At 39.7% G+C, this 72089-nt stretch overlaps 1 non-coding gene across 1 annotated transcript; it reads left to right on the top strand.

Annotated features, from left to right (window-relative positions):
* The first annotated feature begins 43922 nt into the window (after positions 1-43922).
* On the top strand, positions 43923-43994 carry TRNAW-CCA (transfer RNA tryptophan (anticodon CCA)). Its single transcript has one exon. It is a non-coding gene; the product is annotated as a tRNA-Trp (tRNA).
* Positions 43995-72089: the final 28095 nt, after the last annotated feature.

Genomic DNA, 72089 nt, shown 5'->3' with positions numbered 1-72089 from the left:
GCAGAGACTGAAGGCCAGCTGTTGAGGCCCCACCAGACATGAGCCAGAGTTCCCGGGGCACGTTCCCCAAGGGTAGGCACAGTAACAGGCAGCTTTGTAGGAACAGTATCAAAACTCACAAAGCCAGGCAAGTACCACCAGGCACACTCCTGAAGAGGCTGGGCCAGTCCTTCTCTACCTCCAGTGCGAACTAGACAAGGAGAAACCTGAGCCTCAGGTGGGAACCACACAATGTGAACTGTGTCTTTGGGGGCAACCACAAAGCACAGAAACACTTCGTTCAACATTTCCATTCACTGTCCAGCCATGAGACAGCTGTACTCTCAACCCAAGCTCCCCACGGCAGAGGGCAGGTCTTAACTAGCTTGGCCTGGTCTGCACCTGTGTAGTCAATTCTCTGTTTTGCAGGAGAGGATTTTCCTGTTTATGGTTTACATGTGGCTGACTTTTAATTCCAGCCTGGGTTTTTTCACTGTTCCACACCCTCCTGGGTCTTCTTCCCTATGGCCTGGGTGGCACACAGACTCCTACAATTATCTGCGCAGACTAGGATGTCAAACTGGTTCTCAGTGTTTGACTTGGCTCTCAATACACCACAGACACTAAGTAGGTGCCTGTTAATTGATTGGTTGTGGCCACCAGGTCATGCCATGTAGAGCAAAGCCCAAGAGAATTATTTTGTATTGTCTTCTTCCCTTCATTGTGCTAATGAGCAAGAGTTGAATGTGATACTTTCTTGGTTGAGTAATTGCCCTTTTTGCAAATATATTTCAAGTCCAGAAATAAAGAACAGAGATTTTCTCTTTATTGCTAAAGTGTTAGGCTGTTCTTGTTATTGCTAAAGTGCAGTCTTTCTCTGGGCTTCCCTGGTGGTTCAGATAGTTAAGAATCTGCAAGACAGGAGTTTGATCCTTGGATAAGAAAGATCCCCTGGAGAAGGGAATGGCTATCCGTTCCAGTATTCTTGCCTGGAGAGTTCCATGGACAGAGGAGCCTGGCGGGCTACAGTCCATGGGGTCCCAAAGAGTTTGACATGACTGAGTGACTAACACTCTCACTTTTTTTCATTGTCTTTCTACAGTCTCTTGATGGTCCAGTTGTATTTTGGACTGAAAATGTAATCTAGCAGAGTTTGCACAGACATCCAACCTGAACTTTATTTTTACCATTTAACCACAGAGGTGCTACATTTAATAATTATTGTATTCCTATTTAAATGTGTTTTTAAAGTTTAGAGAGGCAAGTCTTTTTAAGAGAGCAGATGTGTGAACTCAATGCCAAAATAACTTCAGAAACCATCCTAGTTAGTGAGGGGTTTACATAATGTTTAGTTTAAAAAATGAAGGTGAATTAATCTGGTGAATACAGGAGCCAACTCCTAATCTTCAAAAGGTTATCAGCAGGGTTTGTTGCATACTCTGGGAGTCAGTCTTTAAGCTGTTATTTATTCTAAGAGGGGATGTTCTGATTTGAAAAGGGGAGAGCCACATGGAATAAAGTTCTCTCCTAGAAAAGATGGTGCAAAAAATTTATGTCCTTTGAGATGGACAAAATGTCACCTAGCATTAGCAACAAAACAAGATGTAAAGGCTTTTATGATTTTGTCTTTGCACTCTTTTTCTTTTAAATGGGCTTCCCTGTTTGCTCAGTGGTAAAGAATTCACCTGCAATGCAGAAGACGCATGCGGGAGACATGGGTTTGGTCCCTGGGTCAGGAAGATCCTCTGGAGAAGGAAATGGCAACCCACTTCAGTATTCCTGCCTGGAAAATTCCATGAATAGAAGAACCTTGCAGGCTACAGTCCATGGGGTCACAAAAGAGTCTGACATGACTTAGCAACTAAAAAACAACAATAACAAAGAATACTTTAATTAGTATTCATAGCGCATAGCAGCTGCGGAAACCTGCTAGTGTTTTCTCAGTTGTATGTTCTTTCAGTTGTATATTCTCTCAGACTGGGCCCTTCACCTCTTTCTTTGCAAGTTATAGTCCATAGTTTTCATTTTATTATCAATTAGTAGTTGTGGTAGTAGTAGTGTTTCTGGTATAGTGTATTTAAATAATTTTCATGACATTATCTTTCTCATAGTTAACCTGGATATGTCTGTCCAGACCTCCTGCTGCTTTGATGTAGTTTGGGCTCATTTTTTTTTTTTTTTGAATCTTTCTTATCTTTTCTGTCTTTTGTTACAACTGCATTTTGAGAGCTGAGAGTTGTTTATCCATTACCTCTCTGGGGCTCAGTGATGTAGAGATAGAGAAGACAGAGCTCAGTGTCAGTGGGATACAGCTCTGGCTGAAAGGTCTGCATTCAACTTTCTGTTTTGAGATATTTTTGTTTGTTGTTTTTAAATTTTCTTCTGTTTTTTCTTGCTTTCTTTTTTTTCTTTTTTTAAATTTTATTTTGTTGTTCTTTGAGATCATTTTGTATGTCCTGTACCAGAGGCTACTCCACTCAGCCAAGGGTATACGCTGTTTGGGGACTTAGCTAATCTTTCCCCCACCTATCAGAGTGTCTTGGATTATGGGATGCTTGGATGGCATTCCCTACCCTGGTGTGTTTCTCTTTCTTCTGCTGAGGACACAGCATATGTTAAGATCCCTTCTTTCAGTGACATTTTTTACATTCCTCAGGGCAACTCCGTTAACTCGTTGGTCCTCTTCTCTTCAGTTTAAAAAATAATCCTCAGATTTTTCTTGACTTTTGCACTGTTCTGATGCCCTTGGTCTGTTTGTGGTGTGGAGACAGGGTCAGAAGCTCTGACAGGATGGACACTCAGACTTGATTTAAGAATTTCTTGCCTTGACTACCACAGGAACTGTATCTGTTTATGTGACAAGTCTCTTCCCCTCTCCCTGGTTGTTATTGGTGAGTTTTGGGAAGGTCCTAACAAATTAGTTTTCGCTTGTTTCGTTAGGGACAGAATGCTGGTTTGTCTGTGATACTGCTTTCCCCTCATCTCAACCCTAAACTCTAAAGCAGTTTTAAGATGAAGAGCCAGAGTCATTCTTGGGAGTTGAAATGATGTTCAGGTGAGCAAAGATGGTCTTCTCTGGAAACCAGAGAAAACGTAAGTGGTGAATAATTATAATTATAAATTTGGTGAGTATTCAAGTTGAATTTAGGTGTTTGCAGTTATTTAGAATCCTCTAACGGAGAAGGCAATGGCACCCCACTCCAGCACTCTTCCCTGGAAAATCCCGTGGACGGAAGAGGCTGGTGGGCTACAGTCCACGGGGTCTCTAAGAGCCGGACACGACTGAGCGACTTCACTTTCACTTTTCACTTTCGTGCATTGAAGGAAATGGCAACCCACTCCAGTGTTCTTGTCTGGAGAATCCCAGGGATGGGGGAGCCTGATGGGCTGCCGTCTATGGGGTCGCACAGAGTTGGACACGACTGAAGCGACTTAGCAGCAGCAGCAGCAGCAACAGAATCCTCTAAATTTTAAGTTTGTTATTGCAAAGTAGAAATTATAGTTTAATTAATAAGCAGGTTTTCATCTTCAGGAAAAATATATTTTAGTGGGAAGCATGTGTTTGTAACATTTTAAATCTTGCTTTCTCTCAGTTGTCAGAAGTGGGTCTAATCATTTGCTTAGGAAACTGGTCAGCCACCGCCTTGTAGAAACGACCTGAATTGCAAGCAAATTGTAAATAAACCTTAAAGGATCGTTCTCACCCTTGGCTGACTGTAGAATCACATGATGAGATTTTTTAAAGTACTGTTTCACTTGCATCCTAACACCTTAAATTCTTATTTAATTGATCTAAGGTTCTTATCCACTGCTTCTAACTGTATTATTTTTGGAAGTCTCCAAGATGATTCTGAAGTGGTGCCTACCTGCCTCCTTTTACTTTTTCTTCTCTCCTTCTTTCTCCCTACCACATTATCTTCAACCCCTCTGCATATCTCAGTTCCTCAGGTTCTCTTTCTAACCAGGTCCACCTAAAATAGTTGAAGTTCAAGAGCCCTCATCAATAGAAGCTCCTATTCTCTTCCAACTTATTGGTCTACTCAGAAGCATTTGCATGTAAATGAAAACACCAGGGAAAATGCCTTATCCTATTCCTCAGTTGATAATTTCTAATGGCGATTTTAGCTGGTACAGAGTATTCCATGCCATATAAGATAAGGGCTTTTTCACCTACTGGTTTGTCTGATCTTTTTTCTAAATTGTTTCCTAAACAGTGCTCTGTTGTTTTTTTAAATGTCTCCTTAGATTTGTTCTTGATGCAAGAATTTCCAACAGAGAGTCATAACCAATGAGGCCATCTGAACAGTCCTATGGTTAAAAGAAAATATAAAACCTTACTGTTTTACTCAGCATTTTTCTAGATTGTTAGCAGAATCTCTTCCCAGAGTATAATTAAGACTATAGTTTTAAAAAGCCTATTTAGTTTAGGGGGCTTTCCAGGTGGCGCAGAAATAAAGAATCCACACTCATGCACGCATTTAGGATTGATGTGTATACACTACTATATTTAAACAGATAACCAATAAGGACCTACTGATAGTACAGGGAACTCTGCTCAATATTCTGTAATAACCTAAATGGGACAAAAATTTGAAAAACAATCGATACATTTGTATGTTTAACTGAATCATTTGGCTGAACACCTGAAACTAATACAACATTGTTAGTCAACTATGCAGCATAAAACTATAAAATACAAACAAAATATTTCATATTTTAACTGTAAAACAAATTTTAAAAATAAATAATGAAAAACCTATTTAACAGATAAGAAATGCACTTCTAGAGCTTTTCCTTAGTTTCATACCTTGAGATCATGCCTATGTGCTGAAAGCAATGCCTGCCCAGTGAAATCACGAGGCAAGCATGCTGAAGTCCTTTTCCCCTTGCCCCTATAACAGCACTGAGCATTTATAGGATTTTCCCGGTCAGATATTTTACATCTTGATTAGTATTTTCAGGATGAGTGAAGAAGTCATAACATTACCTGGGCCAGAAAAGTCTTATAAAAGTTGCTTGATACCCAAGAATATAGCAACACAGGCACCTCTATTTTTTTAGAACGATGCTTCATTCAGTAGCATCATCACTGGTCATTCTTAATTGAGACCTTAGTATTCTACCTTGTATGACTCTCATTCACCATGTTTTACCTAGCATGTTTCCTCAAACAGTAGCTGTGGGTTTGTGACTGCAGAGCTGTTAGAGAGGAGAGTTCAGCAGTGCTTTCTCTTCCCTCCTCGACTTTCTTGCTATTCCCTGGGAGAGGGGTTTACGCTTCATTTTACTTATTCATCCTCCGCTATGCTGATTTCACAGAACTAAAAGGCAAAGGGTCTGTGCACAGCAGACATCTGCTCCCATCATCTGAACCCATCCTTCTCTCTTTTTCTTCTTTCTTACCTTCCTCCCCCTTTGCCTGAACATCAGCACCAGTGCTGAATTGCCCAGCAGAAAACATAAGCACACTCAGAGATCAGCAAAGCCAGGACACCAAAGAAATGAGGAAAATACCATTAAAAGTAGAATTTTATTTTTTTAAAGTTTGGAAAGGGAAATCATGTGGGGTTTTTTTTTCCTCTTATTTTGAGAGCTACTACAATTTTTTTCTTTATTACTTCTGTGGCGCACCATACCCTTTTTAAGTTTTGCTCCCTGAATGATTTGCATTGGCAGGAATGGTTCAGGAAAAGGAGAGAGAAAAGGGACAAGCATCACCTGGAAAAGAATCCTGAGAGGACACACATTTGAGCATGGCCTTGAGCCATAGGATGGGGTTAGAGCCAGAGGAAGCAAATTTTGGTTGGTCTATTTTCCAACCACTTTGCTTTCCTCTGCTCTAAATACAGTGGGAGCAAAATGGGAGGAGTCCCAACCCGTGGCCTTGATCTTCTGACAGCATTACTGCTATTGCCCATGTCATTGCTTTAGAACACAAAGAAACATATGGTCCCTCTGAATTCGCATTCAGAAGAATTCCCCAGCTGATGACAAAACCATCATGAGGAGCAGATACTCTGAGGCTAGTGCACTGGTTGCTTTCAAATCATTAATAATAATGACAGTGCTAATAATGTCAGTGGCGGAAAAAAAGGGAGGCAATGAATGACCGTGTGTATGCAGTGCAGCCTGTAAAGTGATTACAAAGATGCCCAAAGGCATTAACCTACAGGATATGTCCTAAGTTGTCTCAACTCCCATAATATTACATTTACTCCCTTTTATACACCACATATAAGGCAGAAGTCCTTTAGATCTAATATATGTCTTCCTTCACCTGAAAACCCTTGAGAGCAGACCCTGTAGAGAGTAAGGAAACAGCGGCAAAAAAAAAAAAAAAGACAAATAAGTTGCCCAAGTGGCTTACTTAGCTATCTATTGCATAGCAGCTTAAAACGACTAATGCTTTAAAACGAGTTGGTGCCTTAAAACTTTAACTTATTGTCTCTACAGTCTCTATGAGCCAGGAATTATACTGGGAACAGTAGAAATTTTTTTTCCTGCTCTATAATGTCTGGGGCCTCACTGGAAGACTTGAAAGCTGGGGACTAGATTCATCTATGGGCCAGCTCACTCAAATCTCTGGAAGTTGATTTTGGTCATTTATTGCAGCTGTTGTTTGGGACACTTTATGTGGCCTGGGCTTCCTTACAACACGGAACCTAGATTCCAAGAGCAAATGTCCAGAGAAAAGTGAAACTGTTAGTCCTTCAGTCATGTCCGAGTCTTTGCAACCCCATGGTCTTTCCATGGGATTCTCCAGGCAAGAATATTGGAGTGGTTTGCCATTCCCTTCTCCAGGGGACCTTCCCGATCCAGGGCTTGAACCCGGGTCTCCTGCACTGCAAGCAGATTCTTTACCATCTGAACCACCTAGAAGCTATGCCCTTTATGTCCTTACCTCAGAGGTCACGTAAAACTACATCTACTATATTCTGTTCATTAAAACAACTCTAAATGTTCATCCAGATTCACGGGAAGAAAACATAGACTGAAGTGAAGTGAAGTGAAGTTGCTCAGTCGTGTCCAACTCTTTGCATCCCCATGAACTGTAGCCTACCAGGCAACTCAGTCCATGGAATTTTCCAGGCAAGAATACTGGAGTGGGTTGCCATTTCCTTCTCCAGGGGATCTTCCCAACCCAGGGATCGAACCCTGGTCTTCCACATTGTAGGCAGATGCTTTACCCTCTGAGCCACCGGAGAAGCCCAAAACATAGACTACTACTTCTCAAAGATCAACGTCAGTGTCACATTAAAGCAGAGCACTTGGAACGGAGTATATATTGAACATCTTACAAAAACAATCTCCCACAGTGACCAACTGTCAAAAGGCTGATTGGACACCTCTCCTAGATTGGCTGCACAAAAACCCCTGCCTTTTTACAACAATACCAGCTTCCCCACTGGAGGGAGACACATTTGTTCTATGGATGTCTGTGTACCCAGAGGCATAATCTCTCTGGAGTTGATGGAGAAGGTGGTATTGCCTGAGCCTTGTCTTCCTTTGACTTGCTGGTTATCTGAGCTCCCAGCCATTGCTTTCAGAGAAATATGCATGACAGAGCCTTGAGTGATGAGGCTCAGAAGAATGAGCACCAGCATAATCACCTAAATAAGTTTGCCTTCCTTACCTTAGTGTTTTGCAGAGGGGACATCCTTAATCTTGTTTCCAGCTGTTTCTGCATTTCTATGCTGCCTATCACCTTTTAGACCCAGATGCGATATGAATTATTCATTTGATTTGGGGCAGGTGCACCCATTTCCTCCCAGGACCCCAGGGGCAAGCATAGGAAATTAATTCACAACGTCTGTAGCTGAAGTCACTTGCAATTTCCACACCAAGGCAAAAATAAACTGAAGATATGGGACTTGAGAAAGCTCAAAGGTGTTGAGAATAGTCATTAGCAATTCTTCATTGCTCTAGAGAGACAAAAAAAATGGATATTGATTTCTGCATGATAGGTTCATGTTAGCTGTCAAGAAAGGACTTCTCCATCCCAGAGGTGACAAGAGAGAGTGACTGAGATGTGTCACAGAAGCTCATCCCTGGAAATCATGAGACAATGGTACAGAACTGTCTGGACACAGGGGGATGGACTGGTTGACTTCTAAGGTTCTCCCTACCCTGACTCTTCTGTTATTCACTGAGTACCACTCCAGGTAATGAATTGGAGCTCAGATCCTGAAGAACAGAGTAGGGGTCTCTTTCCCCTGGGCATTTTATGAGACTGATGGGCACACATTACAGATGAACATTGACTGCACCCTGACTGTAGCCAGCCCTCACTGCTCTGGGTTTCCCAAGAGCTATTTGGTTATGATGTGCTATCATCAGAAATGTCATTCATGCTGCCGTATTTATCATTTTAGAGCTCGCTTCCTCTTATTATAAACTTTAAAATATTCTCTAGCAGTCCTGACCCTTTAAACATGTCCTTATCCATGGGAAATTTGTGGATAGGGAAGATTATTCTTGAGTATTAGAGATAAATAATTGTAGACAGTTAGATCTTGGTGAGGAGAGAAAGTAACTTTCAGGTGGTCTCCACTGAGTTCTGAAAGTCCCTCTGAGTTTCCATAGGTCCCTCAGGTGCAAGAAAGGGCAGAAAGTGGATGGGCCTCAGCATGAATTAAAGTGATTTCTGTTTCTCAGTTTTACACTCTGAATGAGGAGATCCTCATTAAAAAGAACTCAACAAGCACAAACCTAACTCCCTTGACAGAAGGCAAAGTGAAGGCTGAAAGAGAACCATTTCTTATCCATAAAATATTAAACAGGTTTTACATTATGGGAATTATCTAGGAACTTCAAAACCCTAACTCCATCACATTTCCTTCTAGAAAAGTCACCTTCACACTGAATGTTTTGACTGTAACTCATGCAGTTTTTCCATGAGTCAAAAGCCATTGTTTGTTGGGGAGCTATGGAGACAGAGGTTTACAAGGTGCTAAATCGCCTTTCCAGAATTACCTTGGTAAGAAGACTCTTTTTACATTTTTTCTCTTTGCATCCGTTTTTGTTATTTCCATAATTGCTTTACTTAGACTCTTGGGACAGTTAGGGACCTGGCTGAATTGATTCTTTTCACACTTCAATTTGAAAGGAGTCATGCCATAAAATACATCTACCTGGATTCTCTTCTTCACTTCCATTTTATTTGGTAACTATTTGGCCTTAGCAACCCCTACTGATTGATAAGTGTGAGAGCTACAAGAAAGCCATGTAACGATAATTCTAAATGGATATGGTTATTTATGGCATGAAATTTAACAAATGCATCTGCTACTAGGAATATTTGACTTGTAAAATTTCTAGGGAAAAAATGTCCTCTTAATACTTAGGGTTGGTTTTTTTTGTTGTTGTTAAAATTCTTTTGTGGTCATCTTTTGGATGATAACTGATATGATGATTAATTATTGCTGTCATTCTGATTAACAGACTGTTGTGGTGATGATGAGACAGGAACACTCAACTTTTCAGGTAAAAATAATAAAGAGCCATCACTAGTAAATTTCTATTATATGCGAAGCATCATATTTACATATTTTATGATTTAATCCTCATGATCAAACCCTTTATTTAATAGGTGGAGAAACTGAGACCACGTGTCCAGTGGCTCACAGCTGGTAATGAAGGGCTTGGATTCGGACCTGTCTTTGGTCCATGTTCTTTGTGACCCTGTGGGACTAGGTGCCCTTCTAGATGCCATTGGAGGTACCTGTGGTTAGAAATTTGCATCCTTTTCTTTTAAAAGTAGATTCAGAGGATTCTTTAAGCTTTTCTTGGTAATTTTGAACTATTGTTGAGGATTCCAAGTTGTTTAAAGATTCAAAAGTGAATACTTAAGGACTATTAGAATTTGTGAGAAAGTTATCTCTGCATCAGTTGACACTGTGTTGTGCTTAGTCACTCAGTTGTGTCTGACTCTTTGCAACCCCGTGGACTGTAGCCCATCAGGCTCCTCTGTCCATGGGGATTCTTCAGGCAAGAATACTGAAGTGGGTTGCCATGCCCTCCTCCAGGGAATCTTCCCAACCCAGGTATCAAACCCAGGTCTCCCGCATTGCAGGTGGATTTTTTACCATCTGAGCCACCCTAAGTTAGATATTTTCTGTGTGAATGACTCTTTATTTTTTTAAGTGACTTTTCTGCCCTCTCCCTCACCAGGAACTCTCACTTCTAGTTTGGGGAGATAAATCACCACGTGTGTTATGATTAGGTGCAAAGTAAGAGCCAATAGATTCCAAGTGAGAACAGCTGAGCACTAACATGAGCACTAGGACAGCTATATTGGCCACTCAATAGTTTTCTTTTGGATCTGCAACTGCATTTCAGATCACTGATCGCAAGGAAAGTGACTTTGAGTTAAGAATATTTCACCATAATTGCTGTGTTGCTGCTATTACAACCACAAGAACCCTTCTTATATGTTGTTAAATATTGAGATGCTGCCTAACACCCTTTAAAGTAATGTTGGTTTGCAAAAGGCCTCTGTTACTTGGTACATTCATTTATACAGTGCTCCATTGCAAGAATACCTAAAATAGCAATAGGATTCCATGGTTTGTGATGAATTATATTAATTTTTATTGGTATTGCACAATGATTAAGTCATTAACCTATCAAATATTAATTGAAGACCTACTCAGTACCAGGTACTGTTTGCCCGATGGCTCAGATGGTAAAAAAAATCTGCCTGCAATGCAGGAGACCCATGTTAGATCCCTGGGTTGGGAAGATCCCCTGGAGAAGGGAACAGCTATACACTCCAATATTCTTGCCTGGAGAATCCCATGGACAGAGGAGCCTGGAGGGCTACATGCATCCAAGGAGTCAGAAAGAGTCAGACAGGACTGGACGACCAACACTTGCACTTTCATTTCAGTGCCGGGTACTGTTTTAGAGACTAAAAATATTGTCGTGAATAAAAAAAGTACCAGTCTTCACAGAACTTATATTCTCTATGAGTTTGCTGTTTGAATGGCCATCTTAAAATGTGATCATATCCAACATCACATGTGACCTCCGGAAAAACTCTCAGGACTCAGCAGGGCAGGTATAAATCATCCCATTTCACAGATGAAGAGAATTCCCTGAATGCTTCCCTTTCTGGACCCAGGAAGGACTGGACTTGGTGAACTGTGTAAGGAGAGAGGAAGTAAATGGGGCTGAGTGTGCGAGAGAGCGAGCACAGCATGCGGACACCTGGGGGACTTTATGGTTGTGAAGCCCGTGCTCCCAGAGCTGGGTTGGGTATGGTTTTTAACCATGCTTTGGAGTGTCTCTGTTCTTGTTCCCCTGTTGTGTTCTCTCTGGCTTCTCATCACTGCAGGAACATGTAGTGAATACCAAAAGGTTCTGCTGGGCCTGGCGGGGCCCTTCCTCCCCTGGCTATAACCTGTGGCATGTGGGGTGGACCCATGGGCACATCCTAGTGGGAGCATCTGTCCCTGTGCACGAGGGTGTCCCATGAGAGCAGAGCAGTGACACACCTGCCTACAAGAAAGGACGTGTTCAGCACAAACAGGACATTACAGCTCTGCAGAGACTCATCAGAAAAGCATTTACTGCAGGACGCAAATTACACAGGTTCCTCACCCAGCAGCAGTTCTTAGGTGCTCAGATGCCCATTAATTCCCCAGCAGGGGAGGTATGCAGTCAGGAGCGTGAAGGAGCATCAGGCTGCTGCAGTTCCTTACCCTTCAGCTCTCACAACCTCTATCCTTGAGGACTCCAGGAGGGACTCTCCCTAGCAGAGATAGACTGCAGAGTAATCGCCTTCAGGTAATTTCTAGGGGCAGAAACGTGCAAAGAAGCTAAAGAAATCCCAGGGAAATTCCCCCATGCGCCCTCCACCCCCACAGAAGCCAGCGATGTTTCACCTGCTTAGGCCCACAAACCTTTGCTTCCCACCGCCCACCCTCACCCAGGGACTATCATTTTCTCCAGGGAATGTTCCAAAATATGCATCCACTGAAATAAATCATACTTTATTTTTATGGCTCCTTATTATCTCAAATAGGAATGACTCTGCTATAAAACTTTCCTGTTAGAAAAATTAAAACTGAAATTGGGGATATTACAGATGAAGTCAGATCTTTGATTTTATCCACAGATCACATGGAGTGAAGATGAGATAAATTTATTGAGCACATTAAACATCTGAAAGGACAGTCATCCCCATTATTTAATTAAATTGTTGTTTTTCAGTTGTGAAGTCGTGTCTAACTCTTTGTGACCCCATGGACTGCAGCATACAAGGCTTTTCTGTCCTTCACTATCTCCCGGAGTTTGCTCAAACTCACATCCATTGCGTCAGTGAGGATATCCAACCATCTCATCCTCTGTAGCCCCCTTCTCCTCTTGCCCTCAATCTTTCCCAGCATCAGGGTCTTTTCCAATGAGTCAGCTACTCTTTAATGATAAAGGATATTCCTTTATAATCATTTCTTTATAATGATTATAAATGACTGGGCACCTCACCATTCAAACGTTTATCTGAAACACTCAATCATGTGTTAATACAAAAGCACTACACTCAGTCTTTCCTTCAGCAATCCCGAGTAGGGAGTCAATGACAATATGGCCACCTGTAGATTAAGAGCCTGAGGGCCAAAGATGGTCAGTGATACCCACAGGGACACAGGCTGGCTGGTCTCAAGATGTACTGTGTCCTGGCCTGCAGTCTAGTGGGTACACCACTTACCTGCTCCCCTTCACTACCAGCTGCTGCCTAGATCTCTGCTGCCTAGAAATTCCCTTAAGTGCAAAGCCAACAAAAACAAAGCATAAATTAATTTAACCCAAAGTCCTTTCTTTTACCCATAAGAAATGTCATAAAGGTGGCCAGCTCAGGAATTCTGGGTGTAATGAGAGCAGCAACCTGTAGAAGGCTTGGTCCTTGATGACTGGAAATATGGTGACAAACTTCTACCAAATGGAAGGGCCCTTAGACACCATTTACATCAATCCTGTGATGCAGACTCTGAGAAGGAATGTGCAGGAAAGAAGTCTAACCAGCTCAAGGGTGAACAGAGAAAAGGGAAGGATGAATCGAGGAATTTTATGTTTGAAACACTTTTGGATTTGCTCTTTAGATCGAGAAATCAAGGCTAGCTAATGATATTCTTATTTTAATAAAAGCCAACTCTTCAAGAGTGGGGTCTCTGGGGACAGCACCAGGAAGAGGCAGGACTAGAGACAGAGGGACTGAAAGTCTGTATTACTGCAAACCACCTCAAAAGCATATTTTTCCGCTATCATGTAGACCTCATTGGTTCTAATTCCTTGAAAAATGGGAGGGGAAGAAACACCCCCAAACCATCTGCCTCATTCTTTTGTGGGAAAATATATGCACTTAAAGGGGAAACATTATTTGCCCAGTCTGACGCTTTCGGTGCTCCCCCACAACTATTTGACCTGAATATATTAAATATTGTAATGTTTTGTTACATGTCCCAGGGCAAAAAAGAAATCAGGCTATCACTTATTAGCTTTCTGTTCCTGGATCCTTCCACAGTTGATTCGACCGTGTAGAAGATAGTGGGGAAATCCAAAGGTAAAGGTTAAACTCTGTTTTATTATGTTTACAGGATTTAAAGGGTAAGTCAGGAAGTGCTTACATAACAGCAAGTGAAAGTGGTGGATTAGTAACCAGAGCGGGACTTGAAAGCGGCCTTAATCCTCCGAATCTCCCGGGGTGAAAGGTCAACCTCTAACACCAGGTTGTGTAAAGAAAGGAGAAGGCACAAGCTTCTGTTTCATCGTGGCCCTGCTAATCCACTGAGGAAATGAGCAGCTGGGGGTCTGGCGGAGAGCTGCCGCCTCCTCCCAGGGAAGCCACCTGTGAATTCCGCGGAGAGGGTGTAATTAAAGTCAGCAGGGCCTGTGCAGGGGGCAGGCCGGACAGACAGACGTGTAGCCTGGCTGCAGCAGCGGAAGGCGGGGCTTCCTCAAGCTTGGAGGAGTCAACTGTGCTTGGCCCCCCGCCAAAAGCTGCGAAGGGATACAGCTCTTCCCTGACAGGCTCTCATCAACCCGAAAAGTGGGCTGATAGACCAATGACAACCGCACACACACACAGACACACACACACATATGAACATGCACGCACGCCCTCTGCCTATTGGTAACTCTGTGAGGGTTTACTGGACGTACTAAAAGAGCCAGCTGCTGAACATGGGCCTCAAAGAAATATTAGTAAATCAGTTCTTCCTTACCTTCCCTCTTGCTCACTTGCTCTCCTTTGTTGCTCATCCAAAATGGGAAGAAAAAACTTTTCTTACTCATGAATATAAGATTTAAATAGATACTCTAAAATTATAGTCAGCCTTCTCCCCTAGGATTTTAAATGCTTTGGGAAATAATTGCCTGTAATAGACTGAAGTATGTTTATCTAGCTCTCCATCCTTCTGACTGTCTACCTATATATCCATCTAACTGCCTCCTGCTTATCAATTGAGTGTGTGCTTAACATATCTTAAGCCACAAAAATAACCCAGAAGGCAAGTATGACATCACATGGACATAAGCACTTTTTACAAGAAGCTTAAGATGTGGGACAGCAAAATCCCCAGATGCAGACTCCTTGTCTCCTCTGTTTTGGTAGCCATTTCAGCTCAAGAAAAGTCAAGTCAACTTTCTGATCCCCGGCACCTCACTTTGCCCCCCAAAAACATCTTTCCCTAAATTTCCCCTTAAGCCACAGCACGTTACATGGAATGTTTAAAGTCCACAACTTAGTCTACGTCTTTCTCGCATGCATGGACAAATCGGAACTTTGGATACAATCAATTTACGGAAGGAAGTTCCAATGCATTTCAGCACAAAGCTAAAAAAGCTTTCAGAGTAGCCGTTCCATATTTATTCTGAGCTGGCCTTTATTAAATCACTGGTGAAAAATACGGAGATTCGTCTCAGCCGTAGTTTCATCATCTTAAAACAGCAGAGGCATTTATCTTATGAAATTGCAGGAGTCGGGCGCTCTGCAGACTGATGGCTCAGAGGTGTTCTTGGCATTAGTATCTGATTGTCTCGCCTAAGGTGTTTATGACGCGTACAGCTGCTAATAGGTTAGGCTGTTCATTTTTTATAGAATTTGTGGTTTAAGCATTATGCTTAGAATATCTAAAATATTTCTTCCCTTCTTTTAAAAAATGGTATCAAACTGTTTAATGTGAAATGTGAAAAGTGCTTAGTTGCATATATTTCATTCTCTGCCACCTTGTTTTTTTCTTCAGAACCCTCAACAATTTGCTTGGTGTTTCAGAGCCTGGCTCATTCCCACCAACTATTCTTTTTATTAAGCCAAAATTAATAACCTAAGCGCATTTGGAAAATGAAGGGGAAGTTTGAGTATTTGCTGCCCGTGGGATATGGGTTTAGAAAATAGACGAAACATGGGATTTAGGTGCAGGTCACGAGGATGGAGGGGCTTCCCTGGTGGCTCAGTGGTAAAGAATCTGCCTGCCAATGCAGGAGATGTGGGTTCAATCTCTGGGTTGGAAAGATCTCATGGAGTAGGAAATGGCAACCCACTCCAGTATTCTTGCTTGGAAAATCTCGTGGACAGAGGAGCTTGGTGGGCTACAGTCCATAGGGTTGCAAAGAGTCAGACATGACTTAGTAACTGAGCATGTGAAGATAGACCCCCAGACTGGGGGAAAAAATAATCATGATTTATTACACTGATTTGGTTTTTCAAAGGGCCAAATCGTGCCTCTTGACACAACCCTTTGGATAGTCAAATTTAAGGCTAAAATGAATCCCCAGCAAAACTCTCAATGCCTGTCGCTGCTATACAGCACTACTTTTGTGGGGGAAAGTAGGAAGAGTGGAGGCCTTTAAAAACTTGAAGTAAAATCAACTGGAAATTGCAGTCACAAGGGAACTTGTTTGGGAGGAAACTCAGTTGAGGAAAAGAACTGGTTATGATAAATAGCTACAAAGTCAAAAGACACAAAGATTTATTTAAGAAAAAAAAAAAAGTCAGAGTTATGGCTCCAAACTAACTCTTAGAGAGAGTAAGTTGCTCCACAAAGAAGCAGCGTCCAGTGCATTCATGGACAGAAGTCATGGAAGGTTTCAGGACACTGGCTGGTAAACCCAACTAGAATGTCACTGATCGTGGCCTGTTGAAAAGGACCAGCCAGGACTTACACGCACATGGAGGATCAGAGGAGGGGTTACTTCTTCCTAACCAGCTGCCTTTCAAATGTCCTTCCTCATCTCCAGATTTGGAGTCTAGTATTAAAAACAGTGAAGCCTGAAGGAAAAGAATTTGCCCATTTTCATTTTGCCAAAAGAGAATCAAGTAGATTTGAAGTAAAAATGGTTTTGTCCTATTTAGTTCCCAATTTAAAGCAAACTTTGGGAAAGCACAAGCAGGAAAACAATGTCTTAGACCTAAAAACTTTCTGCTTACATTTTAAGGCTTTCACAAATGCAAGGAACATGTCAGACAGATTGATATCTAGAGCCAAGGAAAAAAGACCAACTGTAGTCCCTCACCTCACAGATGAGCTAGACGTTGCCATACAGGAAGATGCTTATATGCACAGATTCCAGGCACTAGGGCAGCCCATTTTCTAGGGCCAAAGGCCACATGTAATTTTTCTCTCTCTTACATAGGAGGAAAAAGGAGAAATTAGGGGTCAACCCTGTTGTCCTGAGTGATGCCAGAATGGGGGGCTTAGGCTGAGGGCCAGCTCTGCCCCTCACTGGCTGTGTGAACTTGGCTGAGCACTGCACCCTGCTGAGCTCTGTCTGGGAGATGAGGGTGATGGTGGCCTCTCTTGAAGGATTGCTGGGGGAATTGAAAGGGATACTGTGTAGAAGCACTTAACACCGTCTCAGACACAAAGTAAACCCTCCAGAAGGACAGCATTTATTAGCAACTAGTCTGGCAGGCCAGCCATGGTGGTCCGATTACTTTCTCTGTAAGGATCAGCTCTAATGACCCAGCAGAAGTCTTTAAGCAGCAGAATCCTGCATTTAAGGAAGGATCGTGCCACCTGCCCGCAGAGGTCAACCGCAAACACAGGCCTAAGCTCCCCGCAGATGTCAAGTTCATGTTCCTGAAGCTGCCTGTCCCTTTCTGAACAGTTGTGCTTGCCTGGAGTTGGGTATGGGTATCTTTGTGGCATAACCTGTACAGACTGGAGGAGGGTGGAGCTAATTACAGGACTTTGGGGATCAGAGTGGGAGGACAGGAGATTGACAACTCCTTAGAAATTTAGCAAGCCCAGGTGCTAGCATAATGTGTATCTTTCAGAAAAGGTGTCTTGAAAAAGACAACACAGACACAATTCCCATTTTCACAAAGCAGTTTTCTTCTTTTAGAACAATAAATTGTATAAAACCATACAATATGCGTGGGGCTTCCCTGGTGGCTCAAATGGGAAAGAATCTGCCTACAATGCAAGAGACCCGGGTTCAATCCCTAGGTCAGAAAGATCACCTGGAGGAGGAAATGGCAACTCACTCCAGTATTCTTGCTTGGAGAATTTCATGGACAGAGGAGCCTGGTAAGCTACATACAGTCCATGGTGTTGCAGAATCATACATGACTGATCAGCTAACACTTTCAGTTCATTTTTCAAACAACATACATAGGAAATAAAGGTGCATCCTTGTAATCTTTTTAATAAAGACACAATGCACAGAGGCTCTACTTCACTCAGGATACTGAGGGTTGTTGGGTAAGTATAAACAATATCCAGTTTCTCCAGAAAAAAATAAATAAGGAAAGATTTTCTCTTAATTAAACTAAGTCCTAACACAGGGAATAAGTGCTTTCTTATAATATGTGTGACCACGACACCAATCCTCCCTGTATTAACCCAGTTTCTTTTTCTTTACCAACAGATTCAGAATAAAACTAAAATATCTTTGAACCAAACAGCTCTAACTCCAAAGCCTCACTTTCAAACTGCCAACAGTGACCATCTGAAGAAAGCTGGAATGACTTGAATTCCTCTTACAGGAATTATTATACATGATGAGAGATGATTCTGTTATCTGCATCTTTGCATTGCTGGTCAGTGCTAAACACCTTTCACTGCATCATACATTCTTCTGGTTAAGCACGTAACAACAAGAAAAGTAAACAAGAAGGCACTGTTTGAAACACTTTGCATGGATGGGCTCACTTCACTGTTGCACAACCTTTGGGGCAGACACCACCACTCAGTTCATATGGAAAAGGGCTCTGGCATCCTTTGGCGTCACTGGAGGAGCAACTGGCTGGGGCTCCTATCCAGAGCCCTGGGTCACTAATAATGGGTGACCCTAGCAAGTTATTTGAGCCCCTTAACTTTAATTTACTCATCAGATATAAAAAAGACAGAGAACATATGACTTCTACTGTCCTTTTGAATTATGAATAGTTACTGCTTTCATAGAACCCCAAAGCCAAGAGCCTATAAAGAGCCAGCATTTATTTCTCCAATGCAGTCATGTCTTGAATGTCAAGCCTGGGTATCTTATCTCTTGAAGATGTGTTGCTCCAATGAGTTGGGGGTCCTTGAAAACTAGTTGCATCAGAGAGAAAGCAAAAAAAAAAAAGCCTGGGTGGACAGGGTTGCTTGCCAAATCCAATTTCACCACATGTGGTTCCAGTTACCTCAAGGAGTGTCAAGAAAATTTTAAAGTCAAATTAATTCATTCTCATTTTAAAGTATGAGGGGGAAATGTCACTTCTTTTTCTCAAATGGGATGAAAAAAATAAATATCTGATCCTCGTTTATCAAGGTGGTATCTGCATGGTTGTTAAAGTCTTTTATTTTTACTCTTTCAACATGCTGTTCACTTAAGCTGTTAAAAAAAAAAAATAAGGCTGTTATGTTTATAATGGTCTAGAAAGAAAATTATATCCAAGAAGCTTTATAGCTCCTAAAGTGTGTCATCCTCTCCTATACCACACCCTAACAGTGAGGACAATAATTTACTCATAAAAATTGATAGCTGGCATTTGTATGCAAGTTATTCAGCTATTGCATGAGAATTAAAATAAAATTATCTTCTCACCAAAGGAGTTAGTAATCACCCGAGGCTAAGGCTGAGGTTGAGTTCAGAGGAATCTGGGTTCTGAGGATCTTTATTTTCTATGAAATTAGTAACTTCCTTGCACATTAAATAAATTACCCACAACCTTAAATACCTATTTTGAAAACACAGACCCACCCCAGAGGTCTAAAAATAGATCTTTCTTCTGAAAAATCAGTCCATTTTGACCACTTTGGCTTTTGTCATTGTCAGAAATGTTTTTCCAAAGACCCGACTGCCTCTTTTCCAGCCGGCACACTGCCCAGAGATGGTGTTCTTGTAGCTGCAGCCCCTGGGGCTGGACAACTCATACATCAGTCAGAGAGGAAGAGATGAGAGGGAGGGGGAGGAGAGGGTGGCATGGGGGAGCAGTGGGCGGAGAGAGGGAGGGAGAGAGAGAAAGAGAGAAAAGAAGGAACCTACAAATAGTCTCTGTTGTCTCGTTTGTCTCTCAGACTCTAAGCCTGTTTCAGAAGAAAATGGGTTTTGATAGAATGTCTTGCCTCTCTGAGTCTGTAACACATCTTTGACTTTGCCAGGACACACTAGGGATCTATCCTATTCTATTACCCACCAGTCTAGTCATCTGTCCTCCTTTCCCCAACCCAACTACCTTTTGATTCTGTGTGTGTGTGTGTGTGTGTGTGTGTGTGTGTGTGTGTGTATCAATCTATACTACATGGATGTGCACATGTGTGATGAATAATACTGCAGTTAAAGGTTATAGAGATTCATGCATACACCAAAGTACTCTGTAAGCACAACTTGTTCAAATATCTTCTGAATTCTCAAAATCAGGACGAGGAAGTTGCATATTGCACTAGAGGTCATAAATATAAACTCCAGAAGTTATTGCTTATTTCTGGAAAATACTTTAATCAGTGCAGATCTATTGTACAACTTAAACTTACACTTGCATGATTTTCCTATGATAAAAATTGTTTACAATCATAGACATTTTTTTTTTAATTCAGGAAAAAACAATAAAGAGAGGAGAAAAAAAATTCCTCAACAGAGAATTTGAAGAAAGTCACTACTAACAGTTTGGTGTGTTTGCTCCTAGTCTTCTCACATAGCTGTAATAGTTACAATCTTGGGTTAGACATAATTTTCTGTCATTGTATTTTTCACTAAAAATAAAATGAAACAACTGTTACACGGTCTTTGAAAACCTTGTCTTGAATGCCTGTAAATAATTACATTGAATGGAATATCATAATTTACATATCCCATTTCTCATTCTTGTGTGTATCACAGAGCAGTGAGTCTCTTTCATCTGCTTAGTGACTGTGAGACCCTGAGGCCAGTTGTTTAACTTCCTTGCACTTCAGTCTTCTCATCTATGAAATGGCCATGATAGAGGCACCTTCCATGTGCTGATGTTGAAAAGAGAATGAGTGAAGGTGTTAAACTGACTGTGATGATCCTTTCTGTTCATGCAGACTCTCAGCTGTCTCTCCATCCACCACATCTTCTGTTCCATGAAGCGGTTCCTTTCCTGACTATAGTATAGTATGGCCATCTCTTTCTTTCCCTGTGCAGACAACTGCCCTTCCTGTAACGGTCCAATGCTTAGAGTTTTCAAACTATTGTTTGTTCTCTTGACTTATTCTTCAGTTCAGTTCACTCGCTCAGTTGTGTCCGACTCTTTGCGACCCCATGAATCGCAGCACGCCAAGCCTCCCTGTCCATCACCAGCTCCTGGAGTTCACTCAGACTCACGTCCATCGAGTCAGTGATGCCATCCAGCCATCTCATTCTCTGTCATCCCCTTCTCCTCCTGCCCCCAACCCTTCCCAGCATCAGAGTCTTTTCCAATGAGTCAACTCTTCCCATGAGGTGCCCAAAGTACTGTAGTTTCAGCTTTAGCATCATTCCTTCCAAAGAAATCCCAGGGCTGATCTCCTTCAGAATGGACTGGTTGGATCTCCTTGTAGTCCAAGGGACTCTCAAGAGTCTTCTCCAACACCACAGTTCAAAAGCATCAATTCTTCGGTGCTCAGCCTTCTTCACAGTCCAACTCTCACATCCATACATGACCACAGGAAAAACCATAGCCTTGACTAGACGGACCTTAGTCGGCAAAGTAATGTCTCTGCTTTTGAATATACTATCTAGGTTGGTCATAACTTTTCTTCCAAGCAGTATGTGTCTTCTAATTTCATGGCTGCAGTCACCATCTACAGTTATTTTGGAGCCCAAAGAAATAAAGTCTGACATTGTTTCTACTGTTTCCCCATCTATTTCCCATGAGGTGATGGGACCAGATGCCATGATCTTCGTTTTCTGAATGTTGAGCTTTAGGTCAACTTTTTCACTCTCCACTTTCACTTTCATCAAGTGGCCTTTTAGTTCCTCTTCACTTTCTGCCATAAGGGTGGTGTCATCTGCTTATCTGAGGTTATTGATATTTCTCCTGGCAATCTTGATTCCAGCTTGTGTTTCTTCCAGTCCAGCGTTTCTCATGATGTACTCTGCATATAAGTTAAATTAGCAGGGTGACAATATACAGCCTTGACGTACTCCTTTTCCTATTTGGAACTAGTCTGTTGTTCCATGTCTAGTTCTAACTGTTGCTTCCTGACCTGCATATAGATTTCTCAAGAGGCAGGTCAGGTGGTCTGGTATTCCCATCTCTTTCAGAATTTTCCACAGTTTATTGTGATCCACACAGTCAAAGGCTTGGTGGCTCAGAGGTTAAAGCGTCTGCCTGCAATGCGGGAGACCCAGGTTTGATCCCTGGGTCGGGAAGGTCCCCTGGAGAAGGAAATGGCAACCCACTCCAGTATTCTTGCCTGGAGAATCCCATGGACTGAGGAGCCTGGTGGGCTACAGTCCACGGGGTCATAAAGAGTCGGACATGACTGAGTGACTTATTCTTGGTTGCACCCAATATTTTGACCTTTTCTCCCTTCAACTATTTTGAGCTCTTGGAAAGCAGTGAAAGTGAAAGTGAAGTTGCTCAGTCGTGTCCGACTTTTTGCCACCCATGGACTGTAGTCTACCAGGCTCCTCTGTCCATGGGGTTTTCCAGGCAAGAGTGCTGGAGTGGATTGCCATTTCCTTCTCCAGGGGATCATCCCGACCCAGGAATTGAACCTGGGTCTCCTGCATTGCAGGCAGACGCTTTATTGTCTGAGCCACCAGGGAAGTAGAAAGTCAATAATTTTCCTTATACATCAAAACATACTACTACTCCAGCTCAATAATGCACAGGTTGAAAAAAAATAATACACAGGTACCAGGTACAAATTCATACTTATTGATGAATATCAATTTCCCAGGGTTTTGGCATAGATTGATGTCAGAGGATTGACTGCAAGAAGAGGTGGAACATTCCTTTCATCAGTTTTTAGGTCTCAAGGGTTCAGATGGTCCATGGATGGGTTAGTCAATGGGAAGCACGCTGAGACAATGACTATTCCAAGACCAGTTAGGGAAGATAAGAGGAGGTCTGAGTCAGAGCTCCAGGCTAAGATGGTGCCAACATCAGGGCTCTTCTCAGAGGCCCACAGAGAGACAGGTGATGACAAAGCCAGCTCCCACTTCAGGCTGCACAGCTGGCACCAGGTGGCTGATTCCCAGGCTGGGAGAGGTGGAAACGGCCCCAGGCAGACTGCACGTCTCTAAAGTGGGCCTTCTGCCAAAAAAGAACTCCATCAACTCCTGACTGTGCAGGACCCTCCTCCAGCTGCAGGCATTTCCAGCCTCATTTTGGAGGAAATTGATGTTCATTGTTGATTATTTTATTTATATGTCTTTTATACCTCTATGTTCATCAAAGGCTTGAATTTTAAGTATTTGTGTGGATGTTTATTTCTTTTCAATATTTATCAGTTCTATTTTTCTGATTTAAAAATTTGAAGTCTGACTTCATCTCATTGCCTTCTACCTGCTTCACTGAGGGTAGTTGTGTGCAGGTTTGTTCAGGTTTTATTTGCTTTTTTAAAATTTTGCTACTTTGGACTCCTTCAGTTGGTTCTTTGTCATTGCTGAGTTGCTAAGTCATCTCTGACTCTTCACAACCCCATGAACTGTAGCTTGCCAGTCTTCTCTGTCCATGGGGTTCTCCTGGCAAGAATATTGGAGTGGGTTGCCATTTCTTTCTCCATTTTTGTTATTAATAATACTTTAAAAATACATTATTTTTATAGTACCTTTGAACTGTGGTGTTGGAGAAGACTCTTGAGAGTCCCTTGGACTGCAAGGAGATCCAACCAGTCCATTCTGAAGGAGATCAGCCCTGGGATTTCTTTGGAAGAAATGATGCTAAAGCTGAAACTCCAGTACTTTGGGCACCTCATGCGAAGAGTTGACTCACTGGAAAAGACTCTGATGCTGGGAAGGGTTGGGGGCAGGAGGAGAAGGGGATGACAGAGAATGAGATGGCTGGATGGCATCACTGACTCGATGGACGTGAGTCTGAGTGAACTCCAGGAGCTGGTGATGGACAGGTAGGCTTGGCGTGCTGCGATTCATGGGGTCGCAAAGAGTCGGACACCACTGAGCGACTGAACTGATATGCTGCATTTTAAATAGCACCTTGCTCCTTGCACCTATTAGCTGATTGAATTCTCATAGCAACTATATGATGTAGAAATGTTTGCTATTCCTATTTCCCAGGTGAGTAGATTGGGTTAAGTAATTTGATAATGTCATGCAACCAGCAAATGGCAGAATACTGATCTGAACTCCAGATCTTTCTTTGGAATTCACCCTTAAATCACTCCCTATGGTGCTAGCCTGTAAGAGTAATGGCCAACACCACTTTCAGGCTTACTGTGTGCCTGGCCTTTGTGGGGTGCTTTGCATGTGTTGCCTAATTTAAGCCTGGAGTAGAGAATGTTGTCTCAGTTTCCTGATGAGAACACTAATGCTGGAAGTATTCAAATCCTGCCTCTGCTTCGCAGCAGCAGACCTGGGATCTGAATCCAGATGTGCGGACTCCAGAGGGTGCCTCCATAATCATCCTGCAGATCATCATTTTTTTCATGACTTTTAAAAATAACACAGGCATTAAAACTATGGGTTTATTTGACTCATCTTGAAGGAGAATTGTGAAATTCTAAAGGGAAAACAATAAAAGCTAAATTCTCTATAATGTCAATAGTACAGTAGGATATTGGCACACAATCCTGGTAAAAGGATCAAAGCAAGGACCAGAGCCTGTCTGCACCTCCACAAGGTTGGGGCTGGCAGTGTACCCCAATAGAAAGCTTAGGTTTCCAGACTCTTGGCTCATGCAGACTTGGAACTTTACCCACAAGCTTTGAGCTTTGATTGAACTTTAATGATTCTTTTCTGTTTGGATGCCAGCACCCAGAGACCTCCAGGTCATAGGCAGAAAGTCTTGTAAGTCAAATGATGAAGAAATAAGAATTAACAAACACCAGGTGTTCCCCAGGAGAGCTTCCAGGAGCCCATCAGCTCCCTAGTTCACGTACTTTGTCATGGCGGGAAGGGTTAATGAATAAACTGACTGGACCTGGAGGATGTATAGCTTTAAGGCTCTTATGGCTAAGTCATGTCGTAACTCTTAAGCATCTTTGGGAAATGATACAGCAGTAGGCTCCTTTCCCTGTTCCCCCAATCATTAGGAAGGAGAAATATATTTGTAAAGGGAAATAAAAAGCAAAACGAAAGTGAAGCAAGTCAAAGACAAACATCATATGATATCACTTATGTTTAGAATCTTAAAAAAAAGATACCAATGAACTTATTAATAAGATACAAACAGATTCACTGACTTAGAAAATGAATTTATGGTTAGCAGGGGGGAAAGGTCGGGGAGAGGGATAGATTGGAAGTTTGAGATTGACACGTACACACTGCTATATTTAAAATAAAATGCTTTTCAATGGAAGTGGAAAAAAAAACCAACAACAAAGGAAGCTAGCTTTTCTTGATCACTGAGTGAGGATGTACATTATTTCATTGAATACCTGCTGCAGAGTTAAAAGGAAATGTTATTATTCCAATTTCACAGTTGAAGGTATTGAGACGTGGAGAAGTAAAGCAGGATCATCAGCCAACAAGCGGTAGCATCTACATAAAATCTTACTTCCATGCAAGTCAGGCTAAATCACTATGCAGACTTCCTGGGAAGAGAGGTGGCATGTGGCCCCATTCCTCAGACCAGGAGCAGGCCAGTACAACACAAGCAAGCATAAGCGGTTTTAGCCTTGCACAGGTGGCCAAAGAAAGGGCACCCAGGAGCATGGCAGATGCAACAGATTGAAGCTGTGAGTGGGTCCAGTTCAAACAATGCAGTGATTTTCCATGTGTGCTGGGACCTGAGTTAGAGGCTAGGAAGATGGAGGGTGGAGCAGAAGTGAGGAAGGAAGCCTAAGAAATTGAGACCCTGGGCTGTACCGCCAGGAGCTGGAGAAGAGGCAAGGGAACGACTGTCAGGAACTCAGGTGCTCGTGGTGTTACAGAACCTGGACAACCACTCTGAGACTGCATGTACTGCTCGTGTCACATTTTATCTTAAGTAAAGTGAGCCTGACTTTCAAAAGCAGAGATACTTAAAAAGAAGGAAAGAAACAAAAATAATCTTTAACCTTGTAGCCCCAAATAGCACGAGTTGACATAGGGGAAAAAAGAGATTGCTACCCGTGCATGCTTAGGATATTCAAAGTGTGAGAGAGGCAGGAAATTAAAGGTCATCTGCCTCCTCTTCTGACTCTCAGCTCTCAACCGTCACACAATTAACAGTGTTTGATGTTGTCCATTGGAGAAGGGAACAGCAAACCACTTCAGTATTCTTGCCTTGAGAACCCCAGGAACAGTATGAAAAGGCAAAATGATAGGATACTGAAAGAGGAACTCCCCAGGTTGGTAGGTGCCCAATATGCTACTGGAGATCAGTAGAGAAATAACTCCAGAAAGAATGAAGGGATGGAGCCAAAACAAAAATAATACCCAGTTGTGGATGTGACTGGTGATAGAAGCAAGGTCCGATGCTGTAAAAGGCGATATTGCATAGGAACCTGGAATGTCAGGTCCATGAATCAAGGCAAATTGGAAGTGGTCAAACAAGAGAGGGCAAGAGAGAACGTCGACATTCTAGGAATCGGCAAACTAAAATGGACTGGAATGGGTGAATTTAACTCAGATGACCATTATATCTACTACTGTGGGCAGGAATCCCTTAGAAGAAATGGAGTAGCCATCATGGTCAACAAAAGAGTCTGAAATGCAGTACTTGGATGCAGTCTCAAAAATGACAGAATGATCTCTGTTTGTTTTCAGGGCAAACCATTCAGTATCACAGTAATCCAAGTCTATGCCCCAACCAGTAACACTGAAGAAGCTGAAGTTGAAAGATTCTATGAAGACCTACAATATCTTTTAGATCTGACACCCAAAAAACATATCCTTTTCATTATAGGGGATTGGAATGCAAAAGTAGGAAGTCAAGAAACACCTGGAGTAACAGGCAAATTTGGCCTTGGAATACAGAATGAAGCAGGGCAAAGACTAATAGAGTTCTGCCAAGAAAATGCACTGGTCATAGCAAACACCCTCTTCCAACAACACAAGAGAAGACTCTACACATGGACATCACCAGATGGTCAACACTGAAATCAGATTGATTATATTCTTTGCAGCCAAAGATGGAGAAGCTCTATACAGTCAACAAAAACAAGACCAGAAGCTGACTGTGCTCAGATCATGAACTCCTTATTGCCAAATTCAGACTTAAATTGAAGAAAGTAGGGAAAACCACTAGATCATTTGGGTATGACCTAAATCAAATCCCTTATGATTATACAGTGGAAGAAAGAAATAGATTTAAGGTACTAGATCTGATAAATAGAGTGCCTGATGAACTATGGGCTGAGGTTTGTGACATTGTACAGGAGACAGGGATCAAGACCATCCCCATGGAAAACAAATGCAAAAAGGCAAAATGGCTGTCTGGGGAGGCCTTACAAATAGCTGTGAAAAGAAGAGAAGTGAAAAGCAAAGGAGAAAAGGAAAAATATAAGCATCTGAATGCAGAGTTCCAAAGAATAGCAAGAAGAGATTAAAAAAATCCTTTCTCAGCGATCAATGCAAAGAAATAGAGGAAAACAACAGAATGGGAAAGACTAGAGATCTCTTCAAGAAAATTAGAGATACCAAGTGGAACATTTCATGCAAAGATGGGCTCGATAAAGGACAGAAATGGTATGGACCTAACAGAAGCAGAAGATATTAAGAAGAGGTGGCAAGAATACACATAAGGACTGTACAAAAAAAGATCTTCAAGACCAAGATAATCACGATGGTGTGATCACTCACCTAGAGCCAGACATCTTGGAATGTGAAGTCAAATGGACCTTAGAAAGCATCACTATGAACAAAGCTAGAGGAGGTGATGGAATTCCAGTTGAGCTATTTCAAATCCTGAAAGATGATGCTGTGAAAGTGCTGTATTCAATATGCCAGCAAATTTGGAAAACTCAGCAGTGCCCACAGGACTGGAAGAGATCAGTTTTCATTCCAATTCCAAAGAAAGGCAATGCCAAAGAATCCTCAAAGTACCGCACAATTGCACTCATCTCACATGCTAGCAAAGTAATGCTCAAAATTCTCCAAGCCAGGCTTCAGCAATACGTGAACCATGAACTTCCAGATGTTCAAGCTGGATTTAGAAAAGGCAGAGGAACCAGAGATCAAATTGCCAACATCCACTGGATCATGGAAAACTCAAGAGAGTTCCAGAAAAACATCTATTTCTGCTTTATTGACTATGCCAAAGCCTTTCACTGTGTGGATCACAACAACTGTGGAAAATTGTGAAACAGATGGGAATACCAGGCCACCTGACCTGCCTCTTGAGAAACCTATATGCAGGTCAGGAAGCAACAGTTAGAACTGGACATGGAACAACAGACTGGTTCCAAATAGGAAAAGGAGTATGTCAAGGCTGTATATTGTCACCATGCTTATTTAACTTATATGCAGAGTACATCATGAGAAACGCTGGACTGGAAGAAGCACAAGCTGGAATCAAGATTGCCAGGAGAAATATCAATAACCTCAGATATGCAGATGACACCACCCTATGGCAGAAAGTGAAGAGGAACTAAAAAGCCTCTTGATGAAAGTGAAAGTGGAGAGTGAAAAAGTTGACCTAAAGCTCAACATTCAGAAAATGAAGATCATGGCATCTGGTCCCATCACCTCTTGGGAAATAGATGGGGAAACAGTAGAAACAGTGTCAGACTTTATTTTCTGGGGGGCTCCAAAATCACTGCAGATGGTGATTGCAGCCATGAAATTAGAAGACACATACTCCTTGGAAGAAAAGTTATGACCAAACTAGATAGCATATTCAAAAGCAGAGACATTACTTTGCCAACAAAGGTCCGTCTAGTCAAGGCTGTGGTTTTTCCTGTGGTCATGTATGGATGTGAGAGTTGGACTGTGAAGAAGGCTGAGCGCTGAAGAATTGATGCTTTTGAACTGTGGTGTTGGAGAAGACTGTTGAGAGTCCCTTGGACTGCAAGGAGATCCAACCAGTCCATTCTGAAGGAGATCAGCCCTGGGCTTTCTTTGGAAGCAATGATGCTAAAGCTGAAACTCCAGTACTTTGGGCACCTCATGGGAAGAGTTGACTCATTGGAAAAGACTCGGATGCTGGGAGGGATTGGGGACAGGAGGAGAAGGGGATGACAGAGAATGAGATGGCTGAATGGCATCACTGACTCAATGGATGTGAGTCTGAGTAAACTCGGGGAGATGGTGATGGACCAGTACGCCTGGCGTGCTGCGATTCATGGGGTCACAAAGAATCGGACATGGCTGAGTGACTGAACCTACTGACTGACTGTTCTTACCTAAATATATGCATTTATCAGTATGCAAACATCAGAGATCTCTCTATAGATATTTTTACATATTTTGCATAATATATTTATATAGTACATGTATGTAATTCTTTTTCACAAAAGACTATAATACAGCATTCATCTCTACTTGATGTTTACACTCTAATCACACTTTTTTGTAGACCTTTCCACATGAGCATGCACCTCGAATCTTAGATACTTTCATTGGTTGCTTATGTGTTCATCATTTGAATGTGATAGTTTTAACCAGTTCCTTATTGATAGTCACTTTGCTTCCACTATTCCCCCCCAGATTACAAACAATCCCATAGTGAATAACCTTGTATCTCTTCTTTGGTGAATGTTTACATATAGTCAAAAGATAAATTCCTGTAAGTGATCTCCATCAAAGGGAGCAAGTTCTGGCAGATGCCACCAAACTGTCTTCTAGAAAGGTTATCCCAACATAAATGCCCATCAATGGTGTATATAAAGCCAACTTCCTCATGCATAATCAAATCCTTTAATAATTGACCATCTAAGTTACCAAAATTATTGTTGCTTTTATTAAATTATAACAAATTATTCCTTTTTTATCAGTAGCTTATTCACAAGCCTCACACATTTTTTTGATTGGATTGTTACTCATTCATTTTTATGAGTTCTTTGTTAATTAAAAAAATGAGACTTGTGATATGTGTAACAAATATTTTTCCTTAGGTTTTTTTCTGTCTTTTTGCTTTCTGTATATAATTTTGCTTACAGATATTTAAAATTTTTAAATCATCAGCATTTCCAGTCTATGTTTTATGGTTTCTAAATAATGTATCTGCTCTGTAAATGCTTATTGCACTTCTTATCTTCCAAAACTTAATGCAACTTTGTGTTTTCATATAATTAAGTCTTTTGTCCAATTGTAACATCTTTTCTAAAATGGGTAATCCAGCTTATCTTTTTCCATGCAATTGTCCTAAAACTATTAAAAATATAATCTCTCTTTTTCCTTTATCTTCTATACAGAGCCCACATATATTTGTGTCTATTTCTGTTCTCTCCATTCTACTCCATTAACTTTTCTTCCTGAAATTATTTTCTTCAGGTCTGCAAGGTACATTATGTACTGTGCCTGTATATTTTAATATTTAGTAAACCTAGTCTTCTCTTATTTTTCTGATTTTTCTAGAAGTTTTGATATTTATTTTTCCAGCTAAATGTCACATAATATATTTTAATTAAGATTGCAGTTTAAAGACTAATTTTAAAAAATGATAGCTTTTTATCAAAGAATTCACTGTATCTTTTTTCAGAATATAACTGTTTTTGAGACTCAAACTCTTCTGTTTAGGAACTGCACATATGTTAAATTAACTTTACTTATAGATATTATATCTTTAGTTGCCATTATTAGTGGGATTTTTATTCTGCTATATTTTCTGATTTTTGCTTCTCCACAGAAAAATGTGTTGATTTTTGTGATTCATTTGTTAACTAATACCATATAGGATTGTTTCTTCCATGTTGAATTTTTTTTCTAAGCTTTAAAGTATATGTATTTTCCCTTTTTTTCACTCATGCATTTTTAATTTATTTTTTATTGAAGTATAATTGCTTTACAGAATTTTGTTGTTTTCTGTCAAACCTTGACATGAATCAGCCATAGGTATACATATATCCCTCCCTTTTGAACCTCCCTCCCATCTCGCACCCTATCCCCTTCCTCTAAGTTGATATAGAGCCCCTGTTTGAGTTTCCTGAATCATACAGCAAATTCCTGTTGCATATCTATTTTACATATGGCAATGTAAGTTTCCATGTTACTCTTTCCATACATTTCATCCTCTCCTCCCCTCTCCCCATGTCCATAAGTCTATTCTCTATGTCTGTTTCTATTGCTGCCCTGCAAATGAATTCTTCAGTACCATTTTTCTACATTCAATATATGTGCATTAGAATAAGATATTTACATTTCTCTTTCTGACTCACTTCACTCTGTATAATAGGTTCTGGGGTTCATCCACCTCATCAGAATTGATTCAAATATGCTCCTTTTTATGGCTGAGTAATATTCCATTGTGTATATATACCACAACTTCTTTATCCATTCATGTTGATGGACATCTAGGTTGCTTCCATATTCTACCTATTGTAAATAGTGCTGCAATGAACAATGAGATACGTGTGTCTTTTTCAATTTTGGCTTCCTTGGTGTATATGTCTAGGAGTGGGATTGCTGGGTCATATGGTGGTTTTATTCCTAGTTTTTTAAGGACTCTCCATACCATCTTCCATAATGGCTGTATCAATTTACATTCCCACCAACAGCATAAAGGCATTCCCTTTTCTGCACACCCTCTCCAGAATTTATTGTTTGTAGACTTTTTTATGATGGCCATTCTGATCAGTATGAAATGATATCTCATTGTGGTTTTGATTGGCATTCCTCTAATAATGAGTGATGTTGAGCATCTTTTCATGTGTTTGTTAGCCATCTGTATGTCTTCTTTGGAGAATGTCTGTTTAGGTCTTTCTCCCACTTTTTGATTGGGTTGCTTGTTTTCCTGGTATTGAGCTGCTTGTATATTTTGGAAATTAATCCTTTGTCAGTTGCTTCACTTATTATTTTCTCCCATTCTGAGGGTTGTCTTTTCACCTTGCTTATAGTTTCCTTTGCTGTGCAAAAGCTTTTAAGTTTAATCAGGTCCCACTTGTTTACTTCTGTTTTTATTTCCATTACTCTAGGAAGTGGGTCATAGAGGATCTTGCTTTGATTTATGTCATGGAGTGTTCTGCCTATGTTTTCCTCTAAGAGTTTTATAGTTTCTGGTCTTACATTTAGATCTTTAATCCATTTTGAGTTTATCTTTCTGTATGGTGTTAGAATGTGTTCTAATTTCATTCTTTTATATGTAGCTGTCCAGTTTTCCCAGTACCATTTATTGAAGAAGCTGTCTTTGCCCCATTATATGTTCTTGCCTCCTTTATCAAAAATAAGGCACCCATAGGTGCATGGGTTTATTCCTGGGCTTTCAATCTTATTCCACTGGTCTATATTTCTGTTTGTGTGCCAGTACCATACTGTCTTGATGACTGTAACTCTGTAGTATAATCTGAAGTCAGGAAGGTTGATTCCTCCAGCTCCATTCTTGTCTCTCAAGACTGCTTTGGCTATTCAAGGTCCTTTGTGTTTCCATATGAAGTGTGAAATATTGTGTTCTAGTTCTGTGAAAAATGCCATTGGCAATTTGATAGGGATCGCATTGCATCTGTAGATTACATTTGGTAGTATAGTCACTTTCACAGTTAATTCTTCCTACCCAGTAACGTGGAATATTTTTATCTGTTTATGTCATCTTTGATTTCTTTCATTAGTGTCTTATAACTTTCTGTGTATAGTTCTTTTGTATCCTAAGTTTATTCCTACGTATTTAATTCTTTTCGTTGCAATGCTGAATGGGATTGATTCCTGAATTCTCTTTCTGATTTTTCATTGCTAGTATATAGAAATGCAAGTGATTTCTGTGTATTGATTTTGTATCCTGCAACTTTGCTAAATTCACTGATTAGCTGTAGTAATTTTTTGATACTATCTTTAGTGTTTTCTATATACAGTATCATGCCATCTGCAAACAGTGAGAGTTTTACTTCTTTTCTTTTTTTTTTTTTTACTTCTTTTCTAATCTGGATTCCTTTTATTTCTTTTTCTTCTCTGATTGCTAAAGCTAGGACTTCCACAACTATGTTGAATAATAGTAGTGAAAGTGGATATATTTGTCTTGTTCCTAATCTTAGGGGAAATGCTTTCAGTTTTTCACCATTGAGAATAACGTTTGCTGTAGGCTTATCACATAGGGTCTTTACTATGTTGAGGTAGGTTCCTTCTATGCCCATTTTTTGAAGAGTTTTCATCATAAATGGGTGCTGGATTTTGTCAAAGGCTTTTTCTGCATCTACTGAGATAATTATATGGTTTTCATCTTTCAGTTTGTTAATATGGTGTATCACATGGATTGATTTGCATATATTGAAGAATCCCTGCATTCCTAGAATAAAACTATCTTGATCATGATGTATGAGCTTTTAGATGTGTTGCTGAATTCTGTTTGCTAAAATTTTTTTGAGGATTTTTGCATCTATGTTCGTCAGTGATATTAGCCTACAGTTTTCTTTTTTTGTGTTGTCTTTGTCTGGTTTTGGTATCAGGATGATGGTGGCCTTGTAGAATGACTTTGGAAGTGTTCCTTCCTCTGCAATTTTTAAAAAGAGTTTTAGAAGGATAGGCATTAACTCTTGTCTGAATGTTTGATAGAACTCTCCTGTGATGCCATCTGGCCCTGGGCTTTTGTTTTTTGGGATACTTTTGATCACAGCTTCAATTTCAGTGCTTGTGACTGGGTTATTCATAATTTCTATTCTTCCTGGTTCAGTCTTCCTGGTTCAGTCTTTTCTAAGAATCTGTCCGTTTCTTCCAGGTTATCCATTTTATTGCCATAGAGTTGTTCATAATAATCTCTTATAATCCTTTGTATTTTTGCATTGTCTGTTGTAACCGCTCCTTTTTTCATTTTTAATTTTGTTGATTTGATTCTTCTCTCTTCTTTTCCTGATGAGTCTGGCTAAAGGTCTGACAATTCTATCTTCTCAAAGAGCCAGCTTTTAATTTTATTAATCTTAATTATTTTTTTCTTTCACTTCTTTTCATTTATTTGCTTGGATCTTTATGATTTCTTTCCTTTTACTAATTTGGGGGTGGGGGGTTGTTCTTCTTTTTCCAGTTGTTTTAGGTGTAAAGTTAGGTTGTCTGTTTAACGTTTTTCTTATTCCCTGAGGTTGGATTGTATTGCTATAAACTTCCCTCTTAGAACTGCTTTTGCTGCATCCCATAGGTTTTGAGTTGTTGTGTTTTCATTGTCATTTGTTTCTAGAAATTTTTTGGCTTCCTTTTTGATTTCTTTAGTAACCTGTTGGTTATTTAGAAACATGTTGTTTAATTTCCATGTGTTTGTCTTTCTTACAGTTTTTTTTTTCTTATAATTGATATCTAGTCTCATAGTGTTGTGGTTGAAGAAGATGCTTGACACAATTTCAATTTTCTTAAATGTATTGAGGTTTGATTTGTGACCCAAGATGTGGTCTATCCTGGAGAATGTTCCATGTGCACTTGGGAAGACAGTATATCTTTTTGCATTTGAATGGAATGTCCTGAAGATATCAATGAGAGCCATCTCATCTAGTGTATCATTTAAGACTTGTGTTTCCTTATTAATTTTCTGTTTTGAAGATCTGTCCATTGGTGTGAGTAAGGTGTTAAAGTCTCCTACTAATTACTGTGTTACTGTCAGTTTCTCCTTTTATGTCTGTTAGTGTTTGTCTTATGTATTGAGGGGCTCCTGTGTTGGTTGCAGATATTTACAACTGTTATGTCTTCCTCTTGGATTGATCCCTTGATCATTACGTATTGTCCTTCCTTATCGCTTGTGATCTTTATTTTAAGGTCTATTTTGTCTGATATGAGGATTGCTACTCCAGCTTTCTTTTGCTTCCCATTTGCACGAAATATACTTTTCCACCCTCTCACTTTCAGTCTAAATGTGTCTTTAGGTCTGAAGTGGGTTTTAAACTATTATATATTTTCTGAGTCTATAACTATATTTTCTAAAAATAACAAAGTCACCATTTTCTTTTAAGCATTTATATCTCTTATTTTTTCTCTTGCCCTGTTATAACAGCTAATACTTCTACCAAAATATTAAATAGTAATTATGATGATATTGTCTTTGTTTTATTCCTAGTTTTAAAGGAAACATTTCTACTAGTCTTCTCTAAATATGATACTGACTTTTGGTTTGAACACACAGACAGAGATATTTAATTATTTCTGTTTTACTATGACTTTTTGGGTTGCTATTCTCATAGTTAGGAATAAGTATTATTTCTTTATCATATTAAGAACTTGGTCTATCTATTCCTGTTTTTACTGTTTTTTGTTTTTTTTTTAATTTCAGGAATAAATATTTAGTGAAGTTCCTTTTTAATACATGTTGATATTATCAACTTTTGACATAATAATGTGGTGTATTCCATTTTTAGATATTTGCATTTTGAACTCCCAGGTTGAATCCTTATTGTTGAAGCATATTATTCTTAATTTTTGTAGTTCTGAATACTCTCTTATGCTGACATTTTATGAATTCCCACTTTATGTGCATTCAAATTGATAAGTGAGATTCAGCTACAGTTTGTGTTTGTGCATGAGTATTTGTATGGGTGTGTCTGTGTAAGTTGTCTTGTCAGTATTTGGTTTAATTTTATTAGTTGTTTACTTAGTGCCACCTTCACAAGCCTTTGACTCCCTTCAGGGGAAAACTGTGGCTGAATCATCCCTGAACCCTTAGCACCTAGCAGTGCTTAGCATTGAAACGCCACTCAGCACTTGCTCAGAGGGTTTACTTAGTGGTAGCGCTGCCAAATCAAATATCATATTAGTGTAAGTCTGTTCCAAATATGGTACGGAGCATACTGATACTATACAATTATTTGTTGTTTATCTGAAATTCAAGTTTAGCTGGGTGTCTTATAATTTTATTTGCTAAACCTGGCAACTCTAGTTTTTGGAACAAAGAAAGAAATCAGAAGTGCTCCAAAGAGTCAAATGATGAAGGTTTCCTAGATGACCCCTTGGACTGTAGCCTGCCAGGTTCCTCTGTCCATGGGATTCTCCAGGCAAGAATACTGGAGTAGGCAGCTATTTCCTTCTCCATGGTATCTTCCCTATCCAAGGATCCAACCCAGGTATCCTGCATTGCAGGCAGATTCTTTATAGTCTGAGTCACCAGAAAAGCCCTTTTTTCTTATACTTTTATTTGCTAAATCTGCAAACTCTAGTTTTTGGAACAAAGAAGGAAATACTATGGTGAACACCTGCACCAAAATGATATTGTCTGAGACCACAATCCCACTGATCTCTCAGAGGCATCCAAAGAGCCAGTGATGAAAGTTTCCTAGTCCTAGGAGCCTCTGAGGCTGAACTTCGAGGGACTGTTTGTGGGAACTGAAACCAACACCTCTGGATATGCACTATTGGTCTGTCTTGTGGTTGGAGTGCTTGCCTGGCTCTGGAATGTTACTATCATAAAAAGAGGGGGAAAAAAGAGTAGACCACGCTGGCTTTATGGCAATGACTAATGCAATAAAAGAGAAAAACAAGTAAATGGGCATGTTTAGTGAATGAAAGTAGTGATTTCTTCTTTTTATTTCTTTCCCTTTGGCACTTGGCTGAGACACTCAGAATAAAGCTCCTAAGCCTTGTCACGCTCAATGGAAACAATAAGCAGACCAACAAAGACTTAAGTGTGGCCATGTAGACATCAAGTCATCCTTAATTAGGCCCAGAGAAAACCATCTGCTGGGCGAGCCCAGCGGAGGCCAAAGCTGGTGGCTGCCCTGCCCTCACTAGCTCCACCCTGGGGAGATGTTGGGTTGCAGCCCCATTTGGCTCCTTTCCCACAAGCTGATGCACCAGTCATCAGAAAGGAGAGGGTTCGTTTGGCTGGTATGTGGGTGGAGGCCTGTCACTGAAGGGGATTTCCCAAGCAAGAAACAATTGGAGGACCTCGGGGATGGGAGAGAAGTAGCAATGCTAAAATTTCCTGTTGGCTGGCCATTTCAGTGTGACAAGTCCTCGATCTCATTTGGTTTGTCTTTTAATCAAAATAATCCACACTTAGCTTTGCATTATGTGTCCCTTCCTATTTCTCAGGTTCATCCCTCAGTATTATCCCCCTACCCTTGCCAAGTATAATCTGCTCTTTCTCACTTCCTAGGAGGTTCCTCTGTCCATGGCATTCTCCAGGCAAGAATACTGGAGTAGGCAGCCATTCCCTTCTCCATGGTATCTTCCCTACCCAAGGATCCAACCCAAGTATGCTGCATTGCAGGCAGGCAGATTTCTCACTTCCCAGGAGGCACCATGTTCTCACCTGGACCCCTGAGCATACTTCTGGCCCTGCTTGTAGATCTCTTCAAGTCATTATTGCCTCAAAGAGACATTCCCAACCCTCCAGATGCAGTGACATGGATGTGCTTCAGTGCTCCAGCAGGGATTGGTCGTGCCTGCAAGCCAGGCCTCAGCACACACTTTGCACTGAAATTGCTATGTGTCTGTTTCTTCAACTTCCCTGTGACCTTGTTGAAGGTGAGAACCATGCAATAGATTGCTGCATACCCCTGGACCAAATCCCTCATGCAGCAGGACATCAACAATTAATAAGTTTTAAAAGTTCAATAAATAATGGTGCAGGCTTCCCCCAAAAGAAGAAGAAAGGATGTTCCAGGCCTGGGGCACAATCCCAAACTTAGTGAGCCAGTGTGATATATGTTTAGTCACTCAGTCATGTCCGATTCTTTGTGGCCCCATGAATAGTAGACCACCAGGCTCCTCTGTCCATGTCCTTTGTCCATATTCAAAAATACTGGAGTAGGTTGCCATTTCCTTCTCCAGCAGTCTGACATGGTTGGTACTTTATTCCATACCATTTAATCCATTGTGACTACGTAGAGGGAGCTCAGCCCTGTGCTGGCTTCCATGTGCACCCCCTGACTTTGAAAACATTGCAGTCTATAGTCCAGTAAGGTGTACATCAACATGAGAACGGCTATGATTAATATTAAGGTAATCTATTTTAAAAAACTTATAGTATAATGAATCAACAGAGTTATGAATTGACAAGACCACATTCAGTGAAATAGCCAGAAGTTTTAAAAGGAAAAATAGTTTATTGAAAAGAAAGCCAATTGGGGTTTGAAATCAGGCTCTACTAATTATAAATTGTGTAACTTCAGGCAAGTGAAAAAAACTCACTGAACCTCAACTTCCTAATGTATAAAATAGTGCATGCATGCTCAGTCACTTCTGTAGTGTCTGACTCTTTGCGATGCTATGGACTGTTGACTGCCAGGCTCCTCTGTCCAACGCATTCTCTAGACAAGAATACTTGAATGGGTTGCCATTTCCTCCTCCAGGGGATCTTTCTGACCCAGGGATTGAACCCATGTCTCTTATGTCTCCTTCACTGGCAAGTAGGTTCTTTACCATTAGCACCATATAAAATAGGGATAAAAGGAAAAGACAAGGGAACATTTCATGCAAAGATGGGCTCGATAAAGGACAGAAATGGTATGGACCTACCAGAAGCAGAAGATATTAAGAAGAGGTGGCAAGAATACACGGAAGAACTGTACAAAAAAGATCTTCACGACCCAGATAATCATGATGATGTGATCACTAATCTAGAACCAGACATCTTGGAATGTGAAGTCAAGTGGGCCTTAGAAAGCATCACTACGAACAAAGCTAGTGAAGATGATGGAATTCCAGTTGAGCTGTTTCAACTCCTGGAAGATGATGCTGTGAAAGTGCTGCACTCAATATGCCAGCAAGTTTGGAAAACTCAGCAGTGGCCACAGGACTGGAAAAGGTCAGTTTTCATTCCAATTCCAAAGAAAGGCAATGCCAAAGAATGCTCAAACTACTGCACAATTGCACTCATCTCACACACTAGTAAAGTAATGTTCAAAATTCTCCAAGCCAGACTTCAGCAATATGTGAACCGTGAACTCCCTGACGTTCAAGCTGGATTAGAAAAGGCAGAGGAACCAGAGATCAAAGTGCCAACATCCGGTGGATCATGGAAAAAGCAAGAGTTCCAGAAAAACATCTATTTCTGCTTTATTGACTATGCCAAAGCCTTTGACTGTGTGGATCACAATACACTGTGGACAATTCTGAAAGAGATGGGAATACCAGACCACCTAAACCTGCCTCTTGAGAAATCTGTATGCAGGTCAGGAAGCAACAGTTAGAACTAGACATGGAACAACAGACTGGTCCCAAATAGGAAAAGGAGTACATCAAGGTTGTATATTGTCACCATGCTTATTTAACTTATATGCAGAGTACATCATGAGAAACGCTGGACTGGAAGAAACACAAGCTGGAATCAAGATTGCCAGGAGAAATATCAATAACCTCAGATAAGCAGATGACACCACCCTTATGGCAGAAAGGGAAGAGGAACTAAAAAGCCTCTTGATGAAAGTGAAAGTGGAGAGTGAAAAAGTTGGCTTAAAGCTCAACATTCAGAAAACGAAGATCATGGCATCTGGTCCTATCATTTCATGGGAAATAAATGGGGAAACAGTAGAAACAGTGTCAGACTTTATTTTTGGGGGCTCCAAAATCACTGCAGATGGTGACTGCAGCCATGAAATTAAAAGACGCTTACTCCTTGGAAGAAAAGTTATGACCATCCTAGATAGTATATTCAAAAGCAGAGACATTACTTTGCCGACTAATGTCCATCTAGTCAAGGCTATGGTTTTTCCAGTAGTCATGTATGGATGTGAGAGTTGGACTGTGAAGAAGGCTGAGGGCGGAAGAATTGATGCGTTTAAACTGTGGTGTTGGAGAAGACTCTTGAGGGTGCCTTGGACTGCAAGGAGATCCAACCAGTCCATTCTGAAGGAGATCAGCCCTGGGATTTCTTTGGAAGGAATGATGCTAAAGCTGAAGCTCCAGTACTTTGGGCACCTCATGCGAAGAGTTGACTCATTGGAAAAGACTCTGATGCTGGGAGAGATTGGGGGCAGGAAGAGAAGGGGACGACCGAGGATGAGATGGCTGGATGGCATCACGGACTCGATGGACGTCTGAGTGAACTCCGGGAGATGGTGATGGACAGGGAGGCCTGGCGTGCTGCGATTCATGGGGTTGCAAAGAGTCAGACATGACTGAGCGACTGAACTGAACTGAACTGAACTGAAGGATTAAGTGAGATTATGCCTATAAAGCACTTGATACAGTACCTACTGCATAGTAATATCTCCAAAAATGGCAGCAAATATTATTCTACACTGTGCTTAACTTTAGGATATTTGTGACCAGGCAGATATTTCAATGTTACATAAATGAAGATGTTAGAATATTTAAGTTTTATTTTTCCTAGTAGTTTTTTTTTTTTTTTAATGGAGAAACACAATATGTGCTCAATGAACCACACTCCTCATGATAGTAGTGGATTGTTTTCAGTACTAACTCCTTTCCTCCTGTGAATTGGTAAGACCAGCTTAGTCTGAGTTTTTGAGAGGGCAAAACCAAGGCATTGTGTCTGGATATGTTACTGACAGCCAAGTTCAAGTTACCACAGGTCCTGTTTATGCCTCATACTTGCTCATCCACTGTCTTTTTCCTGCTGAGGATGAGGGCAGGGAGGACTAGTTTTCAAAAGAAGATATAAACCTCTGAGCTTTGTAGCACTACTTGCACCCAAGATGTAGGTTTTCCTCACTACTGTACATTTCCTTGTCATATTGTGCAAGGAAGGGTGCTATTCTGTATCTCTCTTCAGGGTAAACATGAAAGAAGCAGCATCCTCTGGGGTCCTAGAAGAGAATTCAGCCCCTCAGCACTCCGGGATGTGGCCATTAACTCCCCACTCTTGAGAGCGGACATCCAGAGTGCTTGCCACTCTTCTTGATACTTCCTTCTTCACTTGTCTGTCTTCTCCAATGAGCTGTGAGCCCAATGAGAACAGGGACTATATCCTGTTCATCTTTATTTCCACCACCTAACATAGTGCCTAGCACATAGGAAATACTCTATAAGTATTTGATCTCTCTCTCTCTCTCTCTTTAGTCGCTAAGTCATGTCCAACTCTTGAGACCCCATGGACTGTAGCCTGCCAGGCTCTTCTGTCCATGGGATTCTCCAATCAAGAATACTGGAGTGGGTAACCATTTCCTTCTCCAGAGGATCTTCCCGACCCAGGAACTGAACCCTGGTCTCCTTCATTGCAGGCAGATTCTTTACCAACTGAGCTATGAGGGAAGCCCAAATAGCCTAATGAAAAAATGAACAGATGAATCAATCAATGGGTAAATATCACAACATTGCGAGTGTGGGGTTTTTTTTTAATTTTTATTTTTACTTTATTTTACTTTACAATACTGTATTGGTTTTGCCTTACATTGACATGAATCCACCACAGGTATACATGCATTCCCAAACATTAACCCCCCTCCCACCTCCCTCCCCATAACATCCCTCTGGGTCACCCCCGTGCACCAGCCCCAAGCATGCTGTATCCTGCATCGGACATAGACTGGCGATTCGATTCTTACATGATAGTATACATGTTTCAGTGCCATTCTCCCAAATCATCCCAACAGTTTTCATTCTGTTTCTGGAAGATCATCTGCATCTAGGAGCAGTCAACCCAGACTTGTTCCCACTCCTGTCTGTTAAGACACTTTGGAAGATACCTTTTATATCAGAACCATTTTCTGTATAGTTTGCATGGGATTCCTGAAATAGTCCCATGTTCATGCCAGGCCAGCTGTGACATAAGTCAGGCAGCTGCAGAAAAGCCACAGGAGCTAAACTGTTCAGCAACCCAAACACTGTGATTCCTGGAGATGGACACCTAGGTCCAGGGGGGCAACAGGCATGCACACACACTGCTTCCACTCACTCTGGGCTCCATTTTAGTAGGTTTGCTTTTATTTGTCCAATTCTATGGACATCTCCACATAGGTCTGTACATACCAGATGCAGTTTTCAGATTCTCCAGTTCAGAAATGTTCCTCTGCAAAGCTATAATGTTTCTCAACTTTTTGTTTAGAATCATTTTTCTTTACAACTTAGATTTTTCTCTCCTGTCTATCAGAAATAAATAATGCCCTCCCACAATCTCCTGGCAGCCTAGGGGATTGCCACTATTATCATAAATATCCTGCTCTGGATATTTCCCTCTCGTGTTTACTTCTGTCCCATCCAAATCAGGATTAAACCAATCTCTTCCAATGTATCATGGAAATTAGACTCTTCAAAAAGAAAATCCAGCAAGATATTTGATTGTAACAAACTCCTACCCCTGCCCTGCTTCGAGAGAGGGATGATGGGCACATCATTAAGAAAGTTGGGGAGATATTTTTAGGAAAACAACAAAAGAAGTTGTTGAATAGATGTTGCCTAGAATCTGTCTAGGTGTCTAGAATCACACTAGCACAATCTTGCCAGTGTGCTAAGGAGACATATCTTAATCATAGTGCAACTCTCAGTAAATACTCGACTAGTGAAAGTTGAGTGATTCAAGGGCAGATGTAAAAATGTAAAGATATCTGAACATTTTACCAATTAGTTACATATAAAAAGAAATACAAATCTACTCAAAGGCTCTGGTCTTTTATTTATTGATGACAATGGTGAGAGATATCTGGTCCAATGCTTGGTATGTAAGGTGTGTTAGATATACATCATTATGGATTGAAAGCACTTAGAGGCTTCGTTTAAAACTCATTTCCTTTATTTGTGAAATCTGTGGAGAGTCCTGTTAATTACCCATTTTTGGTGAAATTTAAAACTACATTCTGAAAAGGTGACAGAGCCAAGCTGCTTGTGTGACACTGAGGTTCTTTGGCATACCAACATGATAATGGAAAGTGTTGTCCTACTATATCCAAAGGAAGAATATGTGCACTAGTTATTTAAAGTGAAAAAATAATGGCTAAAAAAAAAGCAAGTTCAACTTCTGGAAGAAACTGCTCTGTGAAGTTATGCTTTGAACATGGTCATTACTCTCAACACAAATACACAACTAAGATGGACTTAAAAAGATAATTAAAAAGATTAAAAAGATAATCATACTAAAAAATATAATGGATATCTCCATGGGAAAATAGAACAGAAATAACAAACAGATAAGACCTGCAGGACTCCAGATCTATATGATATGTGGGAAGGGATTCATGTCCTAGGCTAACAGGCTAAAAATGTCACCTCCTTCACACACACACACACACACACACACACACACACACACACACACACACACACACACACAGAGCAGGATAGCAGACCTAAGCTCACTGGTTAGAAACAGAAATTGAAGCAGGTCATTCCTGCCCATAACTGAAAGCTAAAGAAGTTGTTGTCCACCTTGTCCTAGGGATGAAGAGAAGGTTTACAATTAAGACTTAAGAGAAGTATCCTGCTGAATTCTTATTCCCATGAGACTGGGAAATTCAGACCACAATATAAATCACAGTGCTGGTCTGGGTCATCCCAGGAGGAGAAAGGGCCATAACTACAGAGCCATAAGACACTAGATGATTGAGCCAAGAGAGACAGAAAGCAGAAAAGAAAAATTCTTATTCAAGATGGACCTGAAAACCAAAGTCCCAGAATACACGAAGAAAAATGATTTTTTAAAATAGTCAGCTTAAAAAAAAATCAAATTAGATTTTTTAAAATCCCAGATGAAATGAAAATAAGACAGAACTCTAAAAATGACTTTAAAGTATGATTATGAAAATATAGTAGGTGGTAGCAGACCACCAATTTTACTGCAGCAACTTAAAAGTCTAGATAAATTTTGTTTAAAAAAATCATGTTTGTAAAGACTGAAGAGTTGTAGAAACAAAGAACTAAATGAACTAAAATTTCAGATAAAAGACAGTCCTTCTAAGTGAATAGTCACTTTATGATTGTTGGATAGAGTAAGGTCTAACCAACACAAGGGATTTGTTAGAGGAAAGAGAAATGAGTAAAGTTTTGGAAGATGAATAGACAACATAGTTTTGGAAGTTTTGGCCATAGCAATCAGAGCAGAAAAAGAAATAAAAGGATTCCAAATAGGAAAAGAAGAAGTATAACTCTCACTGTTTGCAGACATGATCTTCTACATAGAAAACCCTAAAGACTCCACCAGAAAATTACTAGAGCTAATCAATGCATATAGTAAAGTGGCAGGATATAAAATCAGCACACAGAAATCCCTTGCATTCCTATACACTAATAATGAGAAAATAGAGAAATTAAGGAAACAATTCCATTCACCATTACAACGAAAAAAATAAAATACTTAGGAATATATCTACCTAAAGAAACCAAAGACCTATATATAGAAAACTATAAAACACTGGTGAAAGAAATCAAAGAACACACAAATAGATGGAGAAATATACCATGTTTATGGATTGGAAGAATCCATATAGTGAAAGTGAGTATACTACCCAAGGGCTTCCCTGGTGGCTCAGAGGTTAAAGCATCTGCCTCCAATGCGGGAGACCCAGGTTTGATCCCTGGGTAGGGAAGATTCCCTTGGAGAATGAAACGGTAACCCACTCCAGTATTCTTTCCTGGAGAATTCCATGGATGGAGAAGCCTGGTAGGCTACAATTCACGGGGTCGCAAAGAGTCGGACACAACTGAGCGACTTCACTATACTATACTATACTATACTATACCCAAAGCATTCTATAGATTCAATGAAATCCCTATCAAGCTACCAATGGTATTTTTCACAGAGCTAGAACAAATAATTTCACAGTTTGTATAGAAATACAAAAAACCTCGAACAGCCAAAGCAATCTTGAGAAAGAAGAATGGAACTGGAAGAATCAACCTGCCTGACTTCAGGCTCTACTACAAAGCCACAGTCATCAAGACAGTGTGGTACTGGCACAAAGACAGAAATACAGATCAATGGAACAAAATAGAAAGCCCAGAGATAAATCCACACACATATGGACACCTTATCTTTGACAAAGAAGGCAAGAATATACAATGGATTAAAGACAATCTCTTTAACAAGTGGTGCTGGGAAAACTGGTCAACCGCTTGTAAAAGAATCAAACTAGATCACTTTCTAACACCATACACAAAAATAAACTCAAAATGGATTAAAGATCTATACATAAGACCAGAAACTGTAAAACTCCTAGAGGAGAACATAGGCAAAACATTCTCCAACATGAGTCACAGCAGGATCCTCTATGAACCACCTCCCAGAATACTGGAAATAAAAGCAAAAATAAACAAATGGGACCTAATTAAAATTAAAATCTTTTGCATAACAAAGGAAACTATAAGCAAGGTGAAAAGACAGCCTTCAGAATAGGAGAAAATAATAGCAAATGAAGCATCTGACAAAGAATTAATCTCAAAAATATACAAGCAACTCCTGCAGCTCAATTCCAGAAAAATAAACGACTCAATCAAAAAATGGGCCAAAGAATTAAACAGACATTTCTCCAAAGAAGACATACAGATGGCTAACAAACATATGAAAATATGCTCAACATCACTCATTATCAGAGAAATGCAAATCAAAACCACAATGAGATACCATTTCATGCCAGTCAGAATGGCTGCTATCCAAAAGTCTACAAGCAATAAATGCTGGAGAGGATGTGGAGTAAAGGGAACCCTCTTACACTGTTGGTGGGAATGCAAACTAGTACAACCACTATGGAGAAAAGTGTGGGAATTCCTTAAAAAACTTGAAATAGATCTGCCTTATGACCCAGTAATCCCACTGCTGGGCATGCACACCAAGGAAACCAGAATTGCAAGAGACAGCGTGTACCCCAATGTTCATCACAGCACTGTTTATAATAGCCAGGACATGGAAACAACCTAGATGTCCATCAGCAGATGAATGGATAAGAAAGCTGTAGTATATATACACAGTGGAGTATTACTCAGCCATTAAAAAGAAGACATTTGAATCAATTCTAATGAGGTGGATGAAACTGGAACCTATTATACAGAGTGAAGTAAGCCAGAGAGCAAAACATCAATACAGTATACTAATGCATATATATGAAATTCAGAAAGATGGTAATGATAACCCTGTATGTGAGACAGCAAAAGAGACACAGATGTATAGAACAGTCTTTTGGACTCTGTGGGAGAGGGAGAGGGTGGGATGATTTGGGAGAATGGCATTGAAACATGCATAATATCATATATGAAACGAATCACCAGTCCAAGTTCAATTCATGATACAGGATGCTCGGGGCTGGTGCACTGGGATGACCCAGAGGGATGGTATGGTGTGGGAGGTGGGAGGGGGGTTCAGGATGGGGAACACGTATACACCCGTGGCAGATTCATGTTGATGTATGGCAAAACCAATACAATATTGTAAAGCAATTGGCCTCCAATTAAAATAAATAAATTTATATTAAAAAATAATAATAAAGAAAGTTGAATAGAGATGCCTGGGGCTTCCCAGGTGGCACTAGTGGTAAAGAACCCAATGCAGAAGACATAAGAGAAGTGAGTTTGATCCCTGAATGGGGAAGAGCCCCTGGAGGAGAACATGGCAACCCACTCCAGTATTCTTGCCTGGAGAATCCACAGACAGAGGAGCCTGGAGGTCAACAGTTCATGGAGTTGCAAAGAGTCAGATACGACTGAAGCGACTTGGCAAGTATGCACGCATGGAGCTGGCTTAACAATTTGGAACCTCAGGAGACATTACTGCACAATTGGTTCTTTGCATAGTTAATCTTCAAAATTTAAGGCTATATGAAATGCTACACAAGAAATATCAGCTAGCCTTATAATATTTAGGAGAAATTATCCTGCTTGAAGAATGTGGCCCACCTCAACCATATGCTTGCCTTCCTCCACAAGACATTTGTCAAATTGGGAAAAATCAAATCTGCAAACCTCTGAAGGTTGGGTCCAAACTATTTTGAGACTGAGAAGATAGAAAGCCACCAGTCTCTTGAACAAAAGCTCAGGAGGAATATGCCCAAGAAATGAAAGGAAACAGAGGTGAATGAGATGAATCTTACTAAAACTTCAACTCAATCCCAACCTGGCTCAAGCTCTGATTAGACTGCGGTGGCCAGCTGCTTACAAGTCTGCCTAAAGGTTCATAGGAGAAGAAAGAGAGAATAAAAATAGGTACTACTGTAGTGAAAATTTTGCAAAACTGATAAGAGATACCAATCTACAGATTCAGAAGCTCTAAGCAATGTAGACACAAAGAAAACTATACTTAAATGCATCAGAGTCAAGTGACTAAAAAACAGAGACAAAGAAAACTGAAGCATGCAGAGGGGGCAGAGAACATGTTACTTTCAAAAATTCAACAATAAAACTGAAGGCTAAAGATAGAATACTAATAAAATAATATCTTAAAATGTTGAGAGCAAATGCTCCAATCTAGAATTTTCCTTCCTTGAAAAATAATTTTCAGAAATTTAGGTAAAAACAACAACCAATAACAAACTTTGGAAATAATAAGTGTAGTCAAATTTATAAGCAAAACTTCAAGAATAAAGTTTGGATTGGACACAAAGAAAAAACTGTGAGATGCAAGATAGTTCTGAGGATTTAACCCAGATTTAGCACAAGAAGATAAAGATACTAAATAATGTAAAGTTAAGCTAAAAATGGTCTTAGTGGGAATTTTATAGTCTTAAATGTATTTATTGAAAAATGATGTGTTTAGTTCAAGAAATTAGAAAGGCAGTAAAACATTAAGTAGAAGGAAGAAATAAGCAGTGATATGAACAGAAACTAATGGATTAGAAAACACACTAATAAATCAAACACATCAATAAAATCAAAATCTAGTTCTTTTAAATAAGACAAATTTTAGCAAGCCCAGTCAAGCAAGTAGTAGAAAAGACAAATAAATAACATTAGGAATTACAAATAAGACAAAATTACGGATATAATAGAGATTTTCTTTTTCTGTATCTATGAAAGTGAAAAAGTAAAAGTGTTAGTCGCTCAGTTGTGTCCAACTCTTTGCAACCCCATGCACTATACCCCATCAGGCTCCTCTGTCCATGGAATTCTCCAGGCAAGAATGCTGGAGGAGGTTGCCATTCCCTTCTCCAGGGGATATTCCTGATCCAGGGGGTCAAACCTGGGTCTCCAGCATTGCAGGCAGATCTTTATCCTATGAGCCACCATACATACATTATATATTAAAAAATAGTGTGTAATATGTATTGTTAATACATGTAAAGAAATATGCATTGTGGATATTTTTAAAATAAATTTTAAAACTTAGAGGTAAAGTGTCTGAAAAACATACAGTACAAACATTGACTAAGAGAATAATTACTTTGGTACACCCATACCATGGAATACTCAGTGCAGTTCAGTCAGTCAGTCGAATTCAACTCTTTGCGATGCCATGAATCGCAGCACGCCATGCTTCCCTGTCCATCACCAACTCCTGGAGATTACCCAAACTCATGTCCATCGAGTTGGTGATGCCATCCAGCCACCTCATTCTCTGTTGTCCTCTTCTCCTCCTGCCCGTAATCCCTCCCAGCATCAGGGTCTTTTCCAATGAGTCAACTCTTCTCATGAAGTGGCCAAAGTATTGGAGTTTCAGCTTTAGCATCATTCTTTCCAAAGAACACCCAGGACTGATTTCCTTTAGGATGAACTGGTTGGATCTTCCTGCAGTCCAAGGGACTCTCAAGAGTCTTCTTCAACCACAATTTTGAACCACAGTTCAAAAGCCATCAATTCTTTGGCGCTCAGCCTTCTTCACAGTCCAATTCTCACATCCATACATGACCACTGGAAAAACCATAGCCTTGACTAGACAGACCTTTGTTGGCAAAGTAATGTCTCGGCTTTTGAATATGATACCTAGTTTGGTCATAACTTTCTTTCCAAGGAGTAAGCGTCTTTTAATTTCATGGCTGCAGTCACCATCTGCAGTGATTTTGGAGCCCCCCAAAATAAAGTCTGACACTGTTTCCACTGTTTCCCCATCTATTTCCAATGAAGTGATGGGACTAGATGCCATGATCTTCGTTTTCTGAATGTTGAGCTTTAAGCCAACTTTTTCACTCTCCTCTCTCACTTTCATCAAGAGGCTTTTTAGTTCCTCTTCACTTTCTGCCATAAGGGTGGTGTCATCTGCATATCTGAGGTTACTGAGATTTCTCCCGGCAATCTTGATTCCAGCTTGTGCTTCTTCCAGTCCAGCGTTTATCATGATGTACACTGCACTGAAGGTAAATAAGCATGGTGACAATATACAGCCTTGACGTACTCCTTTTCCTATTTGGAACCAGTCTGTTTTTCCATGTCCAGTTCTAACTGTTGCTTCCTGATCTGCATACAGGTTTCTCAAGAGACAGGTCAGGTGGTCTGGTATCCCCATCTCTTTCAGAATATTCCAGTTTATTGTTATCCACACAGTGAAAGGCTTTGGCATAGTCAATAAAGCAGAAATAGATGTTTTTCTGGAACTCTCTTGCGTTTTTGATGATCCAGCGGATGTTGGCAATTTGATCTCTGGTTCCTTTGCCTTTTCTCAAACCAGCTTGAACATCAGGAGTTCACGGTTCACGCACTGCTGAAGCCTGGCTTGGAGAATTTTGAGCATTACTTTACTAGCGTGTGAGATGAGTGCAATTGTGCAGTAGTTTGAGCATTCTTTGGCATTGCCTTTCTTTGGGATTGGAATGAAAACTGACTTTTTCCAGTCCTGTGGGCACTGCTGAGTTTTCCAAATTTGCTGGCATCTTGAGTGCAGCACTTTCACAGCGTCATCATTCAGGATTTGAAATAGCTCAACTGGAATTCCATCACCTCCACAAGCTTTGCTCATAATGATGCTTTCTAAGGCCTCCTTGACTTCACATTCCAGGATGTCTGGCTCTAGGTGAGTGATCACACCATCGTGATTATCTGGGTCATGAAGATCCATTTTGTACAGTTCCTCTATGTATTCTTGCCACCTCTTCTTAACATCTTCTGCTTCTATTAGGTCCATACCATTTCTGTCCTTTATCGAGCCCATCTTTGCATGAAATATTCCCTTGGTATCTCTAATTTTCTTGAAGTGATCTCTAGTCTTTCCCATTCTGTTGTTTTCCTCTATTTCTTTTCATTGATTGCTGGGGAAGGCTTTCTTATCTCTCCTTGCTATTCTTTGGAACTCTGCATTCAGATGCTTATATCTTTCCTTTTCTCCTTTGCTTTTCACTTCCCTTCTTTTCACAGCTATCTGTAAGCCCTCCTCAGACAGCCATTTTGCTTTTTTGCATCTCTTTTCCATGGGGATGGTCTTGATCCCTGTCTCCTGGACAATGTCACAAACCTCATTCCATAGTTCACCAGCCACTCTTCTATCAGATCTAGTCCCTTAAATCTATTTCTCATTTCCACTGTATAATCATAAGGAATTTGATTTAGGTCATACCTGAATGGTTTAGTGGTTTTCCCTATTTTCTTCAATTTAAGTCTGAATTTGGCAATAAGGAGTTCATGATCTGAGCCACAGTCAGCTTCTGGTCTTGTTTTTGCTGACTGTATAGAGTTTCTCCATCTTTGGCTGCAAAGAATATAATCAATCTGATTTCAGTGTTGACCATCTGGTGATGTCCATGTGTAGTCTTCTCTCGTGTTGTTGGTAGAGGGTGTTTGCTATGACCAGTGCATTTTCTTGGCAAAACTCTATTAGCCTTTGCCCTGCTTCATTCCATATTCCAAGGCCAAATTTGCCTGCTACTCCAGGTGTATCTTGACTTCCTACTTTTGCCTTCCAGTCCCCTATAATGAAAAGGACATCTCTTTTGGGTGTTAGTTCTAAAAGGTCGTGTAGGTCTTCATAGAACCATTCAACTTCAGCTTCTTCAGCGTTACTGGTTGGAGCATAGGCTTGGATTACCATGATACTGAATGGAATACTATTCAGCACTAAAATGAAACATACTGTTAAACCATGAAAAAATACAGAGGAATGTTAAATACATATTGCTAAGTGAAAGAAGCCAATCTGAGTTGGAGATATTCTGTATGCTGCTGCTGCTGCTGCTAAGTTGCTTCAGTCATGTCTGACCCTGTGAAACCCCATAGACAGCAGCCCACCAGGCTTCCCTGTCCCTGGGATTCTCCAGGCGAGAACAGTGGAGTGGGTTGCCATTTCCTTCCCCAATGCATGAGAGTGAAAAGTGAAAGTGAAGTCGCTCGGTTGTGTCAGACTCTTCGCGACCCCGTGGACTGCAGCCTACCAGGCTCCTCCATCCATGGGATTTTCCAAGCAAGAGTATTGGAGTGGGTTGCCATGTCCTTCTCCATATTCTGTATGACCAACATATATACATGACATCCTGGAAAAGGCAAAACTATGGAGACACTTAAAAGATCACTAATTGCAAAGGGTTGTGGAAGGAAGCATGAATAGTCAGAACATGGATTATTTTTAGGGTAGTGAAAATACTGTGTGATATTACAATGATGGATACATGTCATTATACATTTGTTCTAACCTTTAGAACGTACTGCTGCTGCATGTACGACTTCATGCTTCAGTCATGTCCGACTCTGTACAACCCCATAGACAGCAGCCCACCAGTCTCTCCTGTCCCTGGGATTCTCCAGGCGAGAATACTGGAGTGGGTTGCCACTTCCTCCTCCAATGCATGAAAGAGAAAAGTGAAAGCAAAGTCACTCAGTCGTGTCTGACTCGTAGCGACCCCATGGACTACATCCTACCAGGCTCCTCTATCCATGAGATTTTCCAGGCAAGAGTACTGGAATGGGGTGCCATTGCCTTCTCCATAGAACATACTACATGGTATAAACCAAGGACTTTGAATGATTATTATGTGTCAGTGTAGGTTTATCAGTTGTAACAAATGTGTCACACTGGGATGGATGGTTATCGATAATGAGAGAGGCTATGCATGTGTAGCAACAGAAGGAAATATAGAAATTCTGTAAATCCCACTCAATTTTGCTGTGAACTGAAAAATGCTCTAAAAATAAAGTTGTTTAAAAATTGACTAAGGAAGGACTAGAAAACCTAGATGATTCATAATCATTAAAATAATTGAATTTACAAATATCTATATTTTATAGATTTACAGCTTACACCTGAAAGGTACCAACAGATGATTTTAAATGAGTTCTCACCAACCTTTAAAGATCAGATAAGCTATATACTGCATAAGTTATTTCAGAAAAAAATATAAAGCAGGAAAATGTCCCCATATTTTGTGAGCCCAAATGTGACATCCTCACTGGAAAAACACGAACAAGAGAACACTATTGATCAATCCCACATGTGAACATTCATGCAAAAAAAAAAAAAAAAAAGAATCCTAAGGAAAACTAGCATATCAAACCTATCAATTTAAGAACAAAAGTGTTTCAAGAGTAAGTAAGGATTATCTCAAAAATGCTAAGATAGTTAGAAATTCCTATATATTCATAGGTATGAGTATTGTCCCTTAATAAAATAATAATAAAAACCTATAAGAATTTTTAAATGAAACAAAAGAGGAGCAGTTGTAAACTTCAACATTCACTGATGATTTTATAAATAATAAAATAAAGCCGTTAGAGATTTAGGAACTTCTTTACCTTGATAGACTTAATCACAAACCTATGGAGAGAGAGAGAGAGGAAGGGAAAAGGAAACGGAAAAGGGGAGAGAAGAGGGAAGGAAAGGAGAGAAAAGGAAAAAAGAGAAAAAAGCCCTTACAAAACAGTAGCATTTCATTAAAGTCAGGAACAATACAAAGGTTCCTACCATCCATACATAGAATTGTCAATGGGGAAAACGATAAAAATTAACTCCTATAGATTTTTAAACAGATTTATTAAACTGTAAGTTAAATATAATAAATTGCACATATTTAAAGTGTTCAGTTTGCTAAGCTTAAAGCCATCACCACAATAAAAGTAATGAATATACCCATCACTCTTAGAAATTATTGCATGTCCCTTTGTAACTCTCTTTTATACTCCCAGACCCAACACTCAGCCCCATGTAATCACTGATATGCTTTTTGCCACTACATAGATTATTGCAGTTTCTAGAAATTTATATAAATGGAATCATGCAACATAAAGTCTTTTTTGTCTGGATTACTTTATTCATCTTAATGATTTTGAGATTCATCCATGATTTTGCATGCATGTCTCAAAAGTTTATTTCTATTTCTTGTTGAGCTGTATTCTACCATATGGATATATCACCATTTATTTATTCATTAATCTTTGGATAGGATAGACATTTGTGTTTTTTCTAGTTTGAGGCTGTTACAGCAAAGGCTGCTATGATCCCTATATTAAATATAATCCAAATCAAAATCCCATAACCTTATTCTTAAAAAAAAAAAAAAGACAAGCTGATTCTAAAATTTACATGGAAATGCAAATGACCTGGAATAACAACATTTAAAAAGAGAAAAGTTGGAGAACTTAATAACTAATTTCAAGATTTATTATAGGTCTACAGTAAACCTCAAGGAAGTGTCAGAGGTTTACACAAAAAGACAGAGATGAGGTTAATGGAAAAGAACTGAAAACTTAGAAATGTCTCACATTCATAATATTGATTTTCAACAACATTGCCAAGGAGAATCTTTTCAGCAAATGGTTCTAGAACAATAGGATAAACAGATGCAAAAACTGAAACAAAACAAAAAAAATCAAAACATAAACTCTTACCTGATGCCAAAAATTAACTCAAAATGGATACATTTTAAATGAGAGAGCTACAATTATAAAATAAAACTTAGAGAAGAAAACAGGAAAAAATTTAAAGCCTTATTTGGACTTGGCAAAAATAATATTAAGCACAATATTAAAAATATGAACTACAGAAGAAAAAAATCAATATATACGACTTTAAAAACTCCCTTCTTCAAGAGGTAATCAAAACAGCATGGTACTAGCACAAAAACAGACATATAGATCAATGGAATAGAAAAGAGAGCCCAGAAATAGACCCATACACCTATGGTCAATTAATCTTTGACAAAGGAGGCAAGACTCTATAATGGCAAAAAGACATTCTCTTCAGCAAATGGTGTTATGAAAGCTGGATAGCCACATGTAAATCAATGAAATTAGAATACTCCCTCATACTATACACAAAACTAAATACAAAATGGCTTTAAAATTTAAAAATGAGACACGACACCATAAAACTCCAAGGAGAGAAAGTAGGCAAAATATTCTCTGATATAAACCAGAGCAGTGTTTTCTGAGGTCACTTCCAATGCGATAGAAATAAAAGCAAAAAATGTTAGTGGGACCTAATCAAACTTACAAGCTTTTGCACAGCAAAGGAAACTATAAGCAAAATTAGAGGACAACTTATGGAATGGAAGAAAATATTTGCAAATAATGTGACCAAGAAAGGCTTAATTTCAAAAGGATACAAACAGCTCATACAACACAATAACAAAAACCCAATCAAAAACTAGGCAGAAGACCTAATCAGAGATTTCTCTAAAGAAGACATATCGATGGCCAACAGGCACATAAATAGAAGCTCAACATCATTAAGTATTGGTGGTGGTGGTTTAGTCACTAAGTCATGTCTGATTCTTACAACCCCATGGATGGTATGTAACCTGCCAGACTTCTCTGTTCATGGGGTTCTCCAGGCAAGAATACTAGAGTGGGTTGCCATTTCCTTCTCCAGTGGATATTCCTGACCCAGGAATTGAACCCAGGTCTCCTGCACTGCAGACAGTTTCTTTACCAACTGAGTTACCAGGGAAGCTACCAGGAATCACTAAGTATTAGAGAAATGCAAATCAAAACTATAGTAGATACCACCTCACTGGTCAGAAAGGCCATCCTAAAATGTCTACAAATAATAAATGTTGGAGAGAGTGTGGAGAAAAGGAAACCGTCCTATACTGTTGGTGGTAATGTAAACTGGTGTAGCCACCATGGAAAACATGAGTTTTCCTTAGAAAGCTAAAAATAGATCTACCATATGATCCTGCAGTTCCACTCCTAACATACTCTGTAAAAGACAAAAATGTTAATTCAGAAAGATCCATGCATTCCAGTGTTCATAGCATCATTATTTCCGATAGCCAAGACATGGGAAGAAACCTAAGTATCCGTCAACAGATGAATGGATAAAGAAGATGTGCTATGTATACATACATTGGAATATTACTCAATCATAAAAAAGAATGAAAAATCCCATTTGCAGCAACATGGGTGGACCTAGAGATTATCATACTAAGTGAGCCAGACAGAGAAAGACAAATATATCACTTATATGTGGAATCTAAAAGATAATACAAATGGACTTATTTACAAAATAGAAACAGACTCACAGATATAGAAAACAAACTTATGGTTACAAAAGGGAAAGAGAAGAGGGAGAAATTGGGAATATGGAATTAAGAGATGCACACTACTATATGCTGCTAAGTCACTTCAGTCGTGTCCGACTCTGTGCTACCCCATAGACGGCAGTCCACCAGGCTCCCCCGTCCCTGGGATTCTCCAGGCAAGAACACTGGAGTGGGTTGCCATTTCCTTCTCCAATGCATGAAAGTGAAAAGTGAAAGGGAAGTCACTCAGTCGTGTCCGACTCTTTGCGACCCCATGGACCACAGCCTACCAGGCTCCTCTGTCCATGGGATTTTCCAGGCAAGAGTACTGGAGTGGGGTGCCATCGCCTTCTCTGACACTACTATATACAGAAGAGATAAACAATGACTTATTGTATAGCACTGGGAACTATATTCAATATCTTGTTACAAACTATAATGAAAAAATTGAAAAAAGAATATGTACATATATAAAATAAGAATATATATGTATAAAATAAGAATATATATATAAAACCAAATAACTTGGCTGCACAACTGAACTAAAACAATATCATAAATCAACTATACTTCAACAGAAAATGATTAAAAAATACAAAAAACAAGGCAACCAACAAAAAAAGAGACAAAAGACACTGTTAAGAAAATGAAAAGACAAGCTCCAGACTAGGATAAAATAGTTGGTAAACTATTTGTTAGTCTATCTAACAGAAGACTTTAAATATATAAAGAACTTTTACATATTAATTATAAGAAAACAGACGGTCCAATTCCAAAAACTGGGCAAAAGATGTGAACAGACATTTCACCAAATAAAATATTCAGATGACAAGTAATGAAAAACCATGTAAGTTCATCAGGTTAATTAGGGAAATGAAAGTTAAAATTATAGTAAAATGCTTCTACATGCTAAGTAGAATGTTTAAAATTAACAAGGCTGAACATATCGAGTGTTGGCAAGGATGCCAAGCAACTAGAACATTCTCACACTGCTTGTGGGAATGAATGGAAAAGTTTGCCACCATTTTGAAAAGAGGTTAGCATTTTCCTAGAAAGTTAAACATTTACTTACCATACATCAGTCATCCCACTCTTTACTTATGAGAAATGGAAACTTTTATCCACTCAAATATTTATACATGAAACTTATGACACCTTTATTTGTAATAATCAAACCCTATAAAAAGTTGAGGTAATAAAGTCATTTTTTACATTTATAATGTAAAAACCTTTAGAAAATCTGAGAAAAGTTTGGAAGCAATAAGAAAATTCATAAAGATTGCTAATAGAATTTGAGGGGATTACGCTACGTGAAACAAGTCAAAGGAAGGCTGTGATCATATGATCACACCCATGATCACACTATATGATCTCATTTACATGTGAAATCTACAATACAAACAAAAAGCAAGTTCATAGATACAGAGAACAGATTGGTGGTTGCCAGAGATGGGGTGTGGGAGATGGGTAAAATGGATGAAGGTGGTCAAAAGGTACAAACCTCCAGTTACAAAAAATATAAGTCCTGGGAATATACATACAGCATGATGACTGAAGTTAGTAATACTGTATTGCATATTTGAAAGCTGCTAAAATAGTAGATCTTAAAAGTTCTCATCACAAGGAAAAAAGGATGAAGGATGTGGTGAAGGATGCTAACTAGATTTGTTGTGATGATCATCTCATGATATATACAAATATCAAGCCATTATGTTGTATACATGAAACTAATATAATGTTGTATGTCAATTATAACAATAAAAATCAATTAAAGTGATTTTTAGATTGACATACAAAAATCAATATCGGGGGCGTTCCTAAGATGGCAGAGGAATAGGATGAGGAGACCACTTTCTTCCCCACAAATTCATCAAAAGAACATTTCAACGCTGAGTAAATTCTACAAAACAACTTCTGAATGCTGGCAGAGGACATCAGGCACCCAGAAAAGCAGATCATTGTCTTCAAAAACAGGTAGGAAAAAATATAAAAGACGAAAAAAGGGACAAAGGAGGTAGGGAGGGAGCTCCGTCCCAGGAAGGGAGTCCCATCCTGGGAAGAGAGTCTTAAAAAGAGAGAAGTTTCCAAACACCAGGAAACACTCTTGCTGCCGAGCGTGTAGCGAGCCTTGGAAGCACAGAGGGCAACATAACAGGGAAGAAAAATAAATAAATCATTAAAACCAACAGATTATGAGCCCAACAGTAACTCCCCCAGTGGAGAAGCAGCACAGACGCCTGCATCCGCCACTAGCAAGTGAGGGCTGGGCAGGGAGGCACAGGCTGGAGTGCTTTTTAAGAATCAGGCCGGAATGCCCTGAGTGTAACCAGAGCGAACTAACTTGGGCTAGCATACCAGACTGTGGGATAGCTACCACGCGAAAAGCTCTAACATAAGACACCGCCAGGACCGTGCACAGAACAAAAGCTGGAACAGAAATAGCCGGCTGCAGACCATCCCCCTCCGGTGACAGGCAGCCAGAGCCGTAAGGGCTGGAAGGGGGCAATCGCAGCCCCGGAGAGACTTTTACCTACCAAACTGCAAGCAGGCTTCTTTGCTAAGACTTCTTGGGGTCCTGGACAGTCATCATCTGCCTGACAAGGGGCGCCAGCGGTATACCCAGAAAACTGAGCAGCAGGGACAAGAAAGGCGATAAGTCGCAGCGACCGCACTCGCTAAACACCTGAGCTACTTGGTCCTGGGAAGGGCACAAAATGCAGGCCCAATTGAATCTGCACCTCTGAGGACTATCTGAGAGCTGAGCCTGAGGGGCTTAGACCGGGGAAGTGCATGCAGCCTAGAGCCGACCTCAGACATTTCCCGGTGAAGCAACGTAGAGCCTGAGTGGTGTGCGCCGTGTGCAGGGGCATGCCCAGCGTAGCTGAGACACTGTGAGCACATGCCAGTGTTCTTTGTTTACAGCATCCCTCCCTCCCCACAGCGCGAATGAACAAGTGAGCCTAAAAAAAAAAGTGTCCACCACCGCCCGTCTTGTGTCAGGGCAGAAATCAGACACAGAAGAGACCAGCAAACAGAAGAAGCTAAACAGATAGAACTGCCTTGGAAGTGACCCCACACTGCCCACAACACCAGAGGAAGTCCCAGATATATCTTTAATATTTTTACGACCATTCTCTCTCTCTCTTTTTTTTTTTGGTTGATGTTGTTCTTTGATTGTTTTTTCTTCTTTTCTTTTTCTTCTTTTTTTTAACTTTTTTAAATTTTTAAGTCCTCTATTTCTCCTTTAATTTTAACTTTTATAACCTACTATTACTTTTCAAAAAAAAGACCCTATTTTTAAAGCAAATGCCATATATATACATATATATATGTTGTTGTTATTTTTTAATAATTCTCGTGACTATGTTTCTTCTTCTTCTTCTTTTCTTTAATATTGTATTTTTGAAAATCCAACCTCTACTCTAGATTTTTAATCTTTGCTTTTTGGTATTTGTTATCAATTTTGTACATTTAAAAACCCAATCTTCAGTACCCAATTTTACCTGAGAGTAAGATTACTGGCTTGACCACTCTCTCCTCCTTTGGACTCTCCTTTTTCTCCACCAGGTTGTCTCTGCCTCCTCCCTCCCCCTTTTCTTCTCTACCCAACTCTGACTTTCTGTGTGTTCTAGACGATGGAGAACACTTAGGGAACATGGTTACTGGCTGGATCTGTCTCTCTTCTTTTCATTTCCTTCTTTTATCCTCCTGGCCACCTCTGTCTACTTCCTCCCTCTCCTCTTCCCTGTATAACTCTGTGAACATCTCTGAGCGGTCCAGACTGTGGAGCGTACATAAGGAAGTGATTACTGGCTAGCTAGCTCTCTCCTCTTTTGATTCCACCTCATCTCATTCCAGTCACCTCTAACTACTCCCTCCCTCTTCTCTTCTCCATGTAACTCAGTGAACCTCTCTGGGTGTCCCTCAATGTGGAGAAACTTTTCATCTTTAACCTAGATGTTTCATCATCAGTGCTGTATAGATGGAGAAGTCTTGAGGTTACTGTAAAAATAAAACTGAAAACCAGAAACAGGAGTCTTAAGTTCAAATCCTGAGAACATCAGAGAACTCCTGAATCCAGGGAACATTAATCGATAGGAGCTCATCAAATGCCTCTATACCTACACTGAAACCAAGTGCCACCCAAGGGCCAACAAGTTCCAGAGCAAGACATACCATGCAAATTCTCCAGCAACACAGGAACACACCCCTGAACGTCAATATACAGGCAGCTCAAAGTTACTTCAAAACCATAGACATCTCATAACTCATTACAGGACACTTCATTGCACTCCAGAGAGAAGAAATCCAGCTTCAGCCACCAGAACTCCGACACAAGCTTCCCTAACCAAGAAACCTTGACAAGCCACTGATACAACCCCACCCACAGCGAGGAAACTCCATAATAAAGAGAACTCCACAAATTCCCAGAATACAGAAAGGCCACCCCAAATGCAGCAATATAACCAAGATGAAGAGACAGAGGAATGCTCAGCAGGTAAAGGAACAGGAGAAATGCCCACCAAACCAAAGAGGAAGAGATAGGGAATCTACCTGATAAAGAATTCCAATAATGATAGTGAAAATGATCCAAAATCTTGAAATCAAAATGGAATCACAGATAAATAGCCTGGAGACAAGGATTGAGAAGATGCAAGAAAGGTTTAACAAGGACCTAGAAGAAATAAAAAGAGTCAATATATAATGAATAATGCAATAAATGAGATCAGAAACACTCTGGAGGCAACAAATAGTAGAATATCAGAGGCAGAAAATAGGATTAGTGAAATAGAAGATAGAATGGTAGAAATAAATGAATCAGAGAGGAAAAAAGAAAAACGAATTAAAAGAAATGAGGACAATCTCAGAGACCTCCAGGACAATATGAAACACTCCAACATTTGAATTATAGGAATCCCAGAAGAAGAAGACAAAAAGAAAGACCATGAGAAAATCCTTGAGGAGATAATAGTTGAAAACTTCCCTAAAATGGGGAAGGAAATAATCACCCAAGTCCAAGAAACCCAGAGAGTTCCAAACAGGATAAACCCAAGGCAAAACACCCCAAGACACATATTAATCAAATTAACAAAGACCAAACACAAAGAACAAATATTAAAAGCAGCAAGGGAAAAACAACAAATAACACACAAGGGGATTCCCATAAGGATAACAGCAGATCTTTCAATAGAAATGCTTCAGGCCGGGAGGGAATGGCAAGACATGCTTAAAGTGATGAAAGAAAATAACCTACAGTGCAGATTACTGTACCCAGCAAGGATCTCATTCAAATATGAAGGAGAAATCAAAAGCTTTACAGACAAGCAAAAGCTGAGAGAATTCAGCACCACCAAACCAGTTCTGCAACAAATGCTAAAGGATATTCTCTAGACAGGAAACACAAAAAGGGCATATAAATCTGAACCCAAAACAATAAAGTAAATGGGATCGTACTTATTAATAATTACCTTAAACATAAATGGGTTGAATGCCCCAACCAAAAGACAAAGACTGGCTGAATGGATACAAAAACAAGACCCCCATATATGCTGCCTACAAGAGACCCACCTCAAAACAAGGGATACATACAGACTGAAAGTGAAGGGCTGGAAAAAGATATTCCACGCCAATAGAGACCAAAAGAAAGCAGGAGTAGCAATACTCATCTCCGATAAAATAGACTTTAAAACAAAGGCTGTGAAAAGAGACAAAGAAGGCCACTACATAATGATTAAAGGATCAATCCAAGAAGAAGATATAACAATTATAAATATATATGCACCCAACATAGGAGCACCGCAATATGTAAGACAAATGCTAACAAGTATGAAAGGGGAAATTAACAATAATGCAATGATAGTGGGAGACTTTAATACCCCACTCACATCTATGGACAGATCAACTAAACAGAAAATTAACAAAGAAACACAAACTTTAAATGATACAATAGAACAGTTAGACCTAATTGATATCTATAGGACATTTCACCCCCAAACAATGAACTTCACCTTTTTCTCCAGTGCCCACGGCACTTTCTCCAGGATAGATCACATCCTGGGCCATAAATCTAAACTTGATAAATTCAAAACAATCTAAATCATTCCAAGCATCTTTTCTGACCATAATGCATTAAGATTAGATCTCAATTACAGGAGAAAAACTATTAAAAATTCCAACATATGGAGGCTGAACAACACACTTCTGAATAACCAACAAATCACAGAAGAAATCAAAAAAGAAATCAAAATATGCATAGAAATGAATGAAAATGAAAACACAACAACCCAAAACCTGTGGGACACAATAAAAGCAGTGCTAAGAGGAAAGTTCATAGCAATACAGGCATACCTCAAGAAACAAGAAAAAAGTCAAATAAATAACCTAACTCTACACCTAAAGCAACTAGAAAAGGAAGAAATGGAGAACCCCAGAGTTAGTAGAAGGAAAGAAATCTTAAAAATTAGGGCAGAAATAAATGCAAAAGAAACAAAAGAGACCATAGCAAAAATCAACAAAGCCAAAAGCTGGTTCTTTGAAAAGGTAAATAAAATTGACAAACCATCAGCCAGACTCATCAAGAAACAAAGGGAGAAAAATCAAATCAATAAAATTAGAAATGAAAATGGAGAGATCACAACAGACAACAAAGAAATACAAAGGATCATAAGAGACTACTATCAGCAATTATATGCCAATAAAATGGACAACGTGGAAGAAATGGTCAAATTTTTAGAAAAGTACAACTTTCTAAAACTGAACCAGGAAGAAATAGAAAATCTTAACAGACCTATCACAAGCATGGAAATTGAAACTGTAATCAGAAATCTTCCAGCAAACAAAAGCCCAGGTCCAGACGGCTTCACAGCTGAATTCTACCAAAAATTTAGAGAAGAGCTAACACCTATTCTACTCAAACTCTTTCAGAAAATTGCAGAGGAAGGTAAACTTTCAAACTCATTCTATGAGGCCACCATCACCCTAATACTAAAACCTGACAAAGATGCCACAAAAAAAGAAAACTTCTGGAGAAGGAAATGGCAATCCACTCCATCACTCTTGCCTGGAAAATCCCATGGACTGAGGAGCCTGATAAGCTACAGGCTATAGTCCATGGGGTCGCAAAGAGTCGGACACGACTGAGCGACTTCACTTTCACTTTCACAGGCCAATATCACTGATGAACATAGATGCAAAAATCCTTAGCAAAATTCTAGCAATCAGAATCCAACAATACAATAAAAAGATCATACACCATTACCAAGTGGGCTTTATCCCAGGGATGCAAGGATTCTTCAATATCCACAAATCAATCAATGTAATTCACCACATTAACAATGTGAAAAATAAAAGCCTTATGATTATCTCAATAGATGCAGAGAAGGCCTTTGGCAAAATTCAACATCCATTTATGATTAAAAACTCTCCAGAAAGCAGGAATAGAAGGAACATACCTCAACATAATAAAAGCTATATATGACAAACCCACAGCAAACATTATCCTCAATGGTGAAAAATTGAAAGCATTTCCCCTAAATTCAGGAACAAGACAAGGATGCCCACTTTCACTGCTACTATTCAACATAGTTCTGGAAGTTTTGGCCACAGCAATCAGAGCAGAAAAAGAAATAAAAGGAATCCAAATTGGAAAAGAAGAAGTAGAACTCTCACTGTTGGCAGATGACATGATTCTCTACATAGAAAACCCTAAAGACTCCACCAGAAAATTACTAGAGCTAGTCAATGAATATAGTAAATTTGCAGGATATAAAATCAACAACACAGAAATCTCTTGCATTCCTATACACTAATAATGAGAAGGTAGAAAAAAAAATTAAGGAAACAATTCCATTCACCATTGCAACGAAAAGAATAAAATACTTCGGAATATATCTACCTAAAGAAACTAAAGACCTATATATAGAAAATTATAAAACACTGATGGAAGAAATCAAAGAGGACACTAATAGATGGAGAAATATACCATGTTCATGGATTGGAAGAATCAATATAGTGAAAATGAGTATACTACCCAAAGCAATCTACAGATTCAATGAAATCCCTATCAAGCTGCCAGCGGTATTTTTCACAGACTTAGAACAAATAATTTCACAATTTGTATGGAAATACAAAAAACCTCGAATAGCCAAAGCAATCTTGAGAAAGAAGAATGGAACTGGAAGAATCAACCTGCCTGACTTCAGGCTCTACTACAAAGCCACAGTCATCAAGACAGTATGGTACTGGCACAAAGACAGAAATATAGATCAATGGAACAAAATAGAAAGCCCAGAGATAAATCCACACACATATGGACACCTTATCTTCAAGAAAGGAGGCAAGAATATACAATGGATTAAAGACAATCTCTTTAACAAGTGGTGCTGGGAAAACTGGTCAACCACTTGTAAAAGAATCAAACTAGATCACTTTCTAACACCATACACAAAAATAAACTCAAAATGGATTAAAGATCTAAACATAAGACCAGAAACTATAAAACTCCTAGAGGAGAACATAGGCAAAATACTCTCCGACATAAATCACAGCAGGATCCTCTATGAACCACCTCCCAGAATACTGGGAATAAAAGCAAAAATAAACAAATGGGATCTAATTAAAATTAAAAGCTTCTGCACAACAAAGGAAACTATAAGTAAGGTGAAAAGACAGCCTTTGGAATGGGAGAAAATAATAGCAAATGAAGAAACTGACAAACAACTGATCTCAAAAATATACAAGCAACTTATGCAGCTCAATTCCAGAAAAATAAACGACTCAATCAAAAAATGGGCCAAAGAACTAAATAGACATTTCTCCAAAGAAGACATACGGAAGGCTAACAGACACATGAAAAGATGCTCAACATCACTCATTATCAGAGAAATGCAAATCAAAACCACAATGAGGTACCATTTCACACCAGTCAGAATGGTAGCGATCCAAAAGTCTACAAGCAATAAATGCTGGAGAGGGAGTGGGGAAAAGGGAACCCTCTTACACTGTTGATGGGAATGCAAACTAGTACAATCACTATGGAGAAAAGTGTGGAGATTCCTTAAAAGTTACAAGTAGAACTGCCTTATGACCCAGCAATCCCACTGCTGGGCATACACACTGAAGAAACCATAACTGAAAGAGACACGTGTACCCCAATATTCATCGCAGCACTGTTTATAATAGCCAGGACATGGAAACAACCTAGATGTCCATCAGCAGATGAATGGATAAGAGAGCTGTGGTACATGTACGCAATGGAGTATTACTCAGCCATTAAAAAGAATACATTTGAATCAGTTCTAATGAGGTCCATGAAACTGGAGCCTATTATACAGAGTGAAGTAAGCCATAAAGAGAAACACCAATACAGTATACTAACACATATATATGCAATTTAGAAAGATGGTAATGCTAACCCTGTATGTGAGATAGCAAAAGAGACACAGATGTATAGAATGGACTTCTGGACTCTGTGGGAGAGGGCGAGGGTGGGATGATTTGGGAGAATGGCATTGAAACATGTATACTATCCTGTAAGAAACGAATCACCAGTCTATGTTCGATACAGGATACAGGATGCTTGGGGCTGGTGCACGGGGATGATCCAGAGAGATGATATGGGGTGTGAGGTGGGAGGGGGGTTTAGGATTGGGAACTCATGTACACCCGTGGCTGATTCATGTCAATGTATGGCAAAACCAATACAGTATTGTAAAGCAAAATAAAGTGAAAAACAAAAAACAAACAAACAAACAAAAAATCAATATAATTTCTATACACTGAAAATAACAATTAGAAAATATCATGGAAAAAAGATAATATTGAAATGTTAACAAAACAATAAATTTTTAGGAATAAATATAAAAGAAGACATTTTCAGTAAACTGATAGAGAAAAATTACAAAATATTTTTAGGGTAAATAGAAGATAATCCAAGTAAAGATATAGATCTTGTTACAAATTTTGAAATGTTAAAAAAATAACAATCCTACCCAAATTAGTCTATAAATTCAACATAATTCCATTCAAACACCAATAATTTTCATAGAGTTAAAAAAATACTAAACTCTACATAAAGGAATCAAAGTTCAAATTAAGTAGTCAAGTAAAATTTGAAGAACAAGAGGAGAGATTCACCTTTCCAGATATTAAAGCTCATTATAAAACTGTAGTAATTGAAACAGTATGGTGTTGGCTGAAAGGTAAATAAAGCAATAGAAGAGAGTATAAATTTTAGAAAGAGAACTGTGCATAGATAAAAATTCTATAAATTGACAGAATGGTACAGCAAATCACAGGATAAAGAAAGACTGTATCATGAATGGCTGGGGAAAATCAGGAAAAATTAATTGCAATTCCTATTTCTTTACATTCTGGAAAAGTATATTTGCAATTCATATAATTAACTGATGCTTAGTATACAGATAATTGGTATATCAAATATATAAACAATGCTGCAAATTAATGATACAATAGTACCTACCAGAAAAATAAACCAAAAATATGAATAGTCATTTCCACATACAAGAAAGTTTGATCAATATATGTCAAATAAATGTTCAATTTCATTAATAATTATGGAAAGGATCTTTTGAACAATTCACACTAGATGAGCAGAATTTTTTAAAGTTTCACAATACCAGCATCTGGCAACTTGAGAATTTTCATATGTTACTATTGTGAAGGTAAATTGGTGTAAACCTTATGAGGTACAATTTGGCAACATCAAGTAATGTTGAAGACACTCCTAGTCTATGATCCAGGACATGAGTCATAGACAGGGAAATTGCATGAGTTATAGATCTTTTAGTGGGAATCAGATTGTCATGTTGCTAACTTTGCATTTTAATTTTTTTCCAACAGTTTTTCTCAGAAAAGAAAAAAATACGGAGAAGAAGAAAGGCAGAAAGGAAGGAGGCAGTAGGGTGAGAAGAAAGAGGAAGGAAACAATATTTTAAAAAGGAAAAGAACAGAAAGAAAATGTTAGGATTTTTCATATAAAAGTACTAAAACCTATTGTTTTTTAAACTGCTAGTCTCAGCAGTTAGTGTCAAAAAATAATTTAGTATAGACTAGCATCTTAAAAAAACACTCTTTGGGATGGTGTTCCTTCATGTATTTTTACCTTTTATCACACTTAGCAAGAGTAACATTTTCTGAAGTTTTGGTGTCAGATACATGCATGTGTATGCACTGATTTGCAATGTGAAATATATTTATTACTATGCATTGCAGAGAAAATATATTTGGAATACATAGCCATAAGGAGACATTGTGAGTCATTTTCTCATACAAAGAATGGTTCCTATGGTGAACGTGTCTTTCTTTACAGTGCTACAACCCAGGCAGAGGGATTGCCTAGGGCAGTGGGGTGCCATCCACACCATGCTCTTACCCACTGTGCTAAGTAAACAGTGCTGAACAATAGGACTGATGAAAGAACACCATGTGCTCAGCAGAGTATAGCCCAGCAGCATTTGGAAAGGGAGCAGGTAGCTGTCCAACTGGCATCAGTGTGGAATGGACACTATTTGGAGAGTGATGGCAACTGAACCCACCAGCAGTAAGGAAGTAATCATGGTGGATCATTTTCTCCTTGATGTTATCCATCCACAGTATGCTGTCGCAGAGAAGAGAAGTGATGAATCCTAACAACAATAACAACAATGTTTTCCAACGGTGTGGCGTTTCCAAAGGTCAGAATAAAACAACAGAAGACATTCCCCACCCCCCACCCCCCCACCCCCCCCCCCCACCAATACTTACTCCTAGCTTGTGATATATCTAGACCTGGAAATAAGGCATATCATTCTGTTCTTGACATCCAAAGAGTTAGGAGGCTCTCAGGATAAGCAATAGGATTGAGACACTGAACCACTGTGTGATCTAAGTGTGTAGGCATTTCAATTCTGAGAATAAAGACCAAAAAGAGATTAAATTGCCCATTTGTAAAATCTAGAAGAATTTAACCATTCACTCCTTGAGTTCTGAAGTCATGGTACTTCCCACCAGTGTCACAGGAGAAATAGCGACCCACTTTATCGGCATGAGAGCTTCCCTGGTGGCTCAGATGGTAAAGAATCTGCCTGCAATGTGGGAGACCCGGGTTTGATCCCTGGATCTGGAAGATCCCCTGGAGAAGGAAATGGCAACCCACTCCAGCATTTCTGCCTGGAGAATTCCACAAACACAGGAGCCTGGTGGGCTACAATCCATGGAGTCGCAAAGAGTCAGACAAAACTGAGCGACTAACACTTATCAACATGGGCTATGCAAACAGAATCTTACCTAAAAGATGATAAAGAAATGTACTATTTTTAAAAGAGTCTGGATGAATTCTTGAGTAATAAATCTACCCCTGGTTAATATGGAGAACTAGAGTATTTGAGACACATCCCTAAATAGGTAATACACTCTTTACCTTGGTGACTCTAACTGGGGGAGAAAAAAAAAACCCTGGCTTGTTGAACCATGAAAGCAACCTTGTGATATTTCTAAGATCCTAATGTCTCACAAGAGAACCTTCAGACAAAGGACACCAAACCACCAAATAGTCAAAACCTATTGCTTTTTTCAAGGTGGAAGAGTGGCTATCTTATCTTTATTCAGCCCTGGCTCCCATAGTACCAAGAGCCCTCTTCACTGCTCTCCTTTCCATTTCCCAGCAAATTTCCAAAGGTCTATCAAGGCCAGATGTGGAAAGAGGTGAGACGCAGATGCAAACATAAATTCTTCCCCCTGTGACAGTGATTGCTCAGCCATACATGCCCCCACCTATGTAAAATGCATGGTTCACTCATAAAAATTAAGGACACATGGTGTTAACATTGCTCAGGTTCCAGAAACAGAGCTGAGACAGCATGTGATGTGTGTGTGTGTGTGTGTGTGTGTGTGTGTGTGTGAATTGAGTGGTAGGGCTCAAGGAAGGGAGTAGTCACAAGTGTGACTTCATGGAAACTACCTTTATGGAAATTTATTTCATTTCTGGCCAAACAGAGGAGAGTAAGAGGAGTAAGGGGAAGTCAAGGAAGGCGGTAATACTGTCTGGAGTCAGGGAAATGTGAGATCATGCACCAATTCTATCAGAGCTTCATGACTTGAGGTCAATCACTTGACCTCTTCAGACTTCACTTTTCTCCAGTATTAAAGGGTAGAGTGGAAAGGTTCTGACTACCATAGGACTCCATGATCCAGCCTATGCCTAGCATCAGGAAAAATCAAAAAACAACTTCAAATTGCTACAGTGCAAAATCCAGTGTGTGTGTGCCCAATTTGGTAAAATTATTCTTAGCTAGGAGATGCACCATCCACAAAAATTTATGTAGTATTTCTCACAGGTGGTGTCAATGCTCCAGCCTCATGGTATTATTCCTGTTCCCTTGTTTATTCCTTTAGTCCTTGACCCTTAGTCCCTACACTCAGTGTGATTAACATCCCCTCAACTGGTGCACTTGCATCTCCAGTGACTTCCAAAAAGCAACTCTAGCTATCCCAAGACCATGTCTCTTGGAACCCAGAATGTTCCTGATACCAATTTCTGCCCCATATTTCCTTTATGCCTAATTTGTCTGGTGTTGAGTCAGAAGCAAAGCCTTGGGAGAAAACCAACAAATAAAGACCTGCAGAACAGCCTAAGCTTTCATGTTCATCTCAGTAGCAAAAAGGACTAATCTCTGCTTTTTCATAGGTTAAACTCAATTAGTTGCCATGTACCTTTCCCAGATTTTAACTGTATGACAAGAGAAAAACTAAATTGCTTTCAGTAGTTGATATCAAGAAAATTATGTTCTTAGTTCTAAAAAATGATATGGTTATGATCAGTGCTGTCTATGATTAACATATTTTTTTTCTTTCTCTGATTAGTGCAAGTGTCATCACCAGCCAGTCAACAATAAAAGCATTACACAATGAAGGTTTGATGATGATGATGATGATGTCATCTATTGAGCAATTACCAGGCACCCTTACAAACACTTTAAATGTATTAACTTCATTGTCCTCTTCCCAGCCCCATGAAATTGCTACTATTATTAACCTCATTTCACAGATGAGTCAAGTTTAGGGCTCAGAGAGGTTAAGCAACCCGTTTCAGATCAAACAGCTAATCAATAGTAAAGCTATGTTTCTAATACAATGGCTCCAGGAAGCTTCTGTCTTCGGTATATTTATTTCCAGCTGGCACGTACCAATTCCTCAAATATTTATTGAGTTGTTACTGTGTGCTAGGTAGGCTCATTTTGTCTGGTGAGAGAAATAGAAACTAAGCAACTAATTATATAGATAAGTATTGGAATTATCACTATGATGAGTGTTATAAAGAAGAAGTTCTGAGTGCTTCTTGGAGAAACTATAATGAAGAGAATGGATCTCCACCAGCGGGTCAGGAAGGGCCCTGAGAAAGTGCCTTGTAAGCTGAGAGTCAAAAATAAGAAGAGGGAAGTAAACACGTAGCATGGCAAAGAAGGAGCATGTCCAGAGCAAAGGTCCTGAGTCAGTAACCAGATTAACATTTTGGAAACCGAAAATATGAGATGATGGAGTCAAGTGAGAGTAACAGGGGAGAGCAGGGTGGAATCCCAGATGAACTGTATAGATCTTCGGGGCTTCCCTGGTGGCTCAGACAGTAAAGCGTCTGCCTGCAGTGCAGGATACCCGGGTTCGATCCCTGGGTTGGGAAGATCCCCTGGAGAAGGAAATGCCAACCCACTCCAGTACTCTTGCCTGGAAAATTCCATGGACTGAGGAGCCTGGTGGGTTACAGTTCATGGGGTCGCAAGGAGTCGGACACGACTTCACTTTCACTTTCACTTTCAGTTATGTACCAAAATAAATCTTTGGCCCTTTAAGAACTCTTGGTGGTACTACTGGATATTCTCCATCTGCCCCTACAAATGCTCTGTAACTTCCTCACCCTGTTCTGCACCCCGTGGAGACTGACTTGAATTGTCTATACTAACAAGCTCCCATATGTTCTGGTTTCAGTTGCGGGTCAGCCCATGGGAAGCACATGCGGATCAGATGGAAGGGAGGAGGGAGGTCAGGGCATCTGTTCCCCAGCCTGACCACTGTATTTCTCTACATAAGACCATAGATATTATTTCTCTATCTACTGTATTGCCTCTCTATGGAACCTTTTAAGACATTTTATTTTACTAATCACTCCCAAGTGAAATGTGTTTGTGCACACTGTGTATCTGTGCTATACACATAAAATAAGAATGTTTTCACATACCCCCTCTCCCTGGGAGTGCTATCACTCCTACTGAGAAAGCTTGAGGGATACCTATTCCCTCACACTGACCTTTTAGCCTAGAGGATCACTGGTGGTGGCTCCCACTGCTGCGAGACCGGGGGTGCATCACCCTCCCCTTACTCCTGTCCACAGCAGTTTTGTTAAGTAACTCCTTTATTCAGCTCCCCAGTTTACCATTTGAGCCATCTTTTCTTCCTACCAAAATGCTGACTGGTGCAAAGCCATTAAAAATCTCTAAGAGAGAGAATGGCATTGCCAGATTTGCACTTAAAATACTTTGGTATTACGTGAAGTATTCACTGAAGTAGGGTAAAAGTAGGGGACCAATTCCAAGGCCATTAACATGGTGACAATGGCAGGCAATGGCATTCTAGTTACTCGAGTAGATTTTTCAAATTTATCCAAATGATCAGTGTCACTACATAAAACTAAAATCTTTGTATCAATTTCAATAGTAATGACCTCTAGAAGGAAAAACATGATGAGAGAATTTACCAATTCATATTATCACATAAGCATTTGTGATAAGTAAATTTACTTTTGTGATAAGCACATAAGTAAAACTTATAAGAGGCTGAGGAAGAAAGCAGGTGAAGTTTTCTCCCCTTTTGAGAATCATACCCATTTTTGGTATGGGAAGGGCTTAAGCTCAACTCTGTCTACACACAGAGTCATGAACCGGATGGATCCTCAAGCTCTTTAAGGCGCAAAGCCAGTTGTATATCCCCTCATAGTCTAAATTTAGGCACTCTAAATTTATATCTTATACAATATCAATCCATAGCCCTGCAGGATTTTTCATTATTTCTCCACTTTAGAGATGGGTAAACAAAGGTTAAAACAGTAGGTAGTAACATTTGTAAAGTGAAACATATATAGATGGTGCTTTTTCTGGCTTAAAAGTCAAACTCATTGTATCTACTAAACAGCATTAAACTCAGCATGATCATATCCATGGGAAAGATAGTGATCATTAACAAATAAGTTGCATTTCTCATTCCAGTTCCATCTGATTGAAAGTGACAGCCTGGAATGCTGTATTGAGAATTGTGAGACTAGACCAGGCAACCTGGGAAAGATGCTATAACTGATTAGTGTTGTCTGTCACAGATAAGAGTGGGAAATGGGAGCATATATACTACTTATCCTCCATCTCTCATAGACTTCTGCTACCCATGGAGATATAAAAATTAATAGCTCTTACAGCATGCTTCCCCCCAGCCAGGTTGCCACTTGCACTGACTGTTCTCAGGGTTTTAAGTCTATCTGTAAATGCGATGTTACATTTTCAAACAGGTTTATTTCTATTATTCCACATGTGAGCCAATGAGCCCATAAGAATAATGTGTTAGAGCAATTCTCTTTCACTACTTGTCATGCATTCAGCATGTTGACATCTCCAAGTCTCAAGGAGCTATTTTCACATCATATCACTGGGCCAAGGAGATATGGCCTGAATTTGTAGGGTTTTCCTGACCACCCTCCCCTGCATATGTTCTAAGGTCTTTCATGGAATAAAGATTAGAAAGACAAACACTCAAAGCATAGTCACTCAGGACAGCATCCTAGGATTCTGTGTTGTTCAGTCACTAAGTCATGTCCGACTCTTGTGACTCCCTGGACTGCAGCACGCCAGGCTTCCCTGTCCTTCACTATCTCCCAGAGTTTGCTTAAATTCATGTCCATTGAGTCAGTGATGCCATCTAACCATCTCATCCTCTGCTGCTCCCTTTTCCTTTTGCCTCCAATTTTTCCCAGAATCAGAGTCTTTTCCAATGAGTTGGCTCTTCACATCAGGTGGCCAAAGTACTGGAGCTTCAACCAGCATCAGTCCTTCCAATGAGTATTCAGGGTTAATTTCCTTTAGGATTAACTGGTTTGATCTCCTTGCTGCCCAAGGGACTCTCAAGAGTCTCCTTCAATATCACAGCTCAAAAGCATCAATTCTTCAGCACTCAGCTTTCTTTATAGTCCAACTCTCACATCCATACATGACTACTGGAAAAACCATAGCTTTGGCTGTATGGGCCTTTGTCAGTAAAGTGATGTCTTTGCTTTATAATATGCTGTCT

This window comes from Budorcas taxicolor, chromosome 2 (assembly GCF_023091745.1).
Source record: "Budorcas taxicolor isolate Tak-1 chromosome 2, Takin1.1, whole genome shotgun sequence".
NCBI lineage: Eukaryota > Metazoa > Chordata > Mammalia > Artiodactyla > Bovidae > Budorcas > Budorcas taxicolor.
This window is presented reverse-complemented; position numbering and strand designations above follow the sequence as displayed.